The 72,089-nt window shown below is 38.5% G+C and overlaps 2 protein-coding genes and 3 pseudogenes across 2 annotated transcripts; 2 read left to right on the top strand and 3 right to left on the bottom strand.

Moving 5' to 3' along the window:
• Nucleotides 1–24,588: 24,588 nt before the first annotated feature.
• On the bottom strand, nt 24,589–25,764 carry LOC101037365 (E3 ubiquitin-protein ligase HECTD1-like). The gene is given in 1 exon segment (XM_039472262.1): nt 24,589–25,764. A coding segment is annotated over 1 exon segment (1,176 nt).
• A 2,945-nt stretch (nt 25,765–28,709) lies between these two features.
• On the top strand, nt 28,710–49,593 carry KLRF1 (killer cell lectin like receptor F1). The gene is made up of 6 exons (XM_003926670.2): nt 28,710–28,904; nt 38,561–38,659; nt 39,529–39,678; nt 45,035–45,174; nt 45,557–45,669; nt 47,939–49,593. The coding sequence occupies exons 1-6, from the start codon at nt 28,820–28,822 to the stop codon at nt 48,045–48,047; spliced, it is 696 nt and encodes a 231-aa protein (XP_003926719.1). The 5' UTR covers nt 28,710–28,819; the 3' UTR covers nt 48,048–49,593.
• LOC120364942 (protein LSM14 homolog B pseudogene) lies at nt 41,096–44,096 on the top strand (annotated as a pseudogene).
• Nucleotides 49,594–54,417: 4,824 nt separating the features above from the next.
• LOC101036721 (dual specificity protein phosphatase 5-like) lies at nt 54,418–64,270 on the bottom strand (annotated as a pseudogene).
• Nucleotides 64,271–70,142: 5,872 nt separating this feature from the next.
• On the bottom strand, nt 70,143–70,882 carry LOC120365026 (vitamin K epoxide reductase complex subunit 1-like protein 1 pseudogene; annotated as a pseudogene).
• Between the last annotated feature and the right edge of the window lie 1,207 nt (nt 70,883–72,089).

The following is a 72,089-nucleotide window of genomic DNA, read 5'->3' as shown; positions in this document are numbered from 1 at the left end:
CACTATGTTGCCCAGACTGGTCTTGAACTCCTGGTCTCATGTGATTCTTTCACCTCACTCTCCCAAGTGCTAAGATTACAGGCACGTGCCAGTGCTCCCAGCCTCAACCAATATCCACCTTTAGATCACAGTGTTGAATCCATCTAAATTTAGCATGATAACTGATTTGGTAGCGTTTAAATCTCACTTTTGTTTTCTTACTTCTTAATCATTCCATTACTATATTATTTTGTGTTAAATAGATATTTTCTCCAATTTAACTGTATTGTTTAATTTTAATATATTTTATTACCTATTTCTTTAGCGTTTTTTTCTAGAGATTATAATTAACATTCTAATTCATAACAATCTAGGTGAGATTAATACAATCTTAATTTTAATTGTATCTCCAAACTTTACTCTTGTATACCTCCGGACCCTCCCTCTTTCTTTACTGTTGTCATACAAATGCACATATATAATTATTGCTTTATGTAATTATATTGTAATAAGTTAGTATGAAATCCAGTTATTAAGAATACATTAATACTGTATTTTTTTTTTTTTTTTTTTTGAGATGGAGTTTCTCTCTTGTTACCCAGGCTGGAGTGCAATGGCGCGATCTCTGCTCACTGCAACCTCTGCCTTCTGGGTTCAGGCAATTCTCCTGCCTCAGCCTCCTGAGTAGCTGGGATTACAGGCATGCACCACCATGCCCAGCTAATTTTTTTGTATTTTTAGCAGAGACGGAGTTTCACCATGTTGACCAGGATGGTCTCGATCTCTTGACCTCGTGATCCACCCGCCTTGGCCTTCCAAAGTGCTGGGATTACAGGCTTGAGCCACCGTGCCTGGCCAATACTGTATTTTATATTTACTCATATAATTATCTTTACCAATGATCTCTAAGTTTCATTTGGATTCAAGTTACTGTCTAGTTGCTCTTTTACTTCAGTCTGAAGGAGTCTCTGTAGCATTTATTGTAAGACAAATCTGCTAATAATGAATTCTTTTGGTTATATTTAACTTGGATTGTTAATCCTGGTATGTCAAATGGCAGATTTACATACAAATTGATCACTTTTGGTGGAATTGTTTGTTTTCTTCTTTCTGATTTGAGTTCTTTGTAGACCCTGGATATAAGTTTTTTGTTAGAGGCATAGTTTGCAAATATTTTCTCCAATTCTGTGGGTTATCTGTTTACTTTGATGATTATTTCTGTTGGTGTGCAAGCTTTTCAGTTTAATGAAGTCCTATTTATTTATTTATTTTTGTTTTTGTTGCCTTTGCTTTTGGAATATTAATCATAAATTATTTGCATAGCCCAATGTTCAGAAGAGTTTTTTTAAGGTTTTCTTCTAGAATTTAATGACCTCAGGTCTTAGATTTGAGTCTTTAATCCAATTTGAATTGACGTTTGCATATCGTGAGACATAGGGATACAGTTTCATTCTTCTACATGTAGCTGTCCAGTTTTTCCAGCACCGTTTATTGAATTATTTCCCCAATTTAGGTATATTTTGTCAAAGATCAGTTGGTTATCAGTATTTGGCTTTATTTCTGGATTATCTATCTACTCATAAATATATTTAATTTTTGGTAAATATATTGGTAAATATATTTCATTGGTTTATATATTTAATTTTATACCAGTACCATGCTGTTTTGTTTATGATAACCTTGTAGTATAACTTGAAGTCAGGTAATGTGATGCTTCCAAATTTATTCTTTTTAATTAAGATTGATTTGGCTATTCAGGCTCTCTTTTTGGTTCCATATGAATTTTAGAATTGTTTTCTGTAATTCTGCAAAAAATTATGTTGGCATTTTCACGAGAATGGAATTGAATCAGTAGATTGCTTTGGGCAGTGTGGTCATTTTCATATTATCGTTCATATTGTTATAGGAATTATTAAGAAATTATTTTAGGCAGAGAGTATAAGCGGTTTTTGGTTAAGTGTTGTTTCTTTTAATAAAAGCAGCTCCAGAAACCTTTCTTTTCTAGCAAAAATAAAATAACTTGAAGGACAAGGCCAGCAAGCTTTGATATGTAAATGCCAGCCATTAGAAATGGGGTCCATTCAATATGGGGAGTCCTACCCTATTCTCCTTGTCATCATATGTGCCACAAATCATGGCCACCCCCAGAGGTCTCCACTGTGCATTTGCATATTAAAAGACTAGGGTAAGAGAGCCAGTTTATTTGTAGGCTATGTGAATGACATACCTGGTTAAACCAATTCCCTGGGCCCTGTGCAAATCAGACACCACCTTCTTCAGTCTCCTAATATAACCTACTATTTACTATGCACTGGGATTTCCTTTCTCTGTATGGAAGCTGTCTGCCCCCAACATCTCTGTACCTCAGAACTTCTTCCTTTTTTCTTGACTATTAAACTCTCTGCTCCTTAAAATCACTCCATGTGCTCCATGTGTGTCCATGTTGTTTTATCTAAATTGACGTGAGACAAAGGACCCTGGTGTTCCTCCATTCACTGGAGTCGTATCAGTATTTTGGATCATTTCAATGCCTCATCCCTCAAGTTTCCCTCTTAAGTTTTTTCATCGGCTTTTTCTTTGCCCCAGCTACAAACAGCAATAGGTGCTGATTGTTTTTGTCAAATACCCGGTAGGGGAAAAGCTCTTTGCATTGAGCAAGCTCTGTTTCAGATCAAATAAAGCTGTAGGTGGGAATTTCCAAGATAATGTTGGATAGTTTAAATAATGACAGTACTTTGAGAATAATTTTTGTGGACTTGTAAATCCTTTCTTCCCGCCTGAAGCCTGTTGGGCTACTGTTTACTATTGCTATTATAGTTGTAAGACCTACTATAGTTTTTCAAAACTCTACAGTGCTTGGATTACAGGTATGAGCCACCACGCCCAGACTACTTTGAAGCTAAGGAAAATGGAATGGGACTAGAGCAAGTTAAACTGCCACAAAGGCCCCTGTTCTCAATTAAATTCACCTATTTTCTTGAGTACATGCTTGCCAGATTTTGGCACGTTTGGTTAATTTACAGTATTCTGAGGAAGTTTGTTTTGACAATTTTTGTGAATACTCTTGTTGATTTTATGAAGAAATCATTTTCTGTCGGCCTTTATTCTACTATTTCTGCTAAGGTCTGACAAGACAATTAAGCATATAGAACACGTCTTGGAGAATTTATTCTCAAGGCAGCATTCTACAAAATTATGTAAATATTTAAACTGAGAAGTGAAAGATGAGACAGTTTGCCAGGTGAATAAAGCAGGAGAGAAAAAAAAAAAACACAACAAAAACTTTGTAGACAAGAGCAATATATACAAGTCTTAGAGTTGGGAGAAAGAATGGCATACTACAGTGAGACTAAAGAATGGAGCAAGAGACAACGCCAGATTACGACGTGAAATAAATGCTGTTAAACGGTCTGGAATTATTCTAAGTACAGAAAGAAAGTAGTAAATTATTACAAATTTGTGACTAATTATAATTAGGTATTAATTTTGGGAATTATCACTCAGGCTAACAGGTGCAAGATGAACTAAAATAAAGGGATACCATAGAGAGATGACTGCCTTTAAGACCAATGCAGCGGAAGTAGAGATGAAGGAAAGTTGTCAAATTAAAGAGATTGTTAGTCATTATGGTCTAGGATTTATTAGATAGGGGCCTTTAACAATAAAAGATGGAGACAGAGAGTCAAGGATGGCTTTGTGCTTTCACTCCTGAAACTGTGGGAAGTATTTTTCAAATGGGTTAGACAATAGGGGATAAAAATTGGATTTACAAAATGATCACTTTTGTTTCTGGAATACGTGGGAGATTGAGTTGGGTATTTTAGTGGACTTTTAGATATATGGTGCTAGCCCTAAGCAAAGGAGCCTGATCAAGAAAATTCTATATCATCTATCTATCTATGTCTATCTATGTGCATATGTGTGTATATATGTGCATATATGTATATATGTCTTCCTTATCTTTTGATTTAAAAAGTGGTTTTCCACTTACAGTGGATCCAATGGTGTGTCTCCACTTTGGAGTGAAGCCTCATTCTCTGACTGACCTGGGAGTCAGAGGCTTTCAACTGAATCTTCCTTGTATGGCTCTCAGCTAAAGAGAAATGCCTTCGTGAAGTCACACTCTCTCCCAGTGCCAGAAGTATCACACAGCTGGTTTGTGTAGGGCTACAAAAGCTTGGACTTGTTGCCTTATATCAGGATAAACTTGAAGGACATTCAGCTCCAGAGATCCCCAAGGTGTTAGCTGAAGACTTTGTTGTTATTACATCACAATTCAATATCTTCCTTTGCCCAATCCTTTCTTTCTCATCCACACATGTGGATTTTGAGTTCCCTTCCTACTTAACATCCTTTATGTAATTCTTCATCTGAGAGTCTGTTTTTGAGGAACCTGACCTGCAACACAGTGTGGAGAAATCTGGGGACAAATCCTAGCAAAAATTAGCATATCATTCGTGATACAATTTACTCTTTGTATGATACATGTAATTTTACTCTCTAGGAGCCATACCAATCAATACTATAAAAGAATGAGCAAACATAGAATTTCTCTGCAGCCTATAGCTCAACAAGAGCTGGTTCTCCAACTCCTTGCATCTGGCATTTTTTGGAGGTAATTATAAGGAATGTTTTGACTCTCTGATAAACACGTGAAAATGAACGTTTTGTAGGAAACCATAAACCTGGGTCATACAAATAAAAAGCCAACATGGTTCTATTTACGGTGGCCAGAGTATGTAGATCCATATTTTATTTCATAGGAAGTTTCATCTGCCTATTTTTAAAGCAATCATTTCAACCAGGAAAATGGTGTATTCTGATTGAAAACCTCCCAGGACCATATTGTGTGGGCAGATGATTTTTTTTCCAAAGAAATAGAAAGCAAAATGTTGTAAAGGCAAAATGTATAACGTTGACTATAGTGGCTAAGGCTGTATATCTACAGTTTGAGTGATAGTTGTACTGAGTCAAATGCAATTGAATAATAAAATCAATGAGCACTTGGTATCCAGAAGTACAGCAGAACATATCTAATATTAAATTGACGCATAAAACAGGAGATATCTCTGTTTATCCAGATGTTAACACCAAAAAGTACTATTGCCTCATGCTTCACAATGACTATCAGAAAAGTAAGAACCCTGGGAAGTAAAAAATGAATACCATAGTCTCTGACCTGTGTGTCTACAGTTGAATTATATATATAAGCCTTATAAATAAGACATTTTACCTGCAAAAAAAGGGATTGTAAAATAATATGATTACACAATTACACAAAGTGATAAAAGGAAAAGATCTAATAAGGGGCCATTTGATAAACCCGTTGCAGGAAATATACTTCTCAATGTTGCTTTGGATGTTGGAATGGTTTTTAAGTGTTGCGGTTTTAGGGGAACTCACCTTCTGCCTTTCTTCAAAACTTCAGAATCCATTTGTAACCAAATAAGGATATAGCTCCTACGCATCTGTTTCCTATACACGTTTCTCTTCATTTCACCACAAAAACTATGTAATTTATAGGAAGTCAATTTAACTTCTTTTCTTAGAAACAAGAAGTTACTAATTTCAAGGCTATTTTTAGAGGTATTGGTGGTTTACAATTTCATTCAAGGTTTGAGAGAATGTTCTAATTATTGTCATAATTTGTTACACTTATTAGTAAAAGAGAAGCCTAATACAAAATATGTCAAACTAGCAAATAATTAAATTAATTTAAAAGAAGATAAAATGAGAACATTAATAATAGAAGTATAGATATAGAACCAATATATCTTAAATTTCAGTGAAGTAACAAATTGTTTTTCTTAAAATATCTGTGTCTATATGAGCAGTAAGTCAGCTGGGATTGTAAAATTCTGTTAGTAATATCTGAATCACTTTCGTATCATGACAACGATGAAATTACTGTCTCTTGTCACAGTTGTGTGACTTGACTAATACAAGTTGGCTTATATAATATTCCCCTACGATTAAATCCACTTTTCCATGATTACATTATACATGCAACTGAATAGTTCTAGTTAGCTAGTGAAATAACAAAATCATGCTGAAATGTTTTATTTAAAAAATGTAAAAAAAAAAATGTTAAAAAAAAATGTATCCCACTTGAAACAGGCTTTTGTAGTTAATACTCTGCCTTAAATTATTCCCGTCAAGACTACCAATGACCTTCATTTTACAAGACTAATGACTGGCTCTGTTTTCATCTTGATTTCCATTTCTTTCTCTTTCTCTTTCTCTCTTTCAGTTTGTCCTTGCATGAGACTTCTCTCCTTCTATGTCACTAGTCATTTCTCTGAAGAATGCTTTTTCACTCCTTTGTTTTCTCTACTTGCTCTGTCTGCACCAGCTTCTTAGATTGTCTCATCCAGCCAATAGCATTAATGCCATCCGAATTCTTACAGCCTGTTTTTCAGCTTTGACCTCATTTTGGCATTTCATATTTGTCTGGCAACTGCTTAGTCGCCCTCTCTACTTCAGTGTCAAACAGACATTTTGAATTTAAAATGTTAAAATCTCACCTTCTCATTTATATACTTTCCTTCTTTGGTTGCTAGAGAAGTAGTATCAATAATAGGACTGATATCAACATCACCATTTTCACCACTTGTAATACTTCTGCTGACTCTACCACTATCAATCTCTTCATGTGAATTATGCATAAGGGTTGTTCTTTGTTTCATGTTTTCTTCAAAGTAGTCATAATTGTAACTATAATATGTAGTTTACTATGTAATCTGATTTGTGAGTGGAGGATTTATGATGAATTATTTTCATGAGGCTGCACTGAAATTTTATACTCACTGGTTAGAGATCTTTTGTTAATTTCCTCCTGTGTGTGTGTGTATGTGTGTGTGTGTGTGTGTGTGTGTGTGTGTGTGTGTCTGTATGTGCGAATTTCATTTTAAAGAAAAAAATGAGAGAAAATTTATTTCCAGGACGCAGAATAACTTAGAAATAGACATAGTTTTTTTTTCTTTTGGTTTTCACTGCTCATTTTATTCAATTCAAAACAATATAAAAACATTCAGATATTACTTGAGCTGGTTTCAGGATTTTAGATCTCTGTGATAATTTTTTTCTTCTTTCTTTTACAAGTATTCCAACCACATTTTTGGGGGGAGCAGACATATTCATTTCACCACTGAAATAATGGCAAAAACTGCAATTACTTTTATACCAATCTAATACATGCTTTCGTTTACAATTAGATAACTTTCAAAAGGCAGGAGCCAGTGATCAGCCTTTTATCCATCTAATCTTGGGTAGCAAGGACTGGCTTTAATGAGCTGTAATAACTCCATTATAACTTGAGCTAAAGGATATGTTGCATGTTGGTTTCTTAGTAAATGTTAAACAGGAAGTAAGCATCATTTAGGACAGAATTCTCAGAAAAAAAAAATAAACATCACATAGAATGTTTATACAAAGTGGAACTTCCTTTGGCACAATTCCTAACAGACTAAGTTACTAACTCTGCTTTTTATTCCTTAAAGAAAGAAAGAAAATAAATGATTTTACAGTAATGTTGGAATTTTCAGTTCTGTTGAAGATTTGGCATACGGTATTCTAGAACAGATTGACATTGACAATTTTCAAGTTCCTTTTGCAAGTTATTTCTCTTTGTATTTTAAAGAGGCAATATGTTTGTAAAGCAATCAAATTAGTCTATTTGTGGCATATAAACTTTTCACATAATAAAACTGAGAAAAAGAAACTCTGATTTCTTTTCCAGCTTGAGGGCAATTGACTTTCATACAAGAGAGTGCCTAATCAAAAATATATACGTTTATTTGCACTCATAAACTTGAAATGCATATTCAGTTGTCTTATTATGTATTTAATAGTAGGGTGAGATCCTAAATCAAAATTACTTTAATTTATATGATTCTAATAATTTCAATGTTTTCTGGGGAAAAAAATCCTAAAAACTAAATTTTAGAAGATAAAACTATTCATTATTTCTGCTGCATAACAGATGGTGAATGCAGGCAGATAATATTAGATAATACTGAGCACAATTACCAGATCAGCACAAATGCTTAAAAATATTTTTAAAAAAATAATTAGAGTAATTGGTTTTCATGACTCAAAAAAAGAATCAGGTTAAATAGTAGAGGCCCCAGGGCCAGCGAATTAAAGCACATCACCTGATTTTGTGTTTCAGATAACTGCCTAGAGTAAATGAACTCCTCAGGTCAATTTCTGACACAAAGTCCCCACCTCACAGCCTTCCTGTTTTGCATTCCAGCAAGGGCTCTTGTAGTTAGACCTTCAGTTCGCTTGTGAACTGTTGCTCTCTAGTGGTGGTGTGAGGCCTTAAGGAAACACCTGCTACTGTGTGGTCAGGAAATAAAGTGCTGGGCTCTCATGTTGTCCTCCCTGTAAACACCATCCTTTCCCCATTTGAACATCTTTACCAAATTCTATTTCCCATTTGATCATTAGCCAAACACTTATTAGACAAACACGTAGGCCAGAAACTGACGAATGTTAGAAATACACAAATAAAAGCTATAGACTATTCTATTTCATGTATTTCATAAATTATCAATGGTATATAAATTCAAAAGTAGGAATTAGGTAAAAATAAACTTCATCACTAATATTTGGTATTTCCTTTCTCAATTATAAGTTATTTTTCTTAAGTTATTACACTTCTAAGATCTGAAACATTCTAGGTATTGGATTGATATTGAGTGAATGAATGAGTGAAAGAATGAATGCATGTATGGTAGAAGCTATTTTAGGGAAAACAATTTTCAATGCTCAGGTATCATTAAGAGCAAAGCTGCCTTCTCTATCTATGTAGTGTTTATGATCAAGAGAAAAGGCTTAGATATATGAGCAGAAATAGGATTTTGAAATTTATTTTCTAAACTTTAGTCTTTGGTCCTTTATGTGAATGTTCAATCATATGGTTTTAACATGTTTTTCATATATGTTTCAACTTTGTATGATGTGAGATCACAGAAATTATATCATCTGTTGCATTTTATTATATGATATCTATTTTTTTCGGATCACATAGAATAACCAGGTGTCTGTTTTCCTTTCAGAGGTCATTCTTTGCATAAAAAGAAAAACAAAACTAATTTAACTAGATATTTAAGTGATTTGCAGAGCAGTGTGTTTGCAGCTGTTGAAGGACTATGGTTTCGAAAGAGTGCAGAACCAATTGTACTACTCGTTAGTCTAGGGAAGGCTTGTGTTGAGAAACAGCTTCATGAAGTCAGGTTTGAGGCTTCTAAGTCCTAGCCTCAGAATTTTTACTATCTCTAGGTAACTTTGGGAGAATAATATGATTCTTCTTTTGTTCTTATTCTTTGTTTTCAAACAGTGATAACAATCAAAGCTGACACAAAAGTGTGATAGGAAGTTCTAATGATATAATGCATGTAGAATACACATGGAAATCACTTTGTGTTTGAATTACCACTACCATAAGCAATGCTCAATCAGAAAAGCTACCTTAATTTTCACCTTTGTCTTGTCAATTTGTTCCCTTTCTGTTCAATCAGATGTAGTTCTGGAGACTTCTAAGCTTTGCCATCATACACTTTTTCTCTGTATTGGAGCTTAGCCTGTATTGCAAATATAAAATCCTTTGAGGCAGTTACAGCTTTTACTGATATCCTTATTCTCCAGTACCTAGCACTTTAGCTGACAAGCAATAAATGCTTGATTTATTAATTTTTTTATGTATAGGTATTTAGTATTAACTTTTAAAAGAATTGGATAATGAACATTCAAGTTCAGGGCATGTATTCATTAAAGGCATGTAAGCAAACACATTTTAAACATCTATAAGAAAAGGCTCCAGGTCAGGTGCAGTGGCTCACGTCTGTAATCCCAGCACTTTGGGAGACCAAGGCAGGCGGATCATGACCTTAGGATATCAAGACCATCCTGGCCAACATGGTGAAACCCCATCTCTACTAAAAAAAAAAAAAATTCAAAAATTAGCCAGGCATGGTGGTGCATGCCTATAGTCCCAGCTACTCGGGAGGCTGAGGCAGGAGAATCACTTGAACCTGGGAGGTGGAGGTTGCAGTGAGCTGAGATCATGCCACTGCAGTCCAGTCTGGTGACAGAGCAAGACTTTGCCCCCCCACAAAAAAAGGGGATCCATAATTATTTCAAAAAATTATTATGTGAGATTTTATAGTGTTGTATCTCAAGAATATGTTTTTGCACCTCATTTATTTTTAATATGCAGACTTTTCATTTAAATCTTTATTTAATTATTTAAAATATGCATTTTAAGGGTCCTCCATGCCTTTTCATAGCTTGATAGCTTATTTCATTTTAGTGATGAAGAATATTCCATTGTCTGAATGTACCAGTTTATTTATCCATTCACCTACTAAAGGACATCTTGGTTTCTTCCAAGTTTTGTGAATTGTGAATAAAGCTGACATAAACATTCATGAGCAAGTTTTTGTGTGGACATAAGTTGTCAACTCATTTGGATAAAGACCAAGAAGTGAAATTACTGGATTATATGGTAAAAATGTGTTTAGTTTTGTAAGAAACTGTCAATGTATTTTCCAAGTGGCCATGACATTTTGCATTTCAATCAGCAAAGTATGAAAGTTCTAATACTCCACATCTTTATCAGCATTTGGGGTTGTGTGCTCTTACTTTGGATTTTGACATTTCTAGTTGGTGTGTAATGATATGTTTTAAAAGAAAATTTTAAATTTCAATAGTACAAATGGTTTTTGGTCACTGGATTAATTATACAGTGGCAAATTCTGAGATTTTAGTACTGTCATCAATCACTGAAGTAGTGTACGTTGCACCCAATATGTAGTTTTTTATTCCACACCTCTTTCCCATTCTTCCCCTTCTGAGACTCCAAAGTCCAGTATATCACCCTGTATGCCTTTGTGTACTCATAGCTTAGTTCCCATTTATAAGTGAGAACTGGTTTTTCTGTAATGGCATGATTTAATGTAAAATTTCCTAATGACATTATATTGATCATATGTTCATAAGGTTATTTTCCGTTTGTACATCTTCTTAAAAAGGTATCTGTTCAGATCTTAGGCCCATTTTTTAATCAGCTAATTCATTTTCTTATTGTTGAGTTTTAAGAGTTTTGATCTATTTTGGCTTATAGTCCTTTATCTGATATGTCTTTTGTTAAGTATATTCCTTTCGTCTGTGGCTTATGTTTTCATTGTTTTTGTTTTTTGTTTTATTTATTTTACTTTAAGTTTGAGGATACAAGTACAGAATGTGTAGGTTTGTTCCATAGGTATAAGTGTGCCATGGTGGACTGCTACACCTATCAACCTGTCATCTAGGTTTTAAGCCCACATGCATTAGCCATTTGTCCTAATGTTATCCCTTCCTGTGCCTCCCATCCCCCGACTCACCCTGGTATATGTTGTTTCCTTCCTTGTGTCCCTGTCTTCTCATTGCTCAACTCCCACTTATGAGTGAGAACACGCAGTGTTTGGTTTTCTGTTCCTGTGTTAGTTTGCTGAGGATGATGGCCTCCAGCTTCATTTATGTCCCTGAAAAAGGCATGATCTCATTCCTTTTTATAGCTACATAGTATTTCGTGGTATATATGTACCACATTTTCTGTATCCAGTCTATCACTGATGGGCATTTGAGTTGTTACCATATCTTCACTATTGTGAATAGTGCTGGAATAAACATACATGTACATGTGACTTTATATTCGAATGATGTATATTCCTTTGGGTATATACCCAGTAATGGGATTGCTGGATCAAATGGCATTTCTGGTTTTAGATCCTTGAGGAATCACCACACTGTCTTCCACAATGTTTGAACTAATTTACATTCCCACCAAGAGTGTAAAAGCATTCCTCTGTCTCCACAGCCTCACTAGCATCTATAGTTTCTTGACTTTTTAATAATTATCATTTTGACTGGCATGAGATGGTATCTCATTGTGATTTTGGTTTGTGTCTCTCTTATGATCAGTGATGTTGAGCTTTTTTCATATGTTTTTTGGCCCCATAATGTCTTCTTTTGAGAAGTTTCTGTTCATATTCTTTACCCACATTTTGAATTGGATTGTTTGTTTTTTTCTTGTAAATTTATTTAAGTTCCTTTTAGATTCTGGATGTTAGACCTTTGTCAGATGAGTAGATTGCAAATATTGTCTCCCATTCTGTAGGTTGGCTGTTCACTCTGATGATTGTTTATTTTGCTGTGCAGAAGCTCTTTAGTTTATTGAGATCCCATTGGTCAATTTTGGCTTTTGTTGCAATAGCTTTTGGCATTTTTGTCATGAAGTCTTCACCCATGCCTATTCTCTGAATGGTATTGCTTAGGTTTTCTTCTAGAGTTTTGATAGTTTGGGGTTTTATGAGTTCATAATCATCCTGATACCAAATCCTGGCCGAGACAAAACAACAACAACAAAAAACTTCAGGTAAATATCATTAATGAACATCGATGTGAAAATTCTCAATAACATTCTGCCAAACCGAATCGAGCAGCACATTTAAAAAACATACATTACAATCACATCGGCCTCATTCCTGGGATGCAAGTCTAGAACAACATATACAAATCAATAAGTGCAATCCATTACATAAAGAGAACCAATGACAAAAACCATATGATTATCTCAATAGATGCAGAAAAGGCCTTTGATAAAATTCAACATCCCTTTATGTTAAAAACTCTCAATAACCTAGGTATTGATTGAATATATCTCAAAATAATAAGAGCTATTTATGACAAAGCCACAGTCAATATCATACCGAATGGGGAAAAGCTGGAGTCATCTCCTTTAAAAACCGGTACAAGACAAGGATGCTCTCTCTAACCACTCCTATTCAACTTAGTACTGGAAGTTTTGGCCAGGACAATCAGGCAAGAAAAGGAATAAAGGGTATTCAGATATGAAGAGAGGAAATCAAATTTTCTCTGTTTGCAGACAACATGATTTTATATTTAGATAACCCCATTATCTCAGGAGAGTTAAGTCTTGTTGAATTGAATTTATTATTATATAATGTCCTTCTTTGCCTTTTTTCATTGTTGGTTTAAAGCCTGCTTTGTCTGAAATTAGGATTACAACCCACCCCGCCCCAACTTTTTTAAAACTGATTTTCATTTGCTTGATAGACTTTCCTCCAACCCTTTATTTTTAGCCTGTGTGTCATTGTGTGTGAGATGGTTCTACTAAAGATAGCATACCACTGCTTTTTTATCCAGTTTGCCACTCTGCACCTTTTAAATGAGGCATCTAGTCTGTTTACATTTAAGGTTAGTATTGAGATATGTGGATTTGATCCTGTCATTGTGTTATTAGTTGGTTATTATGCCAGCTTGCATCTCCCCATCCCTTTCAGGGATGTCAATGATTTATAGATCTGGCCCCTTTGCATAATCCTATATTTCTCAAAGATTTTGTTTGTTACTTTTTATTCTTGATTCTTTGTTTTTGTCTGATTGTCTTATTTTAGAGAACCAGTTTTCAAGTTCCCAGATTGTTCCCTCAGCTTGGTTGATTCTGCTGTTAATACTTGGAATTGTATTGTAAAATTTGTGTAGCGTGTTTTCCAGCTCTATCAGATCAGTTAGGTTATTTTCTATAGCAGTTTTTCTGTCTGTCAGCTTTTGTATTGTTTTATTGTGATTCTTAGTGTTTTTTTTTTTAATTGGGTTTTACCATATTTCTGAACCTTGATGATCTTCATTTCTATTTATGTTCTGAATTCCATTTCTGTTATTTCAGCCAGCTCTACTGGATAACTAGCGCAGTTATTTGGAGGACATAAGAAACTCTGGCCATTTGAATTACTGGAGTTCTTGTGTTGCTCCTTTCTTTTCTTTGCATGTGAGTGTTTCTTTAACTGTGATGTAGATTGAGTACAGTCAGTAGACTTCTTTTCAGGATGTGTTCACAGAGCTGAGGCTTTGTGCAGGGTCTTTACTTGTAGCTGACTTGTCTTTGGTCTCATGGCAGAGTGGGGGGTATGTTAGTAAAGTATTTTGGTGTTAAAGTTTTGGTGTGCTTTAACACCAATACCAGTTGGGAGGTGGGGGTTCCCAAGGAAAAGTGATCCAGTAGGTTGTGCTTAGGTATAGTGCTCAGCTGGTTGGCTCTTTGTCAGTTGTATGACTCCCCTATATTTCTTTGCAGTTGTAGTCATGCTGTCTCTCAATGCGGGCTCCTCTCCCACTTGAGTGTTGGCTGTAGATCATGGCTTGTCATTCCCAGGCTTTTCCACTACAGCTATGGGGTGATCTCAATGTTCATATCTCCTCTCCAACTTGGAGGCAGCTGCAGAAGGACTTTAGGAGTGCTTGTGGCTGAGCGTCTTTTACTTATCTCTTAGGGGCTCTACCCCACAGAGATGTAAGTCAGCAATTGTGCAATGCAGTCAGCCCAGCATGGGGGTATCCATGTTGTGGGCCCAAGCCAGGGTTTCTCTGCTTGGTGATGAGCAGAGGGAGTGTACAAGACCTGTGTGAGATGGACTGGTCTCCTCTCCTTGGGTGGACTGTTGGTTCTTGGGAGTATGGATAAGGTACTTCGGGTCTTTGCTTCTTCATTAGTCTGAGGGTAGCAGGATTAGTGCCATGGCAGAGGCAGTGGCAGATGTGCTTTCAGTTGCCCTGGGTGCCTCATATCTGAGGAATGCAAAGCTGCTAGTACTGGGAGTTTTCAGCCAGTGAGCTGGGGTGGCTGCATTGCTGGCATGAGCTTGGGTCTCCACTTTTTGGGGAGAAGAGGATTAAGAGCTCACCAAAAGGAGACATTGGTTTCCTCTCTGTATGGTGTCTATTGCATTCTGCAAGCTAGGTGGTAGCTCTCAGGGTCTTTGTTTTTCCCCAGACTGAGGGCAGCAGGGATAACACTGTATCCCTGTGGCAGAGGAACTGTTGAATGCCTCTGGGAGCCTCTGCCCAGAGGAACCCTGGGCCACTCCTAGTAGGTATGGTCAGCCATGTGTGGGGCACCCATTCTGTGGTCATAAGTCAGGGGTCCTGCCTGGTGAAGAGTTGGGAGGTGGGGGTTCCCAAGGAGAAGGGGCTGGACTCCTCTCTGTCTGGTGACTGACTGTGGTGTGCTGAAAGTGCCAGTGTGGTCACTAGGCACTTTGTTTTTCTCCAGCCCAACAGCTGTTAGGTGGCACCACTGCAAGTGCAGTGGTGGAGGGCTTGTGGGTTGACTCTGCGATTTCCTCCTCAGAGAAATGCTGGGCTGCCTTTGATTGAAGTGGTAAGGTGGGGGCAGGGTGGTTGTGCTGCAGTACCAGGTCCAGCGGCTGTGGCCAGGGAGGAGATGTGAGCTCCAGGATGCTGGTGGAGAACAGTCCAGCCACTTATCCATGAGGTGGGCTCTCTGTGCTGAGAGCCACATCAGCCCCTGGTGCCTGCAGACTCTCCAGAGCTTGGAGACAGAGTGAGGGCTGCAAGACAGCAAAGATGGCAACCCGCCCCTCCTACTGGGAACTCTGTCCGGTGAGTTGCAGAGCTGCTACTGGCTCAATAGCCACAGCAGGAGGTGGCTGGAAGACCTGCCCAGTGAGGAGATAAGGGATCAGGGTAACAATGTGGTCATGCAACAATCTGATCACCATTCTTGTAGGGCTGCTGCAGTAAGCTGAGAGTCCACTCCGGTCCCTAGTTACCTCAGATATTCTAGTACCTGAAGGTTACAACGGTGAAGACTGTGAAACAGCAAAGATAGAAGTCTACTTCTCCTTCTGAGAACTCCATCCCAGGGAGGTACCAACCTGTTGCTGGCCCACACATGCTGGTGAGGGTGGCTGGTGACCCCACTTGAGTGGTCACACCCAGTGAGGAGAACCGGGATCAGCAACTGATAAAAAGCAGTCTCAGTGGGTGTTGAACAATGAGAACATATGGACACAGGGAGGGGAACATGACACACCAGGGCCTGTGAAGGGCTAGCAGAGGGATAGCAGGAGGCAGGATGATAGAGGAGGGATAGTATTAGGAGGAATACCTAACCTAGATGATGGGATGATGGATGCAGCAAACCACTGTGGCATGTGTATACCTATAGAACAAACCTGCATGTTCTGCACATGTACCCCAGAACTTAAAAGTATAATAAAAATAATAGGAAGAAATAAACAACCACAACAAAAGCAGTCCGGCCACTTTCTTATAAAGCAGCTGTGCTGTGTTGAGGGTCCGACCACCTCCTTCCTAGCCTGAGACTCTCCAATGCCCAATGGTGACAACAGTGAAGGCTGTGACACCGCGCAAATGGCAGCCTGCCTCCCGGTAGCTCCCATTCTGTTGCAGTATTCTGGGAGTCTGCTCCAGTCCCTGATCACCTCAGATTTTCTAGTACCTGACTGTATCAACAGTGAAGGCTGTGAAACAGCAAAGATGGCAGCCTGCCTTTCCCCCTGAGGACTCTATCCTAGGGAGGTACTGACCCGTTGCCAACTGGAAAACACCTAGTGGTTATAGATCTCGGTTTTGAGATAGAGTAAAGAGAAACAGGGTCTGGGATTCACATGGAAAGGCAATCTGGCCACTTTTCTGTAGAGCTGCTGTGCTCTGCCAGGGGACTCATCCAGCACCCAGTCACTTCGGACTCCCTGAAGGCAACAGTGGCTAAGGCTGTAAAACAGCAATATGGTGGCCTGTCCTTGCCTCTGGAAACTACATCCCAGATGGGTACGGACTGGCACTGGAGGCACGCCAGCATTTCCGTGCTCTTCTGGAGTCCACACAAATGCATCTACTTTCTCCCCTGCAGGGTAAACTGGAGGCAGGGTGAACCACAGGAGGCACAGCCGAGACGTACACGAAGACAGGAGTCAGTGGAGATTTTCGATACTTCCTGTGGCCACTCCAGGTAGAGCAGCTGCGAGTAGCTCCCTTGCTTGTTGGCACATGCACACAGGCACACACACACGCACACACACATACACACTCTCAGCTCCACGGCGGGGCGGGGCGATCCCCAGGCCTATGTGGGCAGGCAAGCTGGGTCTTTCCTCAGGCTTCCTAATGGTGCAGGAGCATATGCGGAGCTACAGGTGAGACAGGGCCATGGACCTCCGGGCCCCTGGACAGGGTGCTCAAGCACTGGGAGAGGCTGCGCTTGGTGGTGTGGGCCTGTCCTCAGACACCCCAGACCTCTATGTTGTGCGCAGGGCTCAGGCTGCGCAATCCCCAGGACCCCCCGCAACGTGCTTGGGTGGCAGCAGCAGCGGCGGCGGCTGTGGGGTGGAGGTGGGCAGAGGAAGCCTGTCAGTGCTGCGGCAGCATTGCTGTTGGGAGTCAGGGTGGCTGTCAGCGGCAGAGACCTCACGAAAGTGGCTCTCAGGCTCTGGAGAGTGTTTGGCTCCCTTTGATGGGGGGCAGCCTCCCCAGTGCACAGCACTATTCCCTGGGGTGTAGGGCACTTTTTGGGTTAGAGTGCCAGGGACCCGGCCACAGGGGGGGCTCCAGTCAGCCTTGTGCCACGGTGGCCCTCCATGTTTGTGGAGTGTTGTGTGGGAGATGAAGGATGCCTGCGGGGATCCAGGGATGTGGAGATGCAGAAGCTGTTGAGACCCAAGTCAGGAGGAAGGCTTGCGGGGGCTGGGCTCCAAATGGCCTGCTCCAGGCTGTGTGGGGCCTTGTGTGAGCTCTGTCCTAGAACAGTGCTGTTGTGCAGGCTCCAGACAGCTCCCCATCCTAGTTTCGGGGCTCCCAGGGCTCTCCCATGGCTAAGACCACAGGAGTCTGCAGTGGGAATGTGGACATGCTTTCCCTGCAGCAGGAGATCTCTGGGCTCCCAGACAGTGTCAGCCAGGCTGCTGGCCTCCCTCTGTTTCTTTCCTGCATCAGAGCATTGCTGTCCTTTCTCTGCCGAATTCGAGTGTGTTCTGTTAGGTACTATATTCCAAGTGGGATTTTCTACTGGCTGTTTTGGCTCCTCTTTGTGGAGGGAAGCGCTGAGGGCCACTAGTCAGCCATCCTGAAGGGGTGAAAAAAATGTTTTCTTCCTTGGTACCATGAAATGTGTAAAAAAGGCCTGGCGCGGTGGCTCAAGCCTGTAATCCCAGCACTTTGGGAGGCCGAGGTGGGTGGATCACGAGGTCAAGAGATCGAGACCATTCTGGTCAACATGGTGAAACCCCGTCTCTACTAAAAATACAAAAAATTAGCTGGGCATGGTGGCGCATGCCTGTAATCCTAGCTACTCAGGAGACTGAGGCAGGAGAATTGCCTGAACCCAGGAGGCGGAGGTTGTGGTGAGCGGAGATTGCACCATTGCACTCCAGCCTGGGTAACAAGAGCGAAACTCCGTCTCAAAAAAAAAAAAAAAGTCTAAAATGCCACATGATAAATTTCTTATTCTATTTTTTAAAATTCCAGCTGGGCATGGGGGCCTGCCCTTGTAGTCCCAGCTGCTGGGGAGGCTGAGGTAGGAGGATCACTTGTGCATAGGAGTTAGTAAGTTGCAGTGAGCCCTGATCATGCCACTGCACTCCAGCCTGGCAACAGATAGAGTCCCTGTCTCCAAAATAATTACTTAATTTAAAAATCCTACAAAGTTTTTAGGAAGAAATTTTTTGTTAGATTTATATGTCATTTAAGACATAAAAGAGGGACTGCCACGAGACTGGCAGCAGGACATGCCCCAAACCTAGGTGGCAACCCAATGGCCAGCCAGACCACTCTGTGATCAGCCCATCCCCCATGGAAATGTTACCCCTTGGTGGTGAATGCTCTCAGAGCCTCCAAGTGCACAGCATTTCAAATGCTTAAACAACACTACAAAATTAAATGAATAGGCAACTAATTGACTCAACAAGAAGGGTCAAACTGCATTAAAGGAGAAACCAGCAACAATATTCTGTCTCAAAACTGCTCCTGCTTATTAGAAAATGTTATTGATTTCTTCCCACATCATAGGCAATAAGGAAATCCTGAAACGCATTGCCGAAACAACTACAGCTGGGAAATTTCCAAAACGTCTTGACAGATGGCCTGATGCCAGTGGACAACCTTCTTCCCCAGCCACGCTCTTCTGTCGTAAGTCAGACTGTCCTGCCATAGCTCACATTGGACAAATAGAGAATCTTAAAAACATTCTTTGATGCTAAATGGCCACAGACCTTACACCAGTTACAGACAGCTTGTGGAGACTATGCACAAACTATTTTTGTACCCTTATAGTTCACCTTTGGAGGTAAAGAGCCAAATTCCACCCGATTTAATGTTAAAACGCCATCTCAAAGTGACCATGGGGTGTATGCTACATCTGTTTACCCAATGCACAAGGGCTTGGCTTCCCTCATGAATGTTCATAAATATTGATAGAATTTCCCCAACCCTGCCCAGTATGTATATAAAACTGACTCTGTAAGACATGTATGCCAGCCCCCTCTACTTTCTTTGGAGCATGCACTTTTGGATTTCCTTGAAAGCTGCATTTCTCTAATTCTAGGTGTTTTTTTCCCCTCTGAAAATAAAGTCTTCTGCTTTCTTTCCTGTGTGGATCTTATGGTCTTTTGATAACAAGGATAATAAAAGTGCCAATTCCATCTAAAATCTGAAGTCCAGCTTTTATCTGATTTAACCCCTTTTCTTTTCTCCCAGCTTGGATTGGATCTGCTTAAAGTTTGGAACCATTAAGGGGGCAAGTGAGTGTAATGGGCTCTGCGTGACTCCCTCTCTAGTATCTCTTTCCATTCCCCAACCCTGATCCCCAGAATGAGTGAAGATGAAACACAGGGAATGGAAATCAACATGGAAGAAAGGTGTTACCAGACTGGACAGTTTTAATCTGTATGCTGACACTCCAAATGTTGCCTTTCTTTTTTTTTTTGGACTGCTTCTATGGGTTTTTCGGAAATTCTGCTCCCGGGGTATTCTGCAGTTGTCTGATGTGTAATGCCCCCTTTATCAATCCTGCTTACATATCACTGTGCCTCACCCTACACAACTCCCCATATACCAGCTTTTTTTCTTCCTACTCTACACTTGCAGCTTGTTTTCATTGAGGTTGACTTGCCTGTGGTAGGACACCCTCAGGTGAATTTTATTTTGGGATGGTTCCTGACTGGCTGCTCTGTGTGAGATCCACATTCAGCCCATAGGAAACACTCCCTTCAGCCTCACCATTGCTGGAAGTGTGGCTTTACTTTACACGTCCAATTTTACTCTGTGGTTATGTGTAGTTCTAACAACCTCACACACTGAAAGTGTTCAACTCTGCAACTTCCAACTCCCAGAGAACACTTGCCAGTATACCTTAGAATCAGAACTTGGCTTAAGATAAAAGAGAAGTTCTTCTGCTTATTGACACAGAAAGGTGACGGGAAATGTGAACTACACTGGCAAGTCCCTTCATTAAAAAAATTCTCACTTCCTAATTTCTGAACACTCATAAACTCTTAATTTGCTCTGAAAGCAGATGATAGACTAAAATCTGAAAAAACACTTTTGCAAGTTTGTTAGCATGTCCTATATATGAGGTCTAGCACCTATAGAATTGTTCTTGATATTTGTGCCCTCAGATAAAAGTAAACCACAGGAATGACCACATTTTAATATCCTACTCATCATTCAATATTTATGAATTATTTTCTGAGGACTTATTACATGTCAGACTGTTTTGGGATTCTATTTCAGACTTTAAAGGTCTTTTAAAAACAAACATTTCATTAAACTATGGGTGAAAATTTAAGCATATAGTCATTAAGTTTGTGAATCAAACCTATTTTGGAGAAGAATATAATTTGTTTAAATTTATCAAAGGACACACCAAAGATAAGCCCTGGTTATTCTAACTGCTTATTAACACAGCTCCCTGCCATTTCTGGGAGCCTAACTTCTGTTCAGGCTCAGAAACTCTAATTTTGAGAATATACTTGGACAAAGTTGTTAATTTGAGAGGACTCAGATAAAGTATAAGAATTGCATTCACATTTGATTATGAGAACATAAAGTTATATTGTATAACTCCAAGAATAATGGTCCCTTGAATATATCCAGGATGACCTACAAACAGAATTGTTCCTAGAGAAAAACCCTCATGCTTGTAGAAAATCTATCTTGACACTCACTATTGAAAATGATGTCATTCACAGCTGTGAGTTTCAGTAATGCAGTGATGAAATGTAGGCTTAAAAAGCTTGTTTCTTGCTGATTTATCAACCTTGCTAATTGATCTTTAAGTCATTCTCCTTCCATATACTTCAAGTAAATAAATAAATATTTGATTTATTCATGGAGTGATTTTGTTAGAAACTTACATTGATCCATAGCTACAATCAATATTTTTCAAAACAGTAGTTTTATATCCAATAAAACAGAATTGTTTTCTCTAAAAAACAGATTTATCAATAGAATAACAACTTTGGAAATTAGAACCTATTTTTTTAAATCAGTTTTCTTAACCTAAGCTTAAATTCAATTAACCATAGCTTTTTCAACAGCAATAATAATTTCTCTTTCAACACTACACAAAATCTCACAACATAATCAAGATTAACTGGTGTATATGGATGGTTCTTTCAAGAACTTGTATCAGGTCTCCCTTCTGGAGCCAGTAAATCAAGTGTAACATCTTCTTGATATGACAGCTGTTGGAACAATTTAAGTTAACAAACTTATTCCCAGCATCCCTTTTTCTGATTCTGGCTAAGTAGCTTTAGTTCCTGGAAAGAATACTTAAGTTATGGTTTCAACTAATTCAACTTCCTGTGTGTTCTCCTCTGGACTCTTAAAAATAGGAATTTATGTATGTGCACGATTGCAGAGGAAAACAAACAGAAAGTTAAGATCATTTGAAACAATCACATAAAGATTATTTCAAAGAACTGGGCCAGGAGTGGAGGGAAAAAAAAATCCACTCTTTCTTTTTAGATATACTTGTTTTGATTTTACCTAAGATTTATCACTTCACATAATCTTGTCTTCTATTGAGCTTGTTGGTCACTGAACTTCCCCTAGTGCTCTTGCATACCTCTATGAATAAAAGAAATTATCCCCATCCTGTTAACTTTTTCATTTTAGATTTCAATACACATTTAAAAAATTCATCTTGTTAAATTCTCAATTTTCTCTGAAATTCAGAATGTTTGGAGTTTATGATTCTATTACTCAGTGTATTAGCTATCCAAGTTGTATTTTATCTATACATTTAATATATTTACATAACCATTTATAAAAAGTGGAATAAGAGGGAATCAAATGCAAAAGATTCTGGAGTATAGAAAACAATCTCTCTCCCAACTAATGACATGTAACCTGAGGTAACACTGCTTTCATGTAGTTATTATAGTATCCTGTACCATACATCTCAGTGAAAACCATTTAGATAGTATCTTCACTGTTTTCCAAAACCATTGGAAACATATTCTTGTTTTAACACCAAGAATATGAGGTCATTCCTGCATGACTTGTCTCCTTACTTATATTATACATATGGATATATACTAAGACTTAGCTAACTATATTTTTAATATTGCATGAGACATCAGCCACCACCTGTGGAGCTCTGGCCTGCAGACCCTAACTCAAAGATGGATGAATGAATAGACTCTCACACCATTACAGTGACTCAAGTGGGCTTGTGATGGTCATCAGCTGCTTTCCAAGGGTGACAAGCAGCCAATTGACCAAGACTCCCTGTACATCCACACTTTTATTCAGTAAAAGTTTTTAAAACAGAGATTATAAGACAACATACTTGTGGATAATTAACATGGTTAAAGAGCGGTTTTACAAATGATAAAAGCTTTAGGTTCAGGGCCCAGAGTTAACACTATAAACAAGTAATTCCTCTTTGATATCCCCCTGAGAGGACCATCCAGCACAAAGTTTACATGAGTAAGCAGAGTAGAGGCAAAGGGATGTGGGGTAAATAGACTTAAACCAGGAAAGTCTCTTATTGTCCCTACCTTCTCCCTAACTTAATGGACTGACTGCCTTCAACCCGCCCCAATTAAACCTTTCAGCCTTCCAAAATGATTGAGACTAATCTATAACTTTCCCTAATATTTCTTTACTATTTTGCCAGCCACCCCAAGTGAATTCCAAAAATTGCACTCTGCCCATTCTTGCCTAATGCTCTTTGACTCAAAAGTGTCCCAACCCAAGGCTGCATGATTGCAGCCTTCTGCGGTACGTGGAGAAACAACTATGAGCATTCACACCTGCTTTTGTGGAGGATGTGGGTCTTTTTTGAGCCTACTATTTTCTTACCATCTTGTCATTGATCTTTAAGCAGGTTAATTTTAACTGAATATATTTTATAACAAATACATTGGGGTAAAAGTATTAACCAGGAAGAAGCACATAAAAGAGTTTTCTATGGTGCTGGATCTATTCCACAAATGTATCAGGATGGTGATTACATGGATTAATACATACAACAAATGTATTAAACTGCACAGTTCAAATTGGTGCATTTTATACACTGAGCTGTATGAAAGCTTTACTTTAGTTAAAAAAAGAAGTACACACATACAAAATACACCAATATATCAAAACAGAAGCATTCTTATTGGAGGGGAAATATAGTTATCCCTTTTAGTCCCTATAAATACAATCCAGTTCCTAATAAGAAATTAGTACTGTAAGTTGAAATGTCCTGACCCATCTTTACTTTTTGCTTGATTGTTGTTCTTATTAGCTAATAACAGTTAACATGGGAATGACATATTTATTCAGTGTGCTGAGTAAAAATGAAAATTAAATTTTAAGAATGAAAAAACTCTGTCAACTAAGTCTTATGTCTGGTTTCACTATTTATATTATCTTTCAAACATGACAGTGAAATGAACACCTCTTCCCTCAAAAAAGTAAACTGAGAAAAGCCATTGATAGTGGACCTGCTTCATAAGAAATACTAAAAAATATTCTTAAGTGTGAAAGAAAGTGACACAACAGTAACTTGAATCAACAGGAACAAACAAAGAGTGTTGGTAAATATGTAGGTAAGCATGCAAGATAGTATAATTGCATATTTCTTTTCTCTCTTATTAGAAGTCAGTTGTGTAAAACAACATGCAAACAATTGTAGTGTTGAGTGTTTAACAAATAGAAATGTAATGTGTTTGACGATAGCTGCACAATGGAGGAAAATGAGAGAAAAACTTACATTGGAGTAAGTAAATTGTATCAGATACCTGAGTAAAAAAGAAATGAAGATAATAACTTGAAGAAGAAAAAAGGAAAACCCAGAATAGTAAATAAGAAGGTTAATATAGGGAAGTCTGTAAATCTATACTTGTTCTCTTTTTTAAAAGACAAAATTATAGGAAGTAATAACATAATAATTTACTGTTTGGTCGGTAACATAGAAAGACATAATATGCATATATAGTATCAAAAAAGGCAAAAGAATTAGAATTGTCTAAGAGTGATATTTCTAGATCCAACTGAAATTAAGGTAGCATACATCTCAAATGGATTCTTTTTTTTTTTTTTAAGTTTTACCCAGTCAACAAGCATTTATTCAGGTTTCACCATGAACCAAGCTGATAATTATATAATTAAACATAGGCAGAGTGGAGAATATTGAAGGGGTGCTACTTTGTTATCTGGCACAATTTCTAAGAGCACTATCCAAAAACTAGAAACTTAACATATGCTTATCTCACAACTTTCTTTTTATATTCAAAAAAACATTTTCTGACCTCCTGTGTCAATTGCATCAATAAGTGCATCAGTATCTTTACTTCGAATACAATCTATAAGCTGCTGATGTGAGCGCTCTCCAGAACTACCTAATCTCCGGAGTCCTGGGATTCTGCCTGTAGATCCAGCACTGGACTTTGGCAAAGCTTTTTGTCCTTCAAATAGCAGCACCAAGAGAAGGTCAACCAAACGCTTAGTATCAAGCACATATCTTTCATCACCCTGCAATGCACTTTTGATTGAATCTGGACACTCTGACCTCAGGAGATCATGTGTTACTACCGGAGAGCCTCTGCAAAGTGTTGAGAGCAGACTTACAATTGTTGACATCTGATTACTCAATTTGGAATCTGCAGTTGTGGTAGGAGCTTCTGTGGTGCTGCGACTCAGTCTGCATGCTGATGATGGTCCTGATACAGTACCTCCGGCAGCAGCCATTGGAGAGAGCAGCTCCTCGGTTAATCCATGCTTGGTTAACGGAGCTGGGTCAGCACCACGACAGGTAAATCAGTCAGCCAGTGATGCAAAGCATCGCAGAGCTGCATCTGAAACCTGATGATCTTCATGTTTTAATAAACTAGACAGAGATTCTACACAAATTTCTAAAGAAGAATCTTGAGGCTCCATTTTGCCACAGAGTCTTGATACCACAGCCATGACAGAGTGCAAGGTGTCTTTATGAACTAGATGTCCACTGTCACGAATGAAGGGAAGCACACAATTCAAAAGCCCAGCCTCAAAGACTGCTCCCGACTCACGAGTACATATCCGTTCTGTTACCCTTACACATTGTTCAGCTAAGTCTCTGCTAGTCCTGTTGTTAAGTTCAACTACAACTAACCGATTACAAAGTGCTTTTATAGCTCCATCTACCCCAACAATCCTTCGAGTACATTCCACAGATACATCCAGGTAGTATGTTAGGGCACAGGCTGTCACTTCTAATACATTGTCTGGAGCACTTCCATCAAGAAAAATTTTACAGAGAGCTGGTAAGAAAGTTGGAGGAGGACATGTTTCAAAGCAACGATGCACGTTGCCAGGCATCAAAAGCAGCATGCATAGCTGTTCAAGGGCTTTTAGTTGCATGTCCCTTTTATCTCCCTGTCCCATCTGCAGCCATTCCAGCAAAGTACCTGGGTCCACATCTGCCATGGTTTTTCAAAAGCCTCTTTGCTTAAATTTGAAAAGTAAAGGGGGAAAAAGTCCTTTAAATGTCCAGGACTGATCAGCTTGGCCTTAAATGTTTTTTCCTTTACATCTGGTAGAATCAAATTTTCATAGCGTCTTCCTCACTCGGCGCCGGGGTCTCGCTTTCCGCCAGTAGTAGGAAGACATAATTTGCATGATTTTAATTTTTTTTAATTTGTTGAGGCTAGCCCAGGTCTCTCATATTGGCTGTTCATTTGATATTTTATAGACTTTTACTTTCAACCTATTTTTATCTGAATCTGAAGTTTCTTATGTAAATGGTATATAGTTGAATTGTGTTCAGAAATATATCCTGGTCCCAACGCAGGGCCCTTCCGACGGTCCGAGGCGCTCCCTCCTCCCCTTCCCGCAGGCTCTTCCTCGGGCTTGTGGTCCCAAGCCGCTCCAGTCCAGCTCCCACCAGGCTGCGGGCAGAGCCAGGCCCGGCCGAGACCCTCGAGTTCCCGAGAAGCTGCAGGCCGCGCAGGAGGCACAGGAGAAGCCGCGCTCGTCCCTCCCCTTCCTCCTCGGGGACCTGGTGACAGGGAAGCGAGAGGTTCCTCCGAGCCACCCTCAAATGGATTCTTATAAGTTAATTGTACATTATAAGCCCTGTAATAAACACTAAAAAGAAACCTGAACATTGTACTAAAAAAATCTTTAAAGAAATTCAAATGTTAAACTAGGAGATACTATATTAATGCCAAAAATAATTAAGTAAATAGAAAACAGAAGACATTGACCAGGCATGGTGGCTCATACTTGTAATCCAAGCACTTTGATAAGTTGGGCATAAGAGTCACTTGATGTCAGGAGTTTGAGACCAGCCTGGGCAACAGATCAAGGCCCTGTCTCGACAAAATGCTTTTAAAAGCTAGCCAGACACAGTGGCATGTGCCTGTAGTCTCAGCTACTAAGAAGACTGAAGCAGAAGGATTGCTTGAGACCAAAAGGTCAAGGTTGCAATGAGCCATGATTACGCCTTTATACTCCAGTCCAAGCAACAGCATCAGAAACTGTTTCTAAAAAAATAGAAAACAGAAATAAAAATGGCATGAGACACACAGAAAACTGTAAAATGGCAGACATAAAACCAGCCATGTTAATAGTTCTATTAAAAGGAAATGGATTAAGCAACCAAAAGGCTCAGATTGTCAAACTAGATTAAATGAACACAATTCAACTATATGCCATTTACATAAGAAACTTCAGATTCAGATAAAAATAGGTTGAAAGTAAAAGTCTGTAAAATATTAAATGAACAGCCAATATAAGAGACCTGGGCTAGCCTCAACAAATTAAAAAAAAATTAAAATCATACAAATTATGTCTTCCTACTACAATGGAATGAAATTAGATATCAAAAAACATAGAATTTTTGTCATTTACAAGTGTGCAGAACTTAACTTACAGCTAGGTTTATCAATGGATCAAAATCACAAGGGAAATTAGAAAACACTTTTCGACAGTGAAAAAGATAACATATAAAAATTATGGCATGCAAATAAAGCAATTCTTATAGCAATATTTATACATATAAAGCTATACTCTTAAAATAGAAGAAATCTCAAATAATAACCTAAGCTTCTACCTGAAGGAATAATAATATTAAAGTAAAAAGTACAATAACCTAAGCCTAAAGCAAGCAGATAGAAAGATTACATTAGAAATAAATTTGCCGGGCATGGTAACTCACACCTGTAATCCCAGCACTTTGGGAGGCCGAGGTGGGTGGATCAAGAGGTTAGGAGTTCAAGACTAGCCTGGTCAACATGGTGAAACCCTGTCTCTACTAAAAATACAAAAGTAGCTGGGCATGGTGGTATGACCTGTAGGAATGCTTGTGATTTTTGCACATTGATTTTGTATCCTGAGACTTAACACACCATTGATGGGAGTGTAAATTGTTCAATGACTGTGAAAGATAGTATGGTAATTCTTTAACGACCTAAAACCAGAAATACCATTCAACCCAGCAATTCCATCACTGCATATATATGCAATGGAATATAAATCTTTCTATCACAAAGACACATGCATGCATTTCATTTGTTCATGGCAGCACTGTTAACAATAGCAAAGTCATGGAATCAACCTCAATTCCCATCAATGGTAGAATGGATAAAGAAAATGTGATACATGTACACCATGAAATACTGTGCAGTTATAAAATAAGAATGAGATGATGTCCATTGCAGGAACATGGATGAAGCTAGAGGCCGTTATCCTTAACAAACTAATGGAGTAACAGAAAACCAAATACCACATTGTCTCACTTATAATTGGGAGCTAAATGATGAGAACACATGTACACATAGAGGACAAAACAGACACTGGTGCCTACTTGAGGGTGGAGGATGGGAGGAGGGGCAGAATCAGAAAAACGTAACTATTTAGTACTAGTCTTAATACCTGGGTAATAAAATAGTATGTACAATAAACCCCTGTGATGTGATTTTTGTCTATAAAACAAACCTGCACATGTACCCCTGAACCTAAACGTTAAAAAAATCAAATTATATTGTTAAATTATTAGAATGATTTATAAACGATGTTGTTTTAGGATAAAGAATTTAATTGTTTGGCAATTGCAAATTATTAACTTAAGTACCAATATGTTAGGGAGTGTAATTCAAACAATATAAATAATTAGGCTACAATAAAAGACAACTATATATTATTTATCTCACCTGAAAAAGGGAGTTAATTTCCATTCCCTTGACTTTAAGGGTAAATTAAGAGAAATTTGTAAAGCACCTTGAAAAATATTCAATTCAATATGTGGTGGACAGTTGAGAAATTATGTGTTATCTGTTATGGGAAAGCAACTTTTAAGTAGAAAACATTTCCTTTGAGGTTTTCACAAACAAATGAAACTGTGAACCATCATACGTACTGAGAAAGGACAATTTGAGGTGCTTTTCTGACTAGCAGCAGATTTAGTATTCTTTCCTCATTTTATATTTTACTTAATAAAACAAAATATACCTGTATACACACGCATTCACTGATATTGAAGATGCAAGATGAAGAAAGCTACATGACACTGAATATACAGTCAAAGAAAAGGAATTCTGCCCAAACATCTCAATTTACGTTTAAAGGTATGGAATTTCATTTCGTTTTTCAATCGGTGTGAATTAACAGTGTAGTTTCCCATATTCTGTCCTATAGTGTTATTGGACTGTTTCATTATTTGGAGCTATTTTTTCTCTGTATCTCCCTCTCCTTCTCTTTAAATGATAATAATGATTTAAAAATAACAAACACTCTAACCATTTAAAGAACACCAATTGCAGGCACTATACAGTGTTTTATCTATGTTTCTTCATTTACTCTTACAAAATTCCTGTGAGAGACTCTTGCTCCCATTTATCAATGTGGAACTAACACTTACTTGTATTACTTTGTCTGACATCATTTCTTAAGGACATTCTCTGAGGAAATATGTGCATTCAATTAAAATTAACAATTTCAAATTAGTGAATATTTGGTGCCATTCACTTCCTTATCATTCACAGAATATCGTGTTTTAATGCTATTTTTTTTTTCTTTGAGGCAGAGTTTCACTACTCTGCCAAGGCTGGAGTGCAATGGCAAGATCTCAGCTCACTGCAATCTCTGCCTTCTGGGTTCAAGCAATTCTCCTGCCTCAGCCTCCCTAGTAACCAGGATAACAGGCACCCACCACCATGCCTGGCTAATTTTTTGTACTTAGCAGAGATGGGGTTTCACCATGCTGGCTAGGCTGGTTTTAAACTCCTGACCTCAGATGATCCACCTACCTTGGCCTCCCAAATTACGGGGATTACAGGTGTGAGCCACTGTGACTGGCCTTTAATACTAATTTTTATTTTAACTTCTCAAAAGCTTTAAAATATGTTCTTCACCTGGTTAACTTAAAATAAAGTTTATAAGTTAGCAACCAACATTTAAATTTACTACTTCAAGTGTACCTTCCATACATAGTGCAACTTCATCATGCCACCTTAATATGATACGGCAAAAGAGATAAGCAGACACTAAAGACACAAATAATCATAGTTATAGAGACTGTCTGTTTTGTTCTATTGCTTTCTAAATGTTTCTCTTTTGATAATTTCACCTATGAAAATATTACTTGTCTCTGGAGTCCTGCAAGTAACAGCTATCACTGATATCTTAGAGTTACGTATGTGCTATGTATACAAACATTTACCACTTCTTTCATGTGAATTTTTACAGATTCCCATATTTTCAAGTCTTTCTTTCCTATACTTAATTTTCATTTGCTTTTTGGAAACTAGAGATATTAAACCTGAAAGACTACAAAATGTATTGACTTCCCTGCAGACTTTTTTCCACACTCTGTTCATAAATGTCTCTTTGAAGCAAAAATGTGCAGATTTTTTAAATTTTTGAATTTTATTTATTTAAATTTATAAAGTTTAAAAAATATAGTAAGATACTTTCAGAGAAATTGACCTAGAATAAATCCAGCTCCCTTAATAAGATTGAATCATTTTGTATTTCTGTCTTCTCAATGTTTACAGAGCTGTTCTCACTCCTGTCCTTCCAAATAACTTTATAATACATTATTCAGGCTGACTCACTACAAACAAAAGAAATGAAACAATCTGATATAGCTTTTACATCTAAATTATGTCCTAGTTTGTCATTTAACTTAGGTAGAATTTACCTTTATGACACTTAGTTTTCTTACGCAAGAACATGATCAAATTAATGTTATTAAGTTTTTGGTCAGTTTTCTTTTTTTTTTTCCTGTACTGGCTTGGGGCACTTGTTGAGTTTCTGTCTAGTTTTCTTTCTTTCTTTTTGTTTGTTTGTTAACTATCTATAAGTATGGATTTCTTTCATCTATGTTTTCACAGTGGTTACTGGATTTTATAGGACACTGATTTTAGTATGTTCTTTTCATAAATGCAGCTACTATTTTTTTGTTCCTGGAATTACGGTATTTTTTCAACAGATTCTTTAGGTTTTACCAAATCTGTACTCACATTATCTTCAAATAGTTTTACATTGTTTTTATAATGCCTGTAATTAGAATTTTTTTCTTCATTAAATTATGTATTACCTCTTCATATTAAAAAGTAGTGGAGATTTGAGATATCTTTCTTTTTCTGGATTTCAGTGGAAAAGCTTCTTTCAGTTGTCTCAATTGAATAAGATGTTAGCTTCATTACACATAAAGCTATTATGTTGAACAAGTATTTATTAATTCCTCTTTTTAACATAAAGGTAGACAATTTTATCAATTTCTTTTTTTTTTTTTCATTTTTCTTTTATTCTACTTTAGGTTCTGGGGCACATGTGCAGATCTTGCAGGATTGTTGCATAGGTACATATATGGCAAGGTGGTTTATCACCTTCATCCCCCCATCACCTATATCTGGCATTTCTCCCTGCATTATCCCTCCCCACCCTCCCCACTCCCCACTGTCCCTCCCCCAGACTCCCCAGCTGACCACAGTGTGTGATGATCCCCTCCCTGAGTCCATGTGTTCTCATTGTTCAATATCCGCCTATGAGTGTGTAGATGCGGTGTTTGGTTTTCTGTTCTTGTGTCAGTTTGCTGAGAATGACAGTTTCCAGATTCATCCATGTCCTTACAAAGGACACAAACTCATCGTTTTTATGGCTGCATACTATTCCATGTTGTATATGTGCCACATTTTCTTTATTCAGTCTATCACTGATGGACATTTGGGTGGGTTTCAAGTCTTTGCTATTGTAAACAGTGCCTCAATGAACATACATGTGCATGTGTCTTTATAATACAACAATTTATAATTCTTTGGGTATATATGCAGTAATGGGATTGTTGGGTCAAATGAAATTTCTATTTCTATGTCCTTGAGGAATCGTCACACTGTCTTCCACAATGGTTGAACTAATTTGCACTCCCAACAGTGTAAAATTATTCCTATTTCTCCACATCCTCTCCAGCATCTGTTGTCTCCAGATTTTTTGGTGATCGCCATTCTAATTGGTGTGACACAGTATCTCAACGTGGTTTTGATTTGCATTTCTCTAATGACCAGTGATGATGAACACTTTTTATATGTTTGTTGGCCTCATATATGTCTTCTTTTGGAAAGTGTCTGTTCCTATCCTCTGCCCACTTTTGAATGGGTTTTTTTTTTTCTTGTAAATCTGTTTCAGTTCTTTGTAGATTCTGGATATTAGCCCTTTGTGAGTTGAGTAGATTGCAAAAATTTGTTCCCATTCTGTTGGTTGCCAGTTCACTGTAGTGATTGTTTCTTTTTCTGTACAGCTCTGGAATTTAGTTAGATCTCATTTGTCTACTTTGGCTTTTGTTACCATTGCTTTTAGTGTTTTAGCCATAAAGTTCTTACTTATGCCTAGGTCCTAAATGATTTTGCCCAGGTTTTCTTTTAAGGTTTTATGGTGTTAGATCATATGTTTAGATCTTTAATCCATCAGGAGTTAACTTTAGTGTAGGGTGTCAGAAAGGGGTTCAGTTTCTGCTTTCTGTGCATGGCTAGCCAGTTTTCCCAACACCATTTATTGAACAGGGAATCCTTTCCCCATTGCTTGTTTTTGTTAGGATTGTCAAAGACCAGGTGATTATAGATGTGTGGTGTTGCTTCTGAGGCCTCTGTTCTGTTCCGTTGGTCTATGTCTCTGTTTTGATACCAGTACCATGATGTTTTGATTACTGCAGCCTTGTAATATAGTTTGAATTTGGGCAGCATGATGCCTCCATCCTTGTTCTTTTTGCTTAGGATTGTTTTGGCTATGCAGGCTCTCTTTTGGTTCCATATGAAGTTTGAAGTGTTTTTTTCCAGTTCTGTGAAGAAGGTCATTGGTAGCTTGATGGGGATAGCATTGAATCTATAAATTACTTTGGGCAGTATGGCCATTTTCATGATATTGATTCTTCCCAACCGTGAGCATGAAATGGTTTTCCACCTGTTTGTGTCCTCTCTTATTTCATTGAGCAGTGATTTGTAGTTCTCCTTGAACAGGTCCTTTACATCATTTGTTAATTGTATTCCTAGGTATTTTATTCTCTTTGTAGCAATTGTGAATGGCAATTCATTCTTGATTTGCCTCTCTTTAAGTCTGTTGTTGGTGTATAGGAATGCTTGTAATTTCTGCACATTGATTTTGTATCCTGAGACTTTGCTCAAGTTGCTTACCAGTTTCAGGAGATTTTGGACTGAGATGATGGGGTCTTCTAGGTATAAAATCATGTCATCTGCAAATAGAGACAATTTGACTTCATCTTTTCCTAACTGAATACTCTTTATTTCTTTTTCTTGCCCAATTTCTCTGGGTAGAACTTCCAATACTATATGGAATAGGAGTGGTGAGAGAGGGCATCCTGTCTAGTGCCAGATTTCAAAGGAATGCTTCCAGTTTTTGCCCATTCAGTATGATATAGCTGTGGGTTTGTCATAAACAGCTTTTATTATTTTGTGATACATTCCATCAATACCTAGTTTATTGGAAGTTTTTAGCATAAAGCACTGTCGAATTTTGTCAAAGGCCTTCTCTGCATCTATTAAGATAATCTTCTGGTTTTTATCTTTGGTTCTGTTTATGCGATGGGTTACATTGATTGACTTGTGTATGTTGAACCAGCCTTGTATCCCTGGGGTGAAGCATACTTCATCATGATGAATAAGCTTTTGATGTGCTGCTGCACTCAGTTTGCCAGTATTTTATTGAAGATTTTTGCATCTATGTTCATCATGGATATTGGCCTGAAGTTTTCTTTTCTTGTTGAGTCTCTGCTGGGTTTTGGTATCAGTATGATTTTGGTCTCATAAAATGAGTAGGGGAGGATTCCCTCTTTTTGTATTGTTTGGAATAGTTTCAGAAGGTATGGTATGAGCTCCTCTTTGTATGTCTGGTAGAATTCAGCTGTAAACCTGTCTGGACCTGGACTTTTTTTGATTGGTAAGCTCTTAATTGCTGCCTCAACTTCAGCCCTTGTTATTGGTCTATTCAGGGTTTTGACTTCTTCCTGGTTTAGACTTGAGACGGTGTAAGTGTCTAGGAATTTGTCCACTTCTTCAGATTTACTTGTTTGTGTGCATAGAGTTGTTTGTAGTAATCATTGATGGTAGTTTGTATTTCTGGGATTGCTTGTGACGTCCCCTTTATCATTTTTCATTGCATCTATATCCTTATTTTCTCTCTCTCTCTCTTTTTTAAATTAGTCTGGCTAGCGATCTATCTATTTTGTTGATCTTTTTAAAGCACCAGATCCTGGATTTGTTGATTTTTTTGAAAGATTTTTCGTGTCTCTATCTCCTTCAGTTCTGCTCTGATCTTAGTTATTTCTTGCCTTCCGCTAGCTTTTGAGTTTCTTCGATCTTGCTCCTCTAATTCTTTCAATTTTGATAATAGGGTGTCAACTTTGGATTTTTCCTTGCTCCTTATGTGGACATTTATTGTTATGAATTTCCCTCTAGACGCTGCTTTAAATGTGTCACAGAGATTCTGTTATGTTGTGTCTTCATTCTTGTTGGTTTCAAAGAACATCTTTATTTCTGCCTTCATTTCATTGTTTATCCAGTCAACATTCAGGAGCCATTTGTTCAGTTTCCGTGAAGTTGTGCAGTTCTGAGTTAGTTTCTGAATCCTGAGTTCTAATTTGAGTGCACTGTGGTCCGAGAGACTGTTTGTTATAATTTCCTTTTGCATTTGCTGAGGCATGATTTACTTCCAATTATGTGGTCAATTTTAGAGTAGGTGTGATGTGGTGCTGAGAAGAATGTATATTCTGTGGATTTAGGGTTAAGAGTTCTGTAAATGTCTATTAAGTTCACTTGGTCCAGATCTGCTTTCAAGTCCTGGATTTCCTTGTTGATTTTTTGTCTCATTGATCTGTCTCATATTGACAGTGGAGTGTTCAAGTCTCCCATTATTATTGTGTGGGAGTCTAAGTCTCTTTCTAGGTCATTAATGACTTGCATTATGTATCTGAGTGCTCCTGTACTGGGTGCATATATGTTTAGAACAGTACAGTTAGCTCTTGTTGTATTGATCCTTTTACCATTATGTAATGCCCTTCTTTGTCTCTTTTGATTTTTGTTGGTTTAAAGTACATTTTATCTGAAACTATGTTTGCCACCCCTGCTTTTTTTGCTCTCCATTTGCTTGGTAAATCTTCTTCCATCCCTTTATTTTGAGTCTGTGTGTGTCTCTGCATGTGAGATGGGTCTCCTGAATACAGCACACAGGTGGGTTTTGAGTTTTTATCCAATTTGCCAGTCTGTGTGTTTTTATTGGGACATTTAGTCCATTTACATTTAATGTTAATATTGTTATATGTGAATTTGATTCTACCATTTCGTTACTGGTTGGTTGTTTTGCCCTTTGGTTGGGATAATTTTTTCATTCCATCATTGATTTTTACCATTTGGTTCTTTTTTGCAGTGGTTGGTACTGATTTTTCCTTTCTGTGTTTAGTGCTTCCTTCAAGAGCTCTTTAGGGCAGGTCTGATATTGATGAAATCTCTCAGCAATTTCTTGTCCATAAAGGATTTTATTTATCCTTCACTTTTGAAGCTTAATATGGCTGGATATGAAATTCTGGGTCGAAAGTTCTTTTCTTTAAGGATGTTGAATATTGGCCCCCACTCTTCTGGCTTGTAGGGTTGCTGCTGTGAGTCTGATGGGCTTCCCTTTGTGCGTGACCTGACCTCTCCTTCTCTGGCTGCTCTTAGCATTTTTTCCTTCATTTCAACCTGGTGAATCTCATGATTATTTGCCTTGGAGTTGCTCTTCTAGAGGAGTATCATTGTGGTGTTCTCTGTATTTCCTGTATTTGAATGTTGGCCTGCCTTGCTAAGCTGAGGAAGTTCTTCTGGATAATATCTTGAAGAGTGTTTTCCAGCTTGGATTCATTCTCCCCATCTTCCTTCAGTACACTGATCAAGCGTAGATTAGGTCTTTCCACATAATCCCATATTTCTTGCAAGCTTTCTTCATTTATTTTCACTCTTTTTCCTCTTTGCTTGCGTTCCTATTTTATTTCATTGATTTGACCTTCAATCTCTGATATCCTTTCTTCTGCTTTATCTATTTGGCTATTGAAACTTGTATATGCTTCATGAAGTTCTCGTGCTGTGTTTTTCAGCTCCATCAAGTCATTCATGTATTTCACTAAGCTGGTTATTCTAGTTAGCATTTCATCAAACCTTTTTTTCAAGGTTTTTAGTTTCTTTGCATTGGATTAGAACATGTTCCTTTAACTCAGAGAAGTTTGTTATTACCCACTTTCTGAAGCCTGTTTCTGTCAGTTCATCAAATTCGTTCTCCATCCTGCTTTGTTCCCTTGCTGGTGAGGAGTTGTGATCTCATGGTGGGGGAGAGGCATTCTGGTTTTTGATATTTTCATCCTTATTGCAGTGGTTTCTTCCCATCTTGTTGGATTTATATAGGTTTGATCTCTGGTAGCTGCCTGGGGAGGCAGCCTTTCCTCTGTTTGCCTGCAGAGGTGCTTCTGGGCTGCCACAGATTCAGTGGAGCTGCTCCGTATTTTTCCTGTCTTATATTTGCTCAGGAAAATTAGGACAGCTTCTGCAATGGCAGCTGCTCTTCCCCCACGCTGAGTTCGTTCATTCCTGGTTACTCTCTAACTGATGTTCTGTATGCGAAACTCTGAAGTGAGTTTTTTTAGCCTGCTAGGCTTTGTGGGTGGAGACCTGTCCTGCCCTATGGCCTATTTCTCTGGGTTCAGTTTCCCTTCTTTCTGGAGGGCAGGTAGCTCTGTCCTACCGGCTTTTTGGCTTTCTCAACATCAGCTAGTGCTTCCACTTAGATCTATGCTGGCAGCCCCGGCACCAGCCAAAGTTGCTGTTCTGCTCTGTTCATGCAGCTTGCTGAGGCTCTTCCACCCAGCAAAGATCTCCTGTTCTGTGGGTTGTAGAGGGCTTGGGTGGAGCACTGTGTCTAAACTGAAGTCCCAGAGGAAGAGATCCCCCAGTCCTCCTGTCAGTTACTTGCACCACCTGGGTCGGGCAGTGCTCCACCTTGCCTCAATTTGCCCTATTTCGTTTATATCCACTGTCCAACTAGACCCACAAAATGAACCTGGTACCCCATTTGGAATTGTGAATACCACTCAGCTTCTGCATCTCTCTCCCTGAGAGCTGTGTTCCAGAGCTGCCTCTTATTCAGCTGTCTTGGGACCTCCCCCTTATTTTTTTATATCTTCTGAGATGATGATAGATTTTTCTCTAACTTTCTCTAACTATTGAATCATCTTTATATTCCTAGAATAAACCAAACATAGTTATAATATATTTTGGTTGTTGATAACGTATTTAACATTTTTTATAGACATTCATAAGACTGATTTTGCTTTTTTATTTTATTTCTGGTTTTGAGTGGTTAAAGAAAAGGCCTGCATTTTAACCATTATAAGTTAAATTAAACCACTTCCTTACAAAAGAAACACAGGATAATGAAAGTGTTATTTTCTCTGTTATGCAGAATCTTAATATGCCTCAAGAACATACTGTGAAGGTCATCCTGTAGTGCTTATGAGAAATAATTGAGTCTGAGTTGAATTTCAAATGCCTTCCATACTTTTTTCCCCTAATGTTTTCTGATAATTATTTTTTAAGTTTTAAAATAAATATTTGGTATTTTTAACACACATGTTTGATTTCTTGGAATTTATTGCTTATCATGAATATATCGAAAATTCAAAAATAATCTGAGAAATGTGGAGTATTGATTAAATTCTGTTACATTTTATTTTAATGTTTTTGACAATGTTATAAAAAGAGAAAACCTGCAAACTATTTATCTAAAATATCATTCTATAGGGTTCATCACGTGCTTTCTTGACAGGGCTTGACAACTTCAAATGTAATTTCTCTGTTTTCTCAGGTTTAAAGGGTATTTAGAATATAAATTTCAGCATTAGTAATTCAGTTTGTTGAACAATAAGAATAATTTCAGTTATGGTAAAGAATTCTTATCAATTACTGTGATAGATTTGCATAAATTATCTTTGATAAGGGCAAAGTGTTTCACAAAATATGGTTATTAACTTATTCAGTATAACATAATTATTCATGTAATTTCATAAGTAAGTGCCCAGTAGACCTAAATCCTCTGGACGAGACTCTCTACTGTCTGTCCAATGATAGCAGGCTCTTCAGTAATAGTCATTGAACTGGCACTCTTATCTTGAACCTGGCAGTGTAGGTATATGAAAAATAAAACAGTTCTTAAAAGTTTACCATGTAATAGGATAATGAAATACTATTCATTTCTTAAAAAGGATTTTAGGGTTTTTAAATTAAAATAGCAGGATACCTGAAGCCATATGTAGTTCTGGTTCATCCTTAGAAAATGAAAAAGACTCAAAGGATTTGTAAATGTTATGTTAATTATTAATTAGAAAGTATTTGTGTGGACATACATGCATTATCTATAAATGAATGTGCATATACATGAGCGTGTGGGTCTGTGGTTGGAAAATTATTTGGTGTATAGATTAAAATTCTTTCTACCAGTTAATAGTGTTAAATATTAGCAATTTCTTAAGATTTGATATGATATGTATCATAGCTTCTGACCATTCAGAGTGTTATCATTATTAAATAAATGTATATGTTTTTCTATTCACTTAGACTTCATGCTTTTGATTGCCTAATAACCTTTGAAACCCAAAACTAATATTTTGTACAATCCTATTATTACAATTGCTATTTTATTGCTTCCTGGAAACACTTTTCTAAACTAATTCATGTGATTAATGTCTCAGATTATTCAGCGATGTTGTACTGGTATAAAATCTTACTGGGAATATCTGGAACCATGAATGGTATTCTGGCTTTGACTTTGATTTCTCTGATCCTGTTGGGTAAGTTAGAAGATCCTAATTTCATAAAAATATGAAAGATGTTTGCTTGTGTCTCACAAATCTTTTTATAATCATTCATTCTTCATTACATTAACCGAGATTGAATTAGAAGCTACTGCATGTAAAACTCTATTAGTACACTCCACAGTGCTATATTAAATATGTAGTAAAATCAGGTAAGTATCTTGTTCTCAAGTGGCATACAGTCTAATACAGAGAAACTGTGTGTGTGTATGTGTGTGTGTGTGCGTGTGTGTGCATGTGTATGTGTGGTATTTGAAACCATTATTCTGTGTTTCTCAGATACTTGCCATAGATATAATTTTACTGTTTTAAATATTTTAATACATTTTATCTAAGGTTGTATTTAGTTTGCATTTCCTTTTGGCCAACAAATATTTACTGTGCAACTATAACACTCTAAATATTATTACAAATTCCCCAATGTTTTTTAAAAAAAGAATAGCCAGAGTGAGGAATATATATTCTAGAGGGGGAAGCAGGTATTAAGTAATTATGGTACAATGTATTGACTATAGTATTGGAGGTTGCAATTAAACTTTAAGAAAGGATGAGAAGAGCTTATATACTTCCAAGAGAAGAAGCATTGCTTTATTCACGATTGTATTACCAGTTCACAGGAACGTGTGGAATAGAATAGATTCTCACCAAATACGTGTTATATAAATAAATTTATTGTGGAATATTGTGAATTCTTTTCATCAGTAGACATGAAAATTTTTTAAAGATCCTAGTGACTCCTTTGATTATTTCTTGTTCCAATCATCAGAATAATTCCAATGAATGTGTCTCTGAGACATTCCATAGAGAAGATATTTACCTAATCTTAAAATAGTCCTGTATTCAAGTTTCTCAGGGAATATTGCTAAAATGCCAAAAAGGAAGTCATTCAAATATCACCCAGTGTGAGGATACTGGAGACCTAAAAGTGAATAATGGCACAAGAAGAAATATAAGTAATAAGGACCTCTGTATTTTGAGATCTACAGACCAGACAGGTATGTCTCAGGCTTTGGCTTATCCTAATTTTAATTTTTGGACTCTTTAAATGTGAAGTCTTATTGAACAGGTATGAAATAGATTAAACTAACAAGTAAAGATTTGGTATAAATCTACTTTTATTTTATTTTTTATACTTTAAGTTCTGGGGTACATGTGCAGAATGTGCAAGTTTATTATACAAGTATACACATGCCATGGTGGTTTGCTGCATCCATTCCCCTCTCATCTACATTAGATATTTCTCCTAATGTTATCCCTCCCAAATTCCATATCTTTAAACTCGTTGCAGTGGGATAAGAATTCTAAAACAACATGAGAAATAGGCTCTGCCCTCCAGGAGGTTAAAAGCAAGTTGATACATATGAATATGGAGAGTTAGTTGTTATTGAAAAGCAGTATGTAAGTAGCCATTCTTGTTTGTCGCTGATTTATTCTTCTTTTTCTGAAATACAGACTGGATAAAAGTCAATGTTTAAAAAATTATTTGTTATGATTTTAACTTAGATTTTAAGCTTAGAAATTCCAGTCATACAGAAGCATTTTGAAAACACAACCTTCTATTTTTAAACATCTAAGTTTAACTTTTTAATACTTACCTCTGAGAATTTTGACATTTATTTTATTGTATGAGGTAATATTTTATGAATTTCTAGAGAAATGTATAATTATTATCACAGGATTTTTTTCTAATCTACTGGTTTGTATTGCTTCCTTTGTAATATGTAAAAATTTGATATATTTTATCTTCTACTTATTGATACTCTCTTCACTTGGCTTATACATATATAAGTCCCAAACCAATTGAAATATTTTAGCTTTAACTCATATTTTATTGTCTCTCTGTAAGATCTGTCATTATGTTGGTTATCAGTGCAATGACACCTTAGAAAAGGTAAGGCAGCTTTAGAGGTAAACATAGAATCATATACATGTCATTAAACATTAATTAAAGTAGGTATAAATACTGTATATTAGCTATAATATATTTATTTCATATTCCTTTTGATTTTTTAACTGAGGTACAATTCAAAATGTTGAACCTTTCAAAGTAAATAATTTTATGATGTTTAGAACATTCAAACATTGTGCAACTACCATGTTTATCTAGTTGAAACACTTTTTCCAAAAAGAAATCCTTTGCATACCCACTTAGCAAATCACTCTCCATTCTCCCTCCCCTTAACCTCTGACAACTACAAATCTTCTCTCAGTCTGTATGGATTTACCTATACGGGATTTTCATGTAATAGAATCACACAATATTTGGTCTTTGGCTTCTTTCACTTAGCATGATATTTTTAAAGATCATCCACATCTTATTCGTTTTCATGGCTGAATAATAGTCCACTGCGTGTGTATATATATCAATATACATACGTATATATTTATATGTATATTAATATTTGTAGTTAGATGTATATCTGTAAATATAGATATGCACAGTATTTGTGTGTGCAGAGCTTAAAGGTCAGCCAGAGGTGAGATCTCAGGACATTTTTAGGTAATTTCTGAGCATGCACTCAGCCCAGGGCTTGTGACTGGCCTTCCAGATTTTCAGGATTATGTGGGAGCTTTTCAAAGTCTTTAGCCACTGAAACAGCTCCCAAGCTTTCCCCCTCACACTTTTCAGTTAGTCTATTATTTGTTCCAACTGTTATACCTTGGCTCAGGCGGCAAAAACTAGCACATTGGTCTTTGTTTCTACAAACATGCTTTGGCAGCCTCGTGGCAGATCTCTAAGTCTTCTTTACTGGCAGTGATATCTACTGCTAAAACAATTCAAGAGTCCATAGATGCCGTGGATTTCATAGAAACTCACGAAGGACTTAGTTAAATGTTGTGTGCTAATTCTACAAATAACACCTCACCTGTCTTGAATCAAAATTACTACTGATAGCAAGGCTACCTCTTTGCTAGGCCATAAAAACCACCTACAGCCAAGGCCCCTGCTTCAGGGTGAGCCCTGAGAACAAGAGAGTTTATATTGGACCCCAAAAGACAAGTGGGTCCCAGGTTGGATAATCTCTGGTAATTGATCAAACAATTACAATACTTACTAGGGTTAGATGACAACAGTGGCAATGTTCTCCTTAGCTTCTGGAGAGGATCTTTCCTTCTGCTCCTGCCTCTATATCCATGATGAGAACACACGGACACAGAGGGAAACAACACACACTGGGGCCTACTCGAGGTGGAGGTTTGGAGGTGAGAGAGAATCAAGAAAAACAACTAACGGGTACTGGTCATAATACCTGGATGTTGCAATAATCTGTACACAAAACGCCTATGACACAAATTTACCTATGTATCAAACCTACACGTGTACCCCTGAACTTAAAATAAAAGTTAAAAAAACAACTGTGTGGATAAATTCTAAGTGATACAAATTATATTTTACCTAATATCTCAAACAGCATTAATGAAATATACATTTTAATTTGTTCATGCTATTCTAGTCCATATAATAGATCTTGGCATTAAAAATCCCATTATGTCGGCCCGTGCAGGCCCCTCGGGCGGCGGCAGGGCGGGGGAGCGCAGGAGCTGGCGGAGGCGGAGCAGGCTCGTCCCCCGACCCCCTCCGCGGCCGGACGCGACCCGGCCGCCGCCGGGAGCGGCTCCTCAGGCACCCCGTATCTGGGCAGCAAGATCAGCCTCATCTCCAAGGCGCAGGTCTGCTACGAGGGCATCCTCTGCACCATCCACACCGGCAGCTCCACCGTGGCGCTCGCCAAAGTGAGGTGCTTCGGCACGGAAGGCCGTCCCACGGCTAGGCCTCCTCCCCCCAGGGAAGAGATTTATGAGTACATCATTTTCTGGGAAAGTGACGTCAAAGGTATCACTGCGAGTGAACCTCCGACAGCGCAGCACACATTCCCGCGGGACCCCGCCGTCGTTGCGTCTCCCCTGCGCCCCGCCTCCCCCTGCCCTTCCAGCCGCACGTGCCTTAAACAGCCCTTCCGAGGGACTGCGCCCGGCGGCCCGCTGGCGGCCAGCTCCCTGTTCAGCCGGCAGGAAGCCGCCTCCCTGGGTCTAGAGAACTTGGTGAGCCCTCCAGCCTCAGCCGCTGCTTCCAGCCCTGGCTTTTCTCCATCTCCCCAGCCCGTTTCACAGTTTCACTTGTCCTCAGAGCCACAGCAGCCGCTCACTGCCAAGGGAGTTGGTTTTCCATCCATCCCAGTCGGCAAGAGGCCCGTGGTGGAGCAGGGTATCCAACTGGTTCTGCTGAAAACCTGAATGCTAAAAGGCTGTTGTTACCTGGCAAGGGCACCACAGGGACGCAGCTCAACAGTCGTCAGCGCCCCCCCCCCCCCACCCCGCCAGCAGCAAGACCCCCAGCGATGTAGTCCAGCTGGCAGCCGTGCCAACTCAAGGGCAGGTGAATCACGAGAGCGAAAGACCTCAGAGGAGGCGATCAGCAAACAGGCGAACGAGGAATCGCTCCAGAGGGCAAAACCGTCCAACTAAGGTCAAGGAAAACACAATCAAATTTGAGGGTGACTTTGATTTTGAGAGTGCCAATGCCCAGTTCAACCGAGAGGAGCTTGACAAGGAGTTTAAGAAGAAACTGAATTTTAAAGATGACAAGGCTGAGAAGGGGGAAGAGAAGGACCCGGCTGCGGTGACCCAGAGCGGCGAGTTTCTGGCGCCCAGCTGCTGCCAGGACAAATCCAAGTCGTTCTTTGACAACATCTCTTCTGAACTCAAGACCAGCTCCAGGCGGACAACGCGGGCCGAAGAGAGGAAGCTCAACAAGGAGACCTTGGGGGTGTCAGGGAGGTTTCCTCGTGGCCGCATTCTCGAGGTGCATTGCGAGGAGGCAGGGGCAATGGGACCACCCGTCGCAACCCCACTTCCCACAGAGCTGGAACTGGCAGGGCGGGAGGACGTAGTCATAGGCTCCTACTGAAGTGGCGCGGAAATGATTCTGTGTGTCAGGACACAAGGAAAACGCTGCACTTACAGGTACTCGTGGTCACTTTGTTTACGGAGTTTGGAAGATTCCCATACTGCTGCGTATGTTTTGGGCTTGACCTGGACAAGGTCTGAGTTAGAACCACTGGTTTTGGGGAAGTATTCATGGGTAAACCTCTTTGAGGTGTCTTTACCTATGTTTCCTTTAGTTGCGCATAGCCTAATTCTAAGGTTTCGGTATTTTGCATAAAGGTTTCTATAGCGAAAGCTGAATCCTTACTTTGTGACTTTTTTTTTTAAATGACAGCTTTGACTTTTAAAAGTGAAACCAAATCTCATTTGACAGATGTGGCAGTCAAGTGCCTCTCTGTAACCCTGGCCCCTGGTGCTGCTGGCCTGGCACCCCCACTGCCAAGGGTGGGGTCTCAGGAGTCAGGCAGGGCCAGCACAGGTGTGGGAGGGGGGCGGGTGGGTGAAGGGCACGGAAGGGGTTGTGCTATGGATCATGTTGCATAACTGAACCAGACCACCCTGAAGACACCCACAGCAATGTTGTCAAGGTTGGGACTCGCCAGGGGTGGGTGGATTAGAAGCACTTGGGAGTAGTGGCCAGCGGCCCCGGATGCCAGCCACAGAGCTGCTGCACAGAGCCTGGTGTCCATAAACTTCCAGGTAGCAGTTGGAACTTGGGATCAGCCCCTGTGGCGCCTTTGCCCTTCTGTGGTCCCTGCCAGGCTCTGACCTGTGCCAGTCAGTCATTGCTGGACTCTGGTCCCACACTTTGGTGTTCTCGTCTACTTGGAAATGAGCCAGTCTTTTTTGCAAGGTCAGTTAACCAAAAGCATATTTCCCCTCTGTTGTACAGCGTTCTTTTGTGTTTCTGTTTTAAAGGTTGGTGGAGGGAGGGCAGGGTCTACATTTGAGGTCTACATTTGTTGCATGAGTCGATGGATCAGAACTTTAGTATACGCATGCGTCCTGAGTGACAGGTCATTTTGTTGAACATAAGCACCTTGGTAAGTAAACCCTTCTAATAGCTACAAAGGCTTTAGTTCTGTATTCATTAAGTTACTGTAAAAGCTTGAGTTTATTTTTGTAGGACTTCATGGCTAAGAATTAGAACATAGCGGTGGGGGGGGTGGGGGAGCGCTCCTCTGTTGGAGTAATGTAAATTGTAATTATAAATAAACATGCAAACCTTAAAAAAAAAAATCCCATTATGTCTAGGTTTTCCTTCATCTCATTAAATTAATTGTCTTAGTCCCCAGTGCTTATCATTTGTGTTTTGGCCATCTTTTGAGTCTGGACAATTTGCTATAAATAATTTTATTGTAGGTCAACTCTTGTTCATACAACATATAAGTATTGTTCTCACTGTCAATTTTCAGAGGTGCATATATAATTTAATTTCATTTTGTTTTCTACATTTTTCTGTAGTACTGTGCCCATCAGAATGGCTCAAATATCAAGGAAAGTGTTATTGGTTCTCTAATGAGATGAAAAGTTGGAGTGACAGTTACGTGTATTGTTTGGAAAGAAAATCTCATCTGCTAATCATACAGGACCAACTTGAAATGGTAACTGGCCAGTATCAGGGTTATGGCATTAGTCTTTTTGCAGTTAAAAATAGCTTTTCTTAAATATCTTTCCATCTTTGCATTAAGTCATTTGCATTAAGTCATTGCATTTACCTTGATTATCGAGTTTTGGGCACCCTTAAAATTGGGCATGCCTCACTTCTCATGCTAGATATGGCTTAAATTCACATATTCAACTTTCAACTGTGTATGTGTGTGTAACATATATATGATATAATGTGTGTATAAGTAAGGTATGAATTGATTTGCATAAGAATCTTCATGCAGAGTGCTTTTTTTTTGCAGTAAAATTTAAAATCTTCAGTGCCTCTGAATTGCTAAAATATTCTGCTCATTTAGTCCCTCATTGTCCACATTTCAGGCTTTTATACAGAAAAACCTAAGGCAATCAAACTACGTATGGATTGGGCTTAACTTTACCTCTTTGAAAATGACATGGACTTGGGTGGATGGTTCTCCAGTAGATCCAGAGATGTGAGTCTTTCATAAAAGGCGATCCAATTTATCATCTATTGTAGAATATGTCTCCAGAATGCACCTCTAGGGCCACCAAATTCAACTCTGAAATAGTTACTGGTACTACGGAATTTGAAAGAATGAAAATTAATTTAGTATTTATAGGAGTAATGATGAATATTTTGATTTGGTTTTTAAAGGCAAAGGATTTGAGAACAATAATGGTGATTTATGATTTTAAAATTTCTTACACTTTATATAGAAAAGTAGATTGCTGCAGTCTCCTTATTTTTTAGACGGAGTCTTATTCTGTCACCCAGGCTGGAGTGCAGTGGCATGATCTCAGCTCACTGCAACCTCTGCCTCCTGGATTCAAGCAATTCTCTGCCTCAGCTTCCCAGGTAGCCGGGATTACAGGCACCCACTACTATGCCTAACTAATTTTGTTGTATTTTTAGTAGAGACATGGTTTTACCACCTTGACCAGTCTGGTCTTGAACTCCTCACCTTGTAATCCACCCACCTTGGCCTCCCAAAGTGTTGGGATTATAGGCATGAGCCACCGCACCCAGACACAGTCTCCTATTTTTAAAGTTCCTAATGTTTTCTTTAGCCATCTTCAGTAACAAAATAATACCAGTGTTCAATTTTTGTGTTATGTAATTATCATAATGTTAAAATACAAATAATAAATACAACATAGAGCAAGATTATCCAAAAGTCTCTGAACCGATGCATGGAGTTATTGATTTTTAAAGTTCCATTAACATTTTTGTGTGCTTTATTTTATAATAAAATATTTAATTGAAAGTATAAATAGTAAAACAGGTGAATTCAAAATCCTATTCCTACGTTAGTAGGCAAGATAATGGTCCCCAGATGTCCACATTCTACTCCCAAAATGTTGTGAATATGTTATTTTATATGGCAAAAGAGCCTTTGCACTTATGATTAAATGAAGACTCTTGAGATAGGGATATTATGCTGGATTATCTGCATGCTCCCGATTAAATCACGAGGGTCCCTAGAAGGGGGAGGAAGTAGAATTAGAATCAGATTGGGAGATAGGAAGTGGAACACAGAGATTGACATGATGTGAAAGCACCTCTGCAAGCCAAGGCACACGGGTGGCTTCCGATTCGTCCCTAGTGCACCCCGCAGGTGACTCTGCAGACACTTTGATTTTAGCCCTTGGACTTCTGATATTCGTAAATGTAAGATAATAAATTAGACTTGTTTTAGGCCACTAAGTTTGTAGTAATTTGTCACAGTAGTGATAGAAAAATAATACATTATCGTAATCAACTTAATGGTGCTATTGTGTTATTTTCCCCTTATTTCTATTTCATTGTTAAATATCACATATTTTCTATCTGAGTGCACTAAGTCATATAACAGGTGAATAAAAACATTATTTGAAATGCAGCATAAAATTACTGATGTGTGTCATCTGAGAGCAGAGTTGTGTCACTGAACAACACGAAATTGACAAACTTGGTTTTGTCCTCATGCCAAATCCATTCATCACTGCCTTTAGGGTTGAGTTTTAACTCTTGATCATGCCTAGGAATTTTTTCCATAATGTTTTCAGTACAAAATTTAAATCTAAACTTGGACAAAGTGTATTTTCTAATGTGAAAATTCAGTACTTGTCCTTATCCACTTGGAAGCTTTGAAGATCATGCACACCTTTTCCAAGGTTCTTTCTTGAACTTTTTCCATGGGTCAAACAAATTTATCACAGGATATATCATTAACACTACATTATTTTATAGATAACTTTGTTAACATTTTAAATATGTTACATTATAAGTAAATAATGCAATAAATGTGCAATTTATTATTTAGGTCATACATAGGTCGATTTGTATATTGATTATTTACAAACATCAATTCATATAACCACTGTAACAATACCATGAAGTATTATTATCATCCTTATACAATCAGATATCAGAAGGCAAAAGAGATTGTTAAGTGAGCTGTCCAAATGGAGTTCATCTTATTTTTTAATCTGACTGAACCATGTGGCCCAAGAAAAGGAATACGAGAATGGGAATGTGGAGGGAAATTTATTCTTACCTCTTATTTGCAGACTCTCTGGCAACTCTTGACTAACCACAGGTAACAAGGCTAAGTTGCAGAGTTTGTAAGTGTGAGTGAATCCAAGTAGGTAAAAATATTTTAAAATTTTGAATTACTTTTTTATTTAAAAGAGGATATTAGCAGAAGACACAGATGTCTTCAGCAACAATGATTAACAAAGTATTTATTCTCTCCTCTCCAGATTCTTCATAAAGGGACCAGCAAAGGAAAACAGCTGTGCTGCCATTAAGGCAAGCAAAATTTACTCTGAAACCTGCGGCAGTGTTTTCAAATGGATTTGCCAGTATTAAGAGTTTGACAAAATTCATAGTGAAATAATCAATGATCACTATTTTTGGCCTATTAGTTTCTTTCTTTCTTTTTTTTTTAGAAGTGAACCCAGGCAACCAAAACCTTTTTTTTTTTTTTTTTTTTTTTTTTTTTTTTGACATGAATAATGGAAGCACTGTGGGTTATACTAACTAATGCCTTTATAACAGATACAGAAAGGAAACTGTTCAAACTTCTCCAGATAGCGGCGACATTTTTCAGCTTGATTTGGTAACATGATTGTGACCTTCAGACAGCATAAATATGTGCGCCATTACATTTGTAATTTCTTACAGACCAAGCTTGGTTCTTCTCCAATGTCTCCTTTTGGAGTTGTTCCTGATTGTATTACCAGTTTTCATCCGAATCCACTGGGGAAATGGGACGATTTTGCTTTTGTTTCTTGGCCAGGAATCGCTTAATCCTGAAAGTCTTGTGAGAAGACATGGCGAGAAACAGAGTAAAGCACGCACCACAATGGCGGAGAAAGGAAGAGACGAGCTGGTCTATTAGTTTCTAACGTTAATTTCCAGGTGTAACATTTTAAAGTGCAGTTAAATGCAAAAATCTCTTCTCCCTTCTCCCGCCATCATCAACATTAGTCCAACCTCAGAGTAACCCCTGTTAACAAATCAAAATGTACCCTTCCAAATTTTTACTTGATAATATAAACCAATATGACTTCATGTAATTATATCCAGGATATCTATTCATTGTTTATTTTATGCCAAATGTGATCAAATGATGCCTGTTTTTCCTGTACCTCAGCTTTTTAAATTCTTAATAATGTCCCAAGCAAAATTTCTTATATTTCTAAGGGCTGAATTATAATGTGGATTTATACATTTCTTGCCCTTTTATCAAAGAATTAATTTTGTTTCCTGGCTTATGCTGCTCTGCACTCGGCTACAATAAACATCCTGAATATTTTCTTAAATAGTAACACCTTTATTTCTATGATATAAACCCTAAAAGTAGAATTTCTAGGTAAAAGTGTTAAATGTGTTGTTTGTTTTATATTTTATACAATTTTTATATGTTGCACTTTTATTTCCAAAGTTAGAAGCTTTCAAACTTATAGGAAGATATTAGGTGCAGAAAAAGAATATACTGCTTTTCTCGGACCTCTTGAGAATGAGCTGCCAAATTGATGCATTTTATTATAACATTCCATTTGTTATTTACTTTTTGTGTATTTCCATCCGAAAAGGGGCCTTCTCCTACATATCCACAATAACATTATGAAAATCAGCAAATGTACATTGATATAGAACTATCATCTAATGCCCAGACTTCCTTCAAGGTTTGCTATTTATCAAAACAATGTTTCTTAGAATAAAAGCATCCCACTCAGAATCAACATCTGCATTTGATGACTGTATCTCTTTAGCCTCCTTCAATACAGAAGAGTGCCTGAGCTTTCCCTGACATTCATGACCTTGACATTTTTGAATATTGCACATTGGTTAATTTCGTAAAATGTTCTTCGACTGAAATTTTCTGATTGTTTCTCATGGTAAGATTCAAGTTGTATTTTCCTAGCAGAAATTGCATAGAGGTGACGCAGTGAAGCTTTGTTCTATCTGCATCCTTTCAGGTGGCACACAGCTTTATTTGTTCCACTAATGATTACACTTATTTCATTCACATGATTGATACCATTTCTGTTTGAATTCACTGTAAAGTTATTATTTTCTCATTGTAGTTAATTCATATTTGGGGGAGTGACTGAGATGGCCTTAATATTCCCTTAAGCTTGGGGTAATTTTTTTTTTTTTTTTTCGAGACAGGATTTCACTCTGTCACCCAGGCTGGAGTGCAATGGCATGATCTCAGCACACTGCAACCCCTGCATCCTGGGCTCAAATGATCCTCCTGCCTCAGATTCTCAAGTAGCTGGAACTGCAAGCATGCACTAGCATGCTTGGCTAATTTATATATTTTTTGTAGAGTTGGGGTTTCACCATGTCGCCCAAACTGGTCTTGAACTCCTGGACTCAAGCGATCTGGACACCTCGGCCTCCCAAAGTGCTGGGATTACAGGCATAAATCGCTGAGCCTGGCTGTGAGGTTAATTTCTAAACAGGTTTCTTCTCAACCATAGGTTCCTAGCCTCCCTTTTCTTAGATCATTTACTTTAGCAAACTTATAATTGTAAATTTTTACTCTGCCCCTTTGACATTTCAAACTTTAAAAAATCCTCTTAACAGATTTTATAACCCAGGAATGTCTTTCTAAAGGACCTGGGAGCCACCCTTTTGAAATGCGTTTCCCAAGGATGATAGAGCCCCTATTTTCCAGTCTCTGTGGGAGGGTAGGAGCCTAACTTCAATGGGATACTTTGCTTCACTTTATAAAACTACCACCTGTCACAGGATTTGTCAATGTCAAACAAAATATAGAGACGAATCTGTAAGTATAAAATGTTTTGATTAGAAAGTAAGAATTGTAAACTGGGGCATATATAGCAACTGGGTAGTCTTAAGTATATTCAAAGAACAAAGAGAAGGGTGGAGGTTTTATTAAAGGGAGAAATATTATGTATTGCTTTGAAAGAAAGCACGTTGGCCCTAGTAAAATTTTGGGTAGCTGGCAAGTTCTGATTGGTGAATGACAGTAGCAGGGGAAAGTAATCTTAGAATCACAGTAGGTTATTTTAGTAGCTATTGGAAAAACTGGTTTCAGGTTACACCAGGCAGTTTTAGCAGCCAGGCTTATAGAAAATTGAATTTTTGGAGCAATGATATGTACACTAAGTGCTTTTGTCGCCCCCTGGCCTGTCTACTCTGCTTTGGTTGAGTAGGATAAAATGACCTAATTTATATGATCAACTTTTACATCTTTCTCTTTTATTCAAGATCTCTTTCTGAACACATTGGTAGTCAACCATTTTGAAGTTAGGCTTAATTGCCTCTGGTGCCAGGATAGACCTGTCTTGGTTGTCTCTGTCTCACATGAGAGGAAGGTATGAAAGTCTGTGTCAGGGATCTGGCCCATATTTTCTCAACAGAAAGATCAAAATTAAAAAAAAAAAGTTTGTTTGGAGTCTAGCATCAAGTTTTATGAGTATTTTAACACTTTGATTGGCATCAGCAATCATCTCAAAGCATCGGGCCAATGTTTCGTTGGGGCAGATGGCTTCATAATGATTTAATATGCAATAAGAATAAAGCTTAAAAAATCATAATATAACAATAATTAACAACAATATAACAAGTTTAGTTTTTACAATGCTTCCAAATTAAAACTAGACAAATCCAAAGATCTGAGACCTGTCTGCAGTCACGGAGTAGCATTTTGTAATTGGGTTGAATTAAACCAGAGTGTCACCTTTGTAAGAGGGACTACACATGCGATTTGAAGAAAAAGATGTGTTAGGAATATTGTCAAAGATATTCACTAAATTTTCGAAAGGGATTTCTTAGGTCAGGCTTTGTCGACTTGTCTAAAACAGTTACTAATTTTGAATTTTAATTACTATGTTATCTTGCCAAATGAAAAACCTTAAGGAGGAAAACCTGCAGCATTTTGCTCCTCACGGTGTGGAGTTTTGTTCCAATATCTTGGGGAAAGCTGATGACAGCAAGAAAACAATCAACTTTTCATCCCGGTTTATAGTTTGAATGTCTCTGATTATGGCATCTGGTGGTTTGGTAAACTTTTTGTGTGATCCATACATTAGGCACAAGATGTGTTTTAAAAATTATCTAATTGCAGCTTATTAGCTTTATGGCTTCAGGAACAGAGAAGTTCTCATTTTTGTACTTTGCTGCAAGAAAATTGGATTAGAGGAATGTAGAATAATTTATGGCTTTGTCTAGTCTAGATATGGATAACAAGAACCCAGAAACAATGTACAGAGTTATGATCTAACAACAGATGTATTATAGTTTTTTCCTAGAAACAACTTTTTTTCTACATTGATTATACAGAAATTCAGATTTTAAAACCTCTTGAGCCTGGAAATCCAAACTAAGGCAAACTTTAGATTTTATTTATAGTCTTAAGGTCTTTGGGACTCCTAGGAAGTAAGTTTTTATATACTCAGTGTAAGACTGTGAACCTTCAAAGTTAAGCATGTTATGGATATTGTTAAATATGATGTTTCAGACAAAGCCTTAGTAATGTAACCTATGTTTTTAATTGTATTCTGCTATTAAGAGAGAGCAGAATTTTATTGGATTTATGGAAATAACTTTACGTAAATAACCATATTGACATAAGAATACTAAAAAGTATGTTTAAAATTTTGCAGGAATCAAGTAAGGAGAAAAAATAACAAATGCTTTTATCTTTTTTCACAAAAGTATATTTTATCAAATTACTGTAAATTATAGATAGCCCAAGAGAGAAACTTTCTTTATGCCTGAAAGACAAAACGTTTGAGTAAAAACAATCTTTCAAATAAATGACAGAAGAACATTTTCAGTTCTAATGTTCTATAGCAGAGCAGAGTGAATTATAGTTAACAACAATGTACTGTATACTTTAATATATCTAAAGAGACAATTTGAAATATTCTCAAAACATAGGAATAATAAACATTGAAGAGGATGGATACCCTAAGTACCCTAACTTAATCCTTATATATTCTACTCATCTACCAAAATATCACATGTATCTCATAAATGTATATAAATATTATGTATAAATTTAAAAGCCACTTGATTAAAACAGAAGCATGGGTCACTGTAAAATAATAACTCATTAAACCAGAGTGATAATCAAAAGACTTCAACAATAATGTAGCAAGTTGCATGAATGAAAAAAAAAATCTTAATCATTTGAAAGCTCAGTTTTTTAAGTAATTAAAAACCTAATAAAGGCAACACAAAATTTATTTTGATGAAATGTAAAATCTTTTTATTTTAATCCAGCTACCAAAAGGGTAAAGTAATATCTTTTGCAGTGCAATTGTTTCTCCTTATAAAGTGTTCATTGAGATAATCTGGAAGTTGGACCAGACTAAAAGGACACTTGAATTTAATCAAACAGAAAAAAATGTGTCTAACATTATAAGGGCAACAATTAGATATATCAAGAAAAGCAAAGAGTACAAAATTAAATTATATTGGAGAAAAACACTGCTTTTCTAGGCTTTCATGGTAAGTATTTTACTGTCGGGCCATAACAGCAAAGTTAGAACCGAGGAAAAAAGTTGCTGGAGTGGACAACAAATTAAAAAGGCCTTTTCAAGGTTCTCCATGGTATTTCATTTTTTTTCTTTTACTATTTTTATTTTACGCTATAAAATACAACAACAACCATCAACATACTGCTTTTCTTCACATTCACATGGGTTTTAGAAAATTATTGCCTTTTCCCCTGGAGAAATAAACAACAGACAAAAAGAAAGAAAAAAAAAGTAGTACCGCATTGCAAAATCTGTAAATCCCAGAAGTCCACAGCTTGAAGACAACCTCCAGGGGCAGGGAGGAAAACAACTGTCACAAGAGACGTAAGCATACAGAACGACAGGAGGCTGGGGACACCCGTGCTCAGCACCACTGACCCAGGACACACAGCAAGTACCCTTCTCCCCCAGGCATCTACCGCCACCACCTCGAGGGGATGACTATTTGTGGTCTATGATCTGAAAAACTCTTTTCTCAAATGAAGAGTTGCTCTGAGAAGAGGTGGAATGAGACAAGTTCAAGTATGAATAAGAATCATGCCAAAGTCCAAGGTCAGTGAAGAACCCACAGCCAAAAGGAAAAAAAAACAAAAAACAAAAAAACAAAAAACAGAAAAGCCAGCATCTTGCTACTTCAACCAATTGCCTCACTGGACTCAAGAGGGTATCTAAAAAACATTTCAGGCTTCAAATCAGGATACTGATCATGTCCCTACAAACCCCGTAAGGGTTACTTTCCCAACTAGAAGGTGATCAGCTTATACCCTGAAGCAACGGAGACAGACATTGAAACTGCCAAAGTTCAAAAAATAAGGTGGAAATTGTGCTTCTTTCAAAATGAATGAGCTTCGTAACTGCCTTTTCTCCTGGTCCAGCAACTTCTCTCTCCCATGTTGCTGCAGGTGTTTGTTGCCTTATGCTTGAAATGAAAAGGCGAACTTTGAGGTGCAAGGACTGGGCAGTCCCGAGAGGGAAGGGACTCTGGAAGTACAGTAGTCAGCACATGCTGTGCTCCCCTAATGGCTTGGCCTTCCTTCAGTCCCGGGAACCTACCCCGAGGTCGGTCTGAAGTTCATTTGCAAGCCTGGCGACCACTCACTGTCTCACTGGGGCAGCATGACAGAGTGAGGTCTTCAGTATTGCACAGGTATAAAATGTCCATGAGTCTTAAAACCGAAAATCACAGTTGGGCCTGGGCTGGTTCCTCCATCCCAGTTTTAGCAGGATGTGGCCGTGGCCACAGGGCTTCTGCTGAGCTCCGAGACTGTGGAGTGGGTGGGCACCGGCGGCAGCACTGAGGCAGGGAATGTGCAGTAGGCACGCTGCGTGTCAGGGCTCAGTGTCTGCAAATGGCCTATCAATGAAGAGCCTGCTGCCTCCCCTTGGCAGGAGGGAGGCTGGGGGTTGGGCGTGGAGGGCCGGATCTCAGATTCGTACTGCAGGAGCTGGCCCATGAAGCCAAAGTTGGGTGAGACCATCCCCCTCCTCTGCTTGATGTAATCAAAGGCCTCCTTCAGGCGGAACTGCTTGGTCTTCATGAGGTAAGCCATGCAGATGGTGGGTGATCGGGAGATCCCGGCCTCACAGTGCACCAGGACCTTGCCTCCCTTTTCCCTGACACTGTCCATGAAGTCTATTGCCTCTTGAATGTGGGTGCTCATGTCAGCCGTGTGGCTGTCTTCTGCAGGGATCCATTTGTAGTGTAGGTGGGTCGTGCAGGCCTCGGGGGTCCGTCGGGAGACATCCAGCAGGGCTGTGATGTGCAGGAACTTGCATTTGGACGCATGGTGGACACTTGCAAGGTAGAGGAAGGGCAGGATTTCAACTGGGCCACCCTGGTCATAAGCGGGCCTGGAGCTGACGGTTGTCCACACCGGCTGATGAGGGCTCGCTCACTCTGAACCATCTCTTGTGAAACGGGTTTTACATCCACGCAACACTCGGGATATTCGGAGTGGAAGGTCTCATATCCCCCTTTGAGGACGTAGACCCGCAGGCCGGCGGGCAGGCAGGCGAGCGGCGAGGTGAGGACGACGCGCGGGGTGTCCTCCGCGCAGCTTCTGCCAGTGGCGGCTGCCCTGCTCCAGCACCAGCACTGCCCCAAGCCCCCACCGCCGACCTGCAGGGGCCCCGCGCGCCGCCTAGTAGGGCAGCACGTAGCGCGCCGACACCGTGTTCCCCGTGCCCCCCGTGCCCCCGTGCCCGCCGCGGCACCACCGAGCTGGGGTTGACAGCGCGCCGACACCGCGCCCCCCGTGCCCCCCGTGCCCCCCGTGCCCGCCGCGGCACCACCGAGCTGAGGTTGACGCTGCGCGAGCCGCGAACGCTCGGGGCGGCGAAGGCCAAGTGCGGCAGGCAGTGGAGCTCCACGCGGCGCGCCGCCGCCTCCTTGCTGAGCATCGCGCGCAGCCGGCGCCGGGCGAGCGACCTGACCTTCACGCCGCCGCCGCTCGCCCCGCAGGTGCCCAAGGCCAGGGTGCCCGCGGGCGAGGCACGGGAGGGCGACTCGCCCCGTGCCCGCCCCGAGCGCTGGACATCCGGGCTGGCTGCTCGCAGCCCCAGAAGCCGGGGATTCCGCCAGCCGCGCAGCGTTTTTTTGTTTGTTTTTGTTTTAATTTAATTTAATATTATTTTTTAAATATATATTTTATTATTATTATTATTATTTTAAGGCTAGTCCCGCGCAGCGTTTTACTTGAATGAGCCTCTCCATGGTATTAAGTTTTTAAGGTGGTCATGTATGCCTGCAAATCATGGGCAGTGAGACACAGCAAAAGTTGAACCACTAGGATATTAATCTGAGAAATTTGGAAATGAAACTTTTATTTCAAGAAGTGAAATTATTATGTAAATGAATAGGAGGGCATTTTTAACCTGTAACTAGGGAAATTGAATAGATTTCCAGGAAAGAAATGGCAGAAACAGAAACTGTAGTTTAGAATAAGGCTGTTAAAGACGCATGATTTGTGCTTACAAAACAAACCTCTTGCAACTTTATGAAGAGCAAATACATATTTTAAGAAAATCTCGTAGTTTCAAATGTTGAGGATCAGATTCTGGTCAGGTATCAGTGCACCTCTGATACCAATGTTTACTTTTTAGAAAAACATAGTTTTTTTTTTTTCAATCTCACTCAATCACACACAAAACCTCTTTTATAACACCCATCTTTTATAACTCTTCATTAACTTGCCTAAACCTTTTGTAATGTTTTTAAAACTTCCAGTCTTAGTCTTATAATTTTTTTTTTCTTTTGGGGCAACCAATTATTTTATCTTAGGGCATAAAATTATGTAAGATTTTTTCATACAGAATAATCTTTTAAAATTTGTATTTTGATTAAAAACCTAGTCTTTATAAAAAACTAAATCTGTTTTTAAAGACTAATCTTTTTATAAAAGACAAATAAATCTTTTCATAAAAGTCTAATAACTATAAAATTTAAGATGCTAGAAGAAACTTATTTAACAATTTGTTTTAATTTTTTAACTTATTCAAATATTACCCATTTAATGCGTACCTAATATTTAACTTAAGGTAACTTAAGATTTTAAGTTATATGAAAACTTCATTCACAAACATTATTTTATTAGTAATTATCCAACTTATTTATTAACAATTATATCTGGATTACTTATGAAAATGTAGATATTAGAGCTACTCATTTTATTTTTTTATTAACCAATTTGTAGCTAGTTAATATCAGGTGTTCAAGCAAGAAGATTAGAATTAAGTGGATGTACACCTCATTAACTCAGAAAATACATTTTTATTTAACTGTAATTAACTTTTAATTAAATATATTAACTAATAATAAATTAAATTTTAATTTAATAATGCCTAAATGTAACCCTAACTCTATTAAATTATTAAATTAATACTATCAAATTATTAATTCAATATCAATTATTAAATTAATCTTATTTATAAAAAATATACAAACATTATTTTGTTTGAAACTGGGTTTATAGGTTTATGACTAACATATCTAGTAGGGGCAAATATAAAACTGACCAGTTAACTCAGGCAAAAATGTATGTTTGACATTTTCAAAACATTTCTAATTTTATTTTATTAACAACTTAAAAACAATCTATTTGAAGTTTATTTAAGTCATGTGAACTAAAAACATTCGTGTAATTAAAATGTATTTTATATGCATGCCCATTTATCCTAATAAAATTTTTAAAGAAATTTCTGGCCAAAGACAGCACATTTTATCATTTAGACTTAATATATAATGTAATATATGTACACATGTACAAACACTTCTAAACATATATCCATAGAGAGGAAGAGACCTTATAGCTTAGATTTTAGTCATAAAATAGTAAAACATATGAACTCATCAGTTGATTAAAAACATTTGAATCTAAATTTTTTTTTTCTTTGACAAAGTGGGATAAGGCTAAACTTTTAAGTTTTCTTTTCTTTTAGTTTGGCTTTGTCAAGAAGCAATTTCACAAAGGCTGTGAACCAAATTTTGGAGACAGACAGTTGAGTCAGTTACCAACATTCTGGATCAGACAAGGAATAGCTAACTTTGAGAATGTGACTCAATCATGTGAGGAGGTCCCCAGAAGATTTTAACAAGGTTCATAATGTATTTTCTTGGTCTCAACTACTTGTCTTCAGTCATAATAATGTTGCCATTCCTTTCGGTACAAGAAAGGTGTCTTTTACATGGGAATTTCACCTTTTGCTTTTAAGAAACAGCATAAAAGTAAAAATGATTTTATTTTTTATTTTCTGACTTTAAAGTGTTTAAGTGTTTTTGTTTTGGTTTGGTTTATTTTGTTTGAGACAGTCTCCCTCTGTCGCCAGGCTGGAGTGCAGTGGTGCGATCTCGGCTCACTGCAACCTCTGCCTCCTGGGTTCACCTGATTCTCCTGCCTCAGCCTCCAGGGTAGCTGGGACTGCAGGCATGCACCACCATGCCTGACTAATTTTTGTATTTTTAATAAAGAGGGGTTTCACCATGTTGCTCAAGATGGTCTCGATATCCCGATACCGTGATCTGGCTGCCTAGGCCTCCCAAAGTGCTGGGATTACAGGAGTGAGCCACTGTGCCTGGCCTCAGGTGCTTCTGCTTACATAACCAGTATACCAGAATATTTGAGGAGCTTGGAAAAAAAGTTTAGCTTAGAGAAAGATAAACAGGAGGAATTATAAGAGAAGAGGAAAGGCCTGGAGAGGAAAGCCTGTCAGTTAGCTTTGAGATACTGTTTTGTAGCAAGGCACTCAATTAAGAGATGAGGCTTATTTGGAGTACACAATTTTATAGCTGTGGTCTTTTAGTTTAGATTTAAGAATAGACTGTTGAAGGATCTCTGCAATATTTGAATGTGTTACCAGCTGGAGTCCCAGAAAATATGTCGGCATGCCTCTAAACTTTGAGAATTCATTTGTAACTAAATTTATCTAGGTGATTTTGTTTAATGCCAAATACACAAAAGGCAATTAAATGCAAGCACTGATTATGAAAAGGCCAAATAAACCCAGGAAGGAAGATCAGCTGCCTTCTCTAACTGAAGGAAAAAAGAAAAATGCTTTTGTGGAGGCTTCAAGCTAAAAAGAGAAATCCTGTTACCCAGACCTCACAGCTGAAATTTACCAGGAGGAAAATAGCTCTCCCTAACAGGAGATCTTCCGATCAGAGGGAGAAAGACATCCCCAACAAAATCCAAATAAAACAGAAGTCAACTAGAATTGGGAGTTGAGTCCAAGAGACTCACCAGGGAGAAATGAGGCAACCTGCAGAAGCAATAGAGTCATGGGAGTCAGTGAGCCCCTGTGTGAGTACGTCATGCCCTAGCGCTGTGGACCAGTGATTCTCCCAAACCGAATCAGCTTCAGAACACAGCTTGACACCAAGTAGGTCAAAATCAAAATAAAATATAAGGACAAATGTCTGCATTTAAAATGTTTTATTAAAGAGGTGAGAATTATAATTTGGCATAAATGAAGGGACCAGGGGATCTCTGGTTTGTCTAAAGAACAAAACAAAGATTGCAGGTGTTATTTAAAAAAGAAAGTTACGTATTGTTTTGAAAGAAAGTTTACTGGCTCTAGTAAAGTTTTGAGGCGCTGGAAAGTTCTGATTGGTGTGTGACAGTGGTGGGTAAAACCAGTCTTGCAGTCACAGCAAGTTATTTTAGTAACTGTTAGATAAAACTGGTTTTAGGCTGCAACAGGCAGTTTTAGCAACTAGGTTTGTAGAGAATTATATTTTTGAAGCACTGCTCTGTGCCCTGAGTGCCTTTTTCCCCCTGGCCTGTCTTCTCTGTTTTAGTTGCATATGACAAGAATGACCCCATTTGTTTCATCAACTTTTACAGATCAAAGAAAGTTTAATTTTCTTTTGGGGAAAGCCAATTAGCAAATGCAGATGGTGTATGACCTCCTCTTCAGCTTCACTCTTAACGCCCCACCCCATTTTGTTTTGGCAGATTTAATTCAGACTGAACTAAAATTTTAGTTCAAACTTTTCCCTGTGGTATTAGTCTCGAATAAAATAGCCATTGTCTGTGTGACATTGTTCAGTGCAATTCTTGTTCTGTCAGAAGGTACTTCATCTTTCCAGTTATATCTTTGTGGACTCTCAGTCTTACACTTTATTCAATAGGTTATAATCGCCCATGCTGGTACTCATATTGTTTTAGATTCAGATATGAAAGTCCTGTCAAAGTGCCATGTCTATCCTTGATCTCCAAAATCATTTTCAGGCTTAAAGTTAAAAAAAAAAAAAACAAAACAAAACAAAAAAAAAACCTCAGCAGAATACCTGTAACCATTTTTGCAAGTGTTTGAAGTGGGTTTTATGTGTAGCCTAATTCATAAGAATAAATTAACCAGACAGATACAAAACTTCAACTTTGTTTAATTGAAAAAATACTTTGTTTGTTTCATCCTTAATAATCTTACTTTTTGTTTCCCTATTATCTAAGACATTAACTTCGTGTATTTTTTGCCTGCAAATCCATTTTCTTTCTGTGTAGCATCTAGCTGTTGCTGCACCATCGTCACTGAGGTAGGCACATCCTTCACTCCCTTTCGTAACAAACCTGCAACAAAGGGATTAACCATTATGTAGTTGTGTGATTTCTTCTTTGCCCACTGACAGCTTTAAACAAAAATTCTACTTGTCTAACGTGCTGAAAGGTGTGCTATGGCACAGTTCTCTCTTGCTAGTGTTGAGATATCTATACTAGTTTGGATCAAAAGAGTTTCTTTTCCAAGAATTTGTATATGTTCAACTGTCATTAGGTTAGTTACATGTAATCAGTAGAGGTACCAGTTCATATAAACCAATGGTTTTCAATTAGGGGTGATTTTGCTTCCAAACCAAGAAACACTTGACAATATCTGGAGATGTTTTTGGATTGTCACAAGTGGAGGAAGAGGTTGAGTAGGGTGGATAGTTTCTGTCATCTGGTGGGTGGAATCCAGGGATGCTGCCTACATCCTACAATGCACAAACAAAAGTACCCCTTTTCCACAACAGAGAAGTATTCAGCACAAAATGTCAGTAGTGTTTCTACTGAGAAACTCTAAGATAAACTAAGTGGCTGAGTGACTGAGAGTCACCATTTAGGGTGTGTACACACGTTTTCCAAATTAGAACGCTAAGATATGAAGCCCAGGACAAACTGCATAATAGTGAAATTGCAAATGAAACCAGATTAAAATGAACATCAAATCGAAATTGATCTGTAAAAGACATCAGAAAATCGGCAATAAAAAGTTTAAAGAAGAGGCATATAATTGGACAAGATAGTTTATAATCAGATAAAAGTTTAAATTGGAGTGGAGGTGGTTGTGAATATGAATCTCAGGTCTTTATTTTCAAAATAGCCAACTAAGAGATTTGTTTCCTTTTATCTTAATTTCCAACCTTCATGGTTGACTCCTTAAGTAAATCTCAATATATACTCACTATCTCCTTCATCTTACTAACATGTACAAAAATACTGGGCTCTAGAGAAATTTAGCTAAAGCATAAGTCCTAGAGAAGGCTGCACTATGTAAATTTAAGTGATTCCAGAAAGAAAGAAACTCACGAATTCTTAAATTTAGCTCCATCTACCCATTGTCCTGTTCGATTTTTTGCCATCTTCAGCCCAATCCAGTGATCAGAACTGCATTTGTACCGCCTAAGAAAATCCTTTAGAGACAAAATTAATTTCAAAATCATACGTGTCAATTCTTACTACAACCTATTGTGTACCTCTTGTTCTGTAGGTTGTGAAGTGCAAGGTAACAACTGCTCAACTCCTGGCTTCACTAGAAAATAGCTATGGAATTTTTTTTAACTGCTTTATTTTTTCTCTGACCTTCGGTTTTCTGATTTATGAAACAAATATGTGAGATACGTTTTCTTTAGATATGATTCCAAATTGATAAATGTTCAATTTGAATATCTATCCCTTCACAATTTTCAAACTGTAAGCTACTAGAAAGCCAAGGTTTGAAATTGAGTCCTTGCATAACATTTCTAATTACCAGATATTTATTATACTTTTTTCCACTTCCCAGTAAACAGTAGTAGCTTCATTTTAGTCTTATGTCTTACTTCAGTTTATCTCCACAAACTACGTATGTAAACACTCACACACACACACACACACACACACACACACACACACACCTCCTCATATATCTAGTTTCTTTAGAATCTAATTATCAAATTTTATTTTTCTGCTAAACATGTAAATTTCCAAATACATCATTCAGAAATACAGTGTTTTTTTTCCTGACATTTCTCCTGCTGATGCATTGTTTAACTTACTAATACCCTTGACTTTTTCTTTAACCATAGAATTATATGAGAAAGTCCTTGAGGCCACTGTGCTGCTAAATAGCTTGGAAACTATAAGCTTTACATTGTATCACTCTACTTTTCAATTTAAGATAAATATAAAGGAGTTAGGCCAAATCACAACACTATAGTCAAATCCCATCTACTCCAACAGTGACAACTGTAGCTTTTGGCATTTTAATACACCATCTTCACAGCATTGCATAAACCAATTTGAAAAAAATTAATCAGTTGGGCTAAGTTTGGATTTACAAATAAACAGATTAATAAAAACACTGTCATACATTCAAAGGCCTTAATTTATAGTGAGAAAAATAATGTAAACGTAATGTTAGGAAATATGCTACTAGATATGGAGAAGTTATGAGTGTAATGAATACCATGTGAAAATGGAATTTACAGAAAGAAATATGAGTTTTTAAGGGAAACTTTGGTACAGGATGTGCTCCAATAGAGGAGTAGAATGTTCCATGTAAATGCAGATGCCCGAGGAAAAGAGGGAAATTCATAGCCTAGACTCAGGAAAAAACTTCGGGAAAGGCTTCAGGAGAGAGCGTGAGTGGTCTTGGTGACAGGGAACTGGGAGCTGTTTCCTAGGCCTGCTCTATGAAAAATGTTAACATTATTTGTTCAGTAAAAGCTTGCCCCATTTTAGCCCTTTGTTAGAAGTGAAGTAATTCTAAACAGGTGGAAATAGATATAAAAGTATTTTGTAAGACAAACTTTATCTCATATTATTTTGTAATTAAAATGTACATTTAAACTATTTTAAATAATCCATTAAAATTTTTATGTCAATTTCTTCTCCACTCCACAGACAGCTTTACTTCATTCTGTCACTTAAATTTTGCCAATGTATCTATTACATAGTAGTAACTTGTGATCTTCCACATATGTTAGGATATTTTATGATCAGTGTTTTTTCTTCATCCAAACAACACAAGCCTTCTTCCCTGATATGTTTGAAGATTTCTCTGAACTTTAAAACAAAGTATTTTTATGTACTTCTGGTCTTTACATTCCGTGATCCTCACTATTTAGTTAGTCTTCACTGACAATATTCCTATAGTGAATATACTTATTTGAATATTGATTGTCTTTTCATTTCTTCATGTTTCCTTTCATTAACATTCATTATTTTTCCATCTTGCTGCTTGTATAGCTTTTTTTTTTTCCCCCCAAGAGGAAGTAAGGAACAGTCAGAAGATTTCTCAGAATGTTCATTTTCAAAAGTCTGGCAAAATTCAGCAGCAATACTATTGACTAAAGAAGCCCTATGATATTAAGTTTGCACCTTACTTCTTGATTTACAGTATCTACCCCTAATCCATCCAGCTTTCAACATTTTATTGCCTTTTGTTTCTTGCAAAATAGTTTTGTTTCCTTGCACTGACCTATAAACTGGCCCTGCCTGATTCACATGCATTTAAATTTGAACCAATCTTCAGGCAGATTGCATAAATAAACTTTGTTTACCATAAAGGCAACACACAACTGTCTTTTAACCAGGTGGACTCTTGTGTTATCCTGCTTTTCACTGAAATACTTCTCAATAGCAAATTACTTGCAAAAAATATTTTTAATCAAACTATATTACCTCTTATATTTTCTTTTCATTCTTAAAGAGACCAAACAAAGGTAAGTAAAAATGTATGTTTACAATGTAAGTGACTAGGGGAAAGAACAAATTTCACAAATGCAGAGGTGTGGTTTTAGAATCCCGTTTGAAAGTTCTTGGAGAGTCTCTTTACTCACAAAGATTTTGTCATGTCAATCAAAATTTATTCAACAAGGATTCGTTAGACTTTTCATTTGTTCCCGATTTTGTGCAGTAATGATAAGAATAAAATTTCAGAGAAGACATGGTCATGCTCACTGAAAATTTATACTCTGGTGTAGGAGGAAACTTTGATTTTCCTCTTTATTGCATTACTGGTGGAGAGTGTTCCAATGGAAGCTGCATGGGACCTCAGAGACAGGCCCCAAAACAAAATGGGGAAGTCAGAGCAAAGTTTCTCTAAGGAAGTAGAATGGAGAAGCCCCTCCTTCCTCAGACAATTTTCCTTCCTTGGCGGAGTACTGGCTTTTAAAAGGTTTCCAAACATTATCAAGCTTTTCTATGTACACTTTTAAAAATACAAGGATAGTAAGTAAGTCTACTACTTGATGTCAGTCTTCTTCAAACCAAGTATCACTAGGGTTTTTACCTTTATGTCACATGGCATATTCTGAACACCTTCAATATTCTGCATAGATAGTCATGAGTGAAAAATACTTCAAAATTTTAATGGTATTTGAATATTTCAAATGTTCCAACTCAAGATAATTCACGAAGAAAGTACAGTCAATTACTTACCATTTCTTTGTTGCTGTCAATTTTGGTTAGGACAGCATGTTGAGTGGAAGAGTTGTATTTATTTGAATTTCAATCTCCGTCTTCTTTGGAGACATAATAGCATTTGTTTTGGAAACCAATCCAATCATATGGGCAAAATCTTTGAGAATCTGGAGTTAGTTTAACTGGCAATGAGACAAATATATGTCTTAAGGACCATATAGAATAATATGTATTTTGAGATCACTGGACACAGGATTTTAATGTAAAAGATTATGGTCACTATGAAATTTGTATAACTATCACATGACAGGTCGAAAAAATTTCATGTCTTGTCATGTTAGGTCAAATGACAGTAGTTTAGGATTTATCAAGGCATTTACATTTCTTTCAACTTCAACCTCAGTGATATATAGGCCTTCGAGGAGCCACCAGAATTATTCTACTTGTGTAAGAGTACCCTTACTATTTCTGGGTAAATGAAATAAAATGAAATTCTAGCGTTATCTAAGAGTAGTCCAAATAATAATTTGTATTAATCAGTAATGAATCTAGATACGTGATTTAATCTACAAAGAAGTAACAAAAATAATAAAACAAAATACAAAGTAAGTTGGATTGTTTCTTGTCAGCGAAGTAACACCATCACTGTATAGCTCTGGCTAGCCAATGAATGGAGCTCGCATGAAATTTGGAAGTAAAGAAGAAGATATAATTTCTGGAGACTGTGAGCACAGGAACTTCACGGGTCTTTCCATGTGTTCTCCTACTGCAGTCCTGTCAGCTTCTCAGGCTTTCTTCCAAATGCTAGTCCGTTATCCCCAAATAATTAGTCATCATTTCTCTTTCAGCTACACAGCCCCAGTCTTCGGTTATGCATCAGTCCCAGATCTCCCCACATTCATGTTATCCCTAATTTCTGTATTAAAGCCTTATTCTCATAATATGGGTTTGTTTTTTGGATCACACCCAGACTGAATCAGTTTCTGGCACCAAACGTAATTCTAAGGAAACAGACCTTGCGGATGAGATACGGTGTTAGTTTTACCATATTCACTTTAAAGACATTGATCCAACTACTAGTTAGAAATAGGATACTGATGACAGTGGAGCACAGTGACAAAATAATTAGTTGAATTATCACCTATAGTCATCTGGGGCCAAGGGTCTATAGAAGATATATATATATGTGTATATATATGTGTATGTGTACAGGTAAGTGTGTATATATCTACATACACACATATGCGTATATATCTCTCTCATAGACTGTCTAATAAAAATTAGTGTTTGTATTACTCTCAGATAATACTAATATTTCATTTTATTTCATTTACGTAGAAATGGTAAAGGTGACCTACACAAGTAGAATAATTCTGGTGGCTCCAGGAAGGCCTATACATCACTGAAGTTGAATTTGAAAGGAATATAAGTGCCCTAATAAATCCTAAACTACTGTCATTTGACCTAACACGACAGGACAGAAAATTTTTTCAACCTATCATATGATAAATATACAAATTTTGCATTGACCGTAATCTTTTACATTAAAATCCTGTCTGTCTTCTATGGTCTCAAAACAGTGTAGCATGCAGACTTCTTACGGAATGCAACTAAACTTGTGAGATACAGCAACTCTCTTAAAGCTTACAGGAAAATTTATTACCTTAAATTTGTGTTTTTGAAATGAAGACTTTTTGAAATGATAATTATTCTATCTCACAAAGTTAATAATAGTGATAAAACCAAAGTGGAAAGACACAATTAAAAAAAAAACAAAAAGAATAGAAATCAATTGAATAAAGAGTTAATGCAAAATAGAAAAAAAAAATTAGTCATAAGATGACTTTTGTTGAATACTCTAAAGTAAGATTGGGGCTTCGCGAGTTGGGGCGGCTGTGGGGAGCGGCGCGGGACTTCCTCTTCCCCTCCGCCCCCAGGAGGCTGCAACAAATAAACATTCTTACATATTTACATTCGGTTTTATTTACGGGTTAGCAAAATGGTGCCTTAAATCTCTGATAAAGAATACTTCTATCTAGATTATTAACGGGGAAGTCTGCCCAGTGAACTCCATTTTAAATAAATGTTCACTCTGGAGCTTAAAGCACTAGTAATGAATATTTCTGATGGCACATATTAGACAGATCATACACCTAATACTTAGGCCGTGCTTAACACAGTTTCATAACAAAACATTTCACCTTTTCCGGACAAATTTGTAGTAAAAAGATGTTTAAGTCGCCGGGGCTGCCACACCTGCCCCTTTTGTTTGATGGCAGAAGAGTTGCTGTCACGATTAGAAACCGTAATGCTGCCTCAGGTGTCTGAGGTGTTTCCCCAATGCTTGTGTGTTGGAGGAAAGAAGACCGGAATTGCATACTAGGTCATTAGGTCTGTCTCCCCAAACAGGCTTCCAGAAATCACAGTGGGTCTCCTTGTTGGCCTTTGTCTAATACTGATTTTCAAGACAAGCTCTCCTGTCACTCCTGGTAGCAATCTAAATTATGAAGTAATTGCTGAAGATAACTACTTTTGCAAACAGTCTTTTCAAAAACTAAATGGAAAACAAAAGTCAACAAACATTTTTTTTTTTTTTTTTTTGGAGACGTTTTGCTTGTTGCCCAGGCTGGAGCGCAGTGGTGCAATCTCTGCTCACTGCAACCTCCGCTTTACTCTGCTGGCTAGCTGCAGTGTTTAAATATTCAGTCTAAAACAGGCACGACAATCTTCTAAGCTTATAACATTGGTGACTCCCCCTCTTCTGGGCAGAATAGAAAGTACAGAAAGGAACCTAAACTCTCCAGGGCAAAAAACACCAAATTAACACCCACCAGGGTTCTGTTGCTCACCGAGATACTGGCGTTACGATGCTGTTATTACAGGCAGCACATGTTCCTCTCTCAGTGAGAAAAAAGGGTGTTTATTCGACTGGGCCATAGGAGTGTGGCAGAAACTTTTATACAACTGAAATAGTGGTTTCCCCAGGGCTTAGGAAAGCAAAGAAAAACTGGAAGGGTCTGGCTGACCATTTTTCTGTTTTCTCAGGTAGGTAAGAGTTGAAGACATTTGCAAGAATGCAACATCAAGACAAGCTTTAACTATACTTTGCTGATTGATACAAACTAGGATGAAAATCCATTGGATATTGGGACTTGAGGAACTTGTTTAGCGTAACTGGTGTAACGTATACCACAGTTTTAACCATGAAGACACTTCCACTGCAGCTTAGACGAAAGAACCAGGGGACTGCCCTAGGGGAGCTGGATGCCCCGCCCAAGATGGCCTCAAACGCGAGGCTTCCTTCTCCACAGACACCAGACAGCCAATCAGTGCTTTCTAGAGTTCTTTCACTGCTTCAGAACACAACAACAGTACATACAGACTCCAACGGCCATTGAAAGATTCACATTCATAGGAAAACACAAGCCTTGATGAAATCTTGAGTTAAGCTATCTTTTAAGAAACTAGTTAAAACTGGTGAAAAATTCATTACAATTCGGACTTGATACTTGCCTTGGACCAAAAGACCTGTGTTGCATCCATTAAAGAGTTAGCTGGAGGCCAGGCGCGGTGGCTCAAGCCTGTAATCCCAGCACTTTGGGAGGCCAAGGTGGATGGATCACGAGGTCAAGAGATCGAGACCATCCTGGTCAACAAGGTGAAACCCCGTCTCTACTAAAAATACAAATAATTAGCTGGGCATGGTGGCGCATGCCTGTAATCCCAGCTACTCAGGAGGCTGAGGTAGGAGAATTGCCTGAACCCAGGAGGCGGAGGTTGCGGTGAGCCGAGATCGCGCCGTTGCACTCCAGTCTGGGTAAGGAGCGAAACTCCGCCTCAAAAAAAAAAAAAAAAAAAAAAAAAAAAAAAAAAAAAAAAAAAGAGTTAGCTGGAAACTACCGAATTGTTGCTGACTGCACAATTTTAGTTCACAGAACAGAGTCTGTTGCCTTCCTTCAAAGAGAAGGCAAATAAAGCACTCAAGAGGTACCAGCCTCCTCATTGACTATTTTTAACATAAAGCTATTAATCAAATCGGAAGCAAAACATTGCTGCTGCTTCTCAACCAGAGGAGTAAGATGATCACACAGGACCCTTCTGCAGAGTGCAAGTTTTCTACCCGACGGCAAAGAAAGGAAGGAAGGACACTTCTGCCCAAGGTCAACACACAAAATATTTGGTTTGAGATTTAAGACAGAAGGCACTTTTAACATTCTGACATCAGATGTTAACCACAGAAACGTCCTGTCACACTGTGGTTTGGGCTTACTCGAATCCCCTTTCCAAACTCTTCTTACTGCATGTGTGTCGTTATGAGAGCAGCGGCGACTTGACTGTATTTCGCCTTTAGATATGTCTACCTGTTGCTGTTCCCCTGATGACGCAGACTGCGCAGCGTGTCAGCCCTGAAGGTCACAAATCCAGGATTTCACGCCAAAAAAAAATTAGACATCCAAGTTGTTAGTGCAGAGAAACAATTAGCAAGAACACTGGCTCCCACTCTGGAGCGACGGGGCTTACACTGGTCATTTCCGTCACAATACTGTTTGGTTGACTGGCACCAATATTAAGAAAAAGTATCTGTGTGAAAATTCAATTGGTGGAAGAAACTTTACCTAAAAATGCCATGTTTATATTTCCAGCTTTTCTCCAAAGAAAAATACCCATCTTCCCATCCTAGTGTGCTCCAGGCCTCGGACTCATTCTGTAAGGTTAACAATTGCTCCAGTTTTACAACCAGACACAAATCTGATTTGAACGTTCCAATTCAATTTCTTCCTTTCAGAAAGTGGGAGATGAAAGGGAACCAACCACCCTATTATTATTTTTTTCGCCCTATAATTTTTGTGATCAATGCTGCACCCACGGCTGCCAGCACTTTACTCCAGATGCTGTGTACGGGCGGGCTATTCTCACTACCTTCTCAGTCCACGCTGAGCCGACAGTTCTTCAGTGCTAACTGCAACTAAACTGTACAGTAAGCTCTGCAGGGATGGATCCAATATTTCTACTTTTATTTACAAATACCACATAAATGGATTCTAGTTGAATCTACGTGTTTAAATCCATCAGCTAAAAACATATTACATATTGTAAACATGGCAATATTTAATACAGTATCTATTCTAAAATATTTTCATGTCATGATCACATTTGTTATACCTGAACTTGAATTTATACACTTTAAGGAATGACTAGCAATGGTTGTTCACTTTACAATTGAGGGAAGGGGGCTCCAGCTACATTTTATCATTTCAAAAACATCTTCAAAGTAAAGTTAAAGCTTGTCTTTGATTGGCTTGGCGTATCCTTGTTGTATCCGTATTTAAAATGAAGATTGGCCGGGCGTGGTGGCTCAAGCCTGTAATCCCAGCACTTTGGGAGGCCGAGGCGGGTGGATCACTAGGTCAAGAGATCGAGACCATCTTGGTCAACATGGTGAAACCCCGTCTCTACTAAAAAGACAAAAATTAGCTGGGCGTGGTGGTGCGTGCCTGTAATCCCAGCTCCTCAGGAGGCTGAGGCAGGAGACTTGCCTGAACCCAGGAGGCGGAGGTTGCGGTGAGCCGAGATCGCACCATTGCACTGCAGCCTGGGTAACAAGAGCGAAACTCCGTCTCAAAAAAAAAAAAAAAAAAAAGATTGACAAAAAAATAGCGAGGGCCCCTTTTAATTTACAGGATTTTTAAAAACCAGTTTTTAAGATTCTTAGGTAAAGTGTTGTGAAGAATTAAAAAAAAAAAAACTGCAAAATAAACATAATGGAAAACAGACTCTTCCTTGGGACTGCAGGGAAGAGTCTGTGGCGCATCAGTCCTGCTTGGGCTGCAGCTGCCGTTTCCAGGCTTCGTTCAAGTAAAGCAGTCGTTTGTAGTTGATGATGAGAAGAACGAAGTTCAGCACGGACGTGATGACACAGGCGATGCAGAACTCCTTCAGCACAAAGTACAGAATGTAGGCCAGGTACAGGGACCCCACGACCGACATGATGGAGGACGTCATGAAAAGCCGCGACGGCCCTTGCTGTCATGCCAAGTAATAACTGTAGCATATAAAATATAAGTCCAAAGACACTGTTTGGCTGGTTTAATACACCATCGTTTCCAAAAATGGAACCCGAAAGACCAAATCCTCGACCCCATCTGGAGGCGAGGGCGGCGGAGCACTTCACCCACGGCCCCAGGTCGCAGAGGGCCCGGTGCTCGGGGTCCCGCTCCAGGTGGCAGGCGTAGAGGGAGAGCAGGATCCCGGCGGCGCACACTGCGAACCCGGCCACACGCTCGCACCGCGGCCCCGACACTCTCAGCAGGACCGGCGCCGCCGTCTTCGCCCCTCCCTCCGCTTCCGCCTCCGCCTCCTCCTCCGCCTCCGCCGCCGCCGCCCCGTCGGGGCCCGACCCAGCCGCCGCCGCGCCCCAGTGGCTCGGTCGCCTGCCCCGGGCCCCGCCCCCACAGGCGCGCAGCCCAACCTCCCCGAAACGAGTGCGGCGGGCGGAGCGGAGGGTGAGCTGCTCCAGCTTTACCATGAACCCGGCGCAAGGTTGGCTTTGGGAGAAATTCAGGAGCCGGAGGGAGAGTCAAGGCGATTCTTTGGTTGCTAAGTGTGAGTGAAGACACTCAGGATGGCTCGGGGATCTGGGGATCACAGAGCAGTGGGGATCGCTGACCCAGAGGAGAGTTTTCCCACCATGATCGTCGACTGCAAAGTAAGGCACCTGGTCAAGCTCCGTGCGTGCTGCCCCTGCGGACTGCTGCGTTCTGTGCAGGGTTGACAGAAAGACAAATGTTTTCTGCCTAAACTGCCTTACTGATAAATGCATATTTTCTCCTCACATCCTCTGGTTCTCTAGTTTTAAAATTCAAGGAAGTTCGTACTTGAGCACTTGGTATTTAACACTTGAAAAATATTATGCCATTTCGTTTTCTTTAAACCCAAAGGTTGCCTAAGCTATGCAGATGGGGCAGACACATTCTCCTTCAGTGGAAAGTCCTTAGTGTAAGATCTATGAACTGAGAGTTCTTCAGACTCGTAGTATGTGCAAAATCTGAGCTGGATGCTGTGGAAGATAACGAAGGTATATTTGTATGAGATGCTTACAGTTGGTGGGAGACATAGGATGTACATAAGTAACTGTTATAGAGTCTAACTGTTAATTTCCAAAATAGACCTGCAAGTCGTATTCTATAATTTTAGAGGAGGAGGCCAGTTCTTCTCCCAGCCTCAGAGGCGAGAATGGGCTTCTGGAAGAGTGGTCTTTGAACTCGGTTTTAAAATACGTGCAGAATTGCTTTATATGGAAAGCAGAGAGGAAGAACATACAAGGTGATGAGATGTTTCAGCAAGCGCACAGAGCTGGGAAAGTAACAGCAACGGGAACTGGTTAGCTTGGACATAGGATACATTATAAGGAGTAAATGAAAGTAGGATTTTGGGAAGAGTGGCTGGCTGGAGCCAGACGTTATATAGGCAATTTAACTATGAAAATCTTGTGTGCCAAGAGTTGTAAGATCAACATCTCTTTGGGATTATGAATCTCGCCCCAGTGTATTGAATGATGGTTGTCAAGATAGAGCAGAGGCTCTCGGAGAGAGATTTCTGCGTCTGTGTGAAAGGTAAGGAGGGAAAGGAGAGACACTAATATAGCCTGTGAAATCACCTTCAGAATTGAGAGGAACTAATAAGAGGAATTAAAAAGTCTGGATTAAAAATGACTTGGAAACTGAATGAATATA

This window comes from Saimiri boliviensis, chromosome 7 (assembly GCF_048565385.1).
Source record: "Saimiri boliviensis isolate mSaiBol1 chromosome 7, mSaiBol1.pri, whole genome shotgun sequence".
Taxonomy (NCBI): domain Eukaryota; kingdom Metazoa; phylum Chordata; class Mammalia; order Primates; family Cebidae; genus Saimiri; species Saimiri boliviensis.
This window is presented reverse-complemented; position numbering and strand designations above follow the sequence as displayed.

Bases quoted from the DNA above. Each gene is read 5' to 3' on its own strand.
- KLRF1 (XM_003926670.2), top strand. From the start codon at position 28,820: ATGCAAGATGAAGAAAGCTACATGACACTGAATATACAGTCAAAGAAA. The intron at 39,679-45,034 runs GTATGTCTCAGG...ATTTTTCTGTAG, and splicing joins GAGATCTACAGACCAGACAG to TACTGTGCCCATCAGAATGG. The intron at 45,670-47,938 runs GTGAGTCTTTCA...TCTCCTCTCCAG, and splicing joins TCTCCAGTAGATCCAGAGAT to ATTCTTCATAAAGGGACCAG.